Source organism: Macrosteles quadrilineatus, unplaced genomic scaffold (genome assembly GCF_028750875.1).
Source record: "Macrosteles quadrilineatus isolate MER2022 unplaced genomic scaffold, UCM_ALF_1.0 Scaffold_7__1_contigs__length_78375512, whole genome shotgun sequence".
Classification (NCBI taxonomy): Eukaryota; Metazoa; Arthropoda; class Insecta; order Hemiptera; family Cicadellidae; genus Macrosteles; species Macrosteles quadrilineatus.
Window position 1 is genome coordinate 54,489,468 of NW_026542600.1, and position 62,605 is coordinate 54,552,072.

At 34.9% G+C, this 62,605-nt stretch overlaps 3 protein-coding genes across 3 annotated transcripts in view; 1 reads left to right on the plus strand and 2 right to left on the minus strand.

The window, feature by feature from the left end:
- The window catches only part of LOC128998439 (nucleolar protein 56), a 17,597-nt gene extending 8,087 nt beyond the window's left edge, over nt 1–9,510 (plus strand). The window contains exons 4-10 of the mRNA XM_054424565.1: nt 1,623–1,821; nt 2,317–2,504; nt 4,042–4,294; nt 5,331–5,479; nt 6,850–6,983; nt 8,175–8,241; nt 8,569–9,510. Coding sequence (XP_054280540.1) covers nt 1,623–1,821; nt 2,317–2,504; nt 4,042–4,294; nt 5,331–5,479; nt 6,850–6,983; nt 8,175–8,241; nt 8,569–8,687 — 1,109 coding nt within the window. The 3' untranslated portion in view covers nt 8,688–9,510. The remainder of the gene's footprint in view (nt 1–1,622; nt 1,822–2,316; nt 2,505–4,041; nt 4,295–5,330; nt 5,480–6,849; nt 6,984–8,174; nt 8,242–8,568) is intronic.
- A 2,686-nt stretch (nt 9,511–12,196) lies between these two features.
- On the minus strand, nt 12,197–26,208 carry LOC128998502 (transient receptor potential channel pyrexia-like). The gene is made up of 11 exons (XM_054424662.1): nt 25,893–26,208; nt 25,025–25,213; nt 24,365–24,543; nt 20,582–20,858; nt 20,146–20,367; nt 18,723–18,953; nt 16,784–17,119; nt 15,469–15,636; nt 14,708–14,827; nt 14,001–14,242; nt 12,197–12,556 (listed from the first exon to the last, which is right to left on the minus strand). The coding sequence occupies exons 1-11, from the start codon at nt 26,148–26,150 to the stop codon at nt 12,307–12,309; spliced, it is 2,472 nt and encodes an 823-aa protein (XP_054280637.1). The 5' UTR covers nt 26,151–26,208; the 3' UTR covers nt 12,197–12,306.
- A 5,824-nt stretch (nt 26,209–32,032) lies between these two features.
- Nucleotides 32,033–60,314, minus strand: LOC128998997 (membrane-associated tyrosine- and threonine-specific cdc2-inhibitory kinase). Its single transcript, XM_054425354.1, has 14 exons — nt 60,210–60,314; nt 59,419–59,530; nt 58,765–58,942; nt 57,095–57,281; nt 55,706–55,828; nt 54,513–54,717; nt 50,369–50,484; nt 48,655–48,753; nt 46,794–46,953; nt 45,998–46,043; nt 39,530–39,727; nt 37,191–37,223; nt 34,692–34,774; nt 32,033–33,154 (listed from the first exon to the last, which is right to left on the minus strand). The coding sequence occupies exons 1-13, from the start codon at nt 60,312–60,314 to the stop codon at nt 34,711–34,713; spliced, it is 1,626 nt and encodes a 541-aa protein (XP_054281329.1). The 3' UTR covers nt 32,033–33,154; nt 34,692–34,710.
- Between the last annotated feature and the right edge of the window lie 2,291 nt (nt 60,315–62,605).

Sequence of the window (62,605 nt, forward strand, 5' to 3'; positions counted from 1 at the left end):
AAGAAAAGTGGCGTTTTACGTCATCCATTGTTATATGTATCTTATTTTACGACCGTTGTTATTATCTTTAAGACTAATTACTTTACAGTGATTTTATGTTTTTATCAACATTCTTCTGTTCTGAAACAACATGTAGTAGTATCCTATGCTGACTACGGTAGCAGTAGCTTACTAGACTTTCTACCATTCTGTTCTTTACATGATTTATTGCTGTACAGTCTAGTGTAATTTTTGTTTTGCTTGAGTAAGCGTGATTTTAAACGTTACAGTTTTTATTACTAAACCAAGGTTAATGACTTAACATATCACAAATGCACAACACTATTTGTATTTAGATGATGTAAAATGCAAATTAATTATCACATTAACGTCCATTTTATACAGTATTAGGCGTTTTTATGGGTATCGTATGTAATACAGTATAAAGTGTTTATATCATGTTGGATTAACCGTGGTTTCCCTTCCCCCATTACCCCGGATAATTGAGGTTCAACAACATCCGGTTAGTCCGGCCATTTCGTAGTCCGGCTAATAGTCTGGTCCCGAGGTGGCCGAACTAGAGGGAGTCTACTGTAGATAGAAAAAAAGTTACGTTAGATTGATTGCAAAGCTGCAATGTTGTCACTCTAATATAATAGGAAATCTTTAACAAGGGAATGAATTTTTTTCTACATTACATTTCATAAGACGGAGAAGTACAGCAGACTCCCTCTAGTTCGGCTTCGGTTGGATCGGCCGCCGGATGGTCCGGCCCGGTCTCAGGGGGACAAGTCACATCGTCACTGGTATTATTAGCAGATATATTATATTGTATATTCATAGTGACCCTTGGTTGGAATATATTATTGATAAAATAAAATGATTACCTTATCCAACCACAGTTGTTGGTATGGCGACTAGTTTCATTCCTTAGAACTTCATCAGGTCATTTTGTATGCAACCACATCATGAATGTATTACATTGTGGTATGTCAATAGATTATTTAAAAAACCACCACAATCACAATATTTGAAACTTGTCATGTTGTTAAATGGAATAGGTAACAATTTTTTAAACTGATAAAAACTGTACAGGCTAGCCAGCAGCACTGTCTTTCACAGCCACTGACTAAATAAAACTGACTGAATCATGGTGTTTCTTTTTCTCTTCAGTGCCACCTGTATTTCAGTTTGTTTATTTCTTCTTATTTTATACGTCTTTGATTTGTAACTTGTCAATGTATCAAATATAATATTTGATTGGGAAGAAGTCTCATAATTTAAAATGTTACATGGGTCGAGTTTTTTAGCTTTGCAGATGGTGAATTATTCTTTAACATCAAGCTTAAAAAACTATTTGGTAATACCTACTTAAACTATTTCCAAGTTCTTCTGAATAGATGTGTATTATTTGTGCGATTCCAATATTAGATTTATTAATACATTGATGATGTGGTTGTATACAAAATTACCCGATGAAATTCTAAGGAACGAAACTAGTTGTTATACCAACAACAGTGGTTGGAAAATGTAATCATTTTATTTTATAAATTTTTTTCCGCGTACATGTTTCTGACTTTGCTTGTCTTAAAACCGATGTTTGTTTTGCATTGTGGTTTAAATGTTCATTAACATTTCACCAGGTATCCGGGCTCATTTTCACAAGCTGGTACCAGGCTTTTCACTAAAGTCCTGTGGTACAGCTCAGCTGGGACTTGGCCACAGCTACTCGAGATCCAAAGTCAAGTTCAACGTACACAGAGTTGACAATATGATCATACAGAGTATCGCTCTACTAGACCAACTAGACAAAGATGTCAATACGTTTTCCATGCGTATAAGGTACGTCCTTGATGTATTAATTATATTGACTCAGATTTGCGATAGTTTTTTTTCTAGCCATACACTGGTTGAAGGATTTTAAGTGCATTTTCTAATATTTACAGATTCGGATAGGCAAGAATATAAATTAGATGTAACAAAGCGGCCAATAAATTGGATTTATTGGCATGATCGTTAAAAAACTTCCTATATTATATTTACATTCCAGATTATGATGTAGGCCTAGTTAAAATTTTGGTCTCAACTGGCTGCTTGTGGTTGAGAATATTAAAACAACATAAATTTGCCTTAATAGGCCATTTCAAAGTAAAAGAGATTCTTAGGTCGACAAACTTAAGTAAAAAGCCTGTTATTATTCGACCCCTAAAGTCTGGAAAATCATGATTTTGTCCTGGAATTGTCCTGGGTTTTGTATTTTTTAAACTCTGAATTCCCAATGATTATGGATCAAAACCTTCAACAGACAATGTTTATCATGTAAACTTGATTTTCCAGAGAGTGGTACTCCTACCACTTCCCAGAACTTGTAAAAATAGTGCCTGAAAACTACATGTATGCGAAGACAGTTCAGTTCATCAAGAACAGAAAGAACCTGTCAGAAGATCACTTGGAGGGACTAGAGGAAATTGTTATGGACAGTGCCAAAGCCCAGACAATTTTGGATGCTTCTAGGTCTTCGATGGGTAAGTATATTTGAATCCCCTTTGCTCAAGTTCTGAAAGTAGGCCTAATCTGTTCTCTTTTACCCTAGTTTTGGTAAGAAATTCTAGCTGTCCTGTTCCTCAGACAGCTAAATTTCACCCTACACCTGACGTATGCAATATTGAAATTTACATTTTGCTGAGCTGAACAATTGCTTCATTTTGGGCGGAGGTTTATAAATAGTATTTATTTTATACTTTTCTAGACTGCCAAGTTTATCTCTAGTTCATTTAAATACATGATAAAAAGACTATTTTGGTGCAAAAATATTCCCTTGAAAATAATATGAAGTATGCATGGTGTCTACTCTCCGGGAAATTCGGGAAAACCGGGAAAACTCCGGGAATTTTATCTTACCTTGAAATGACCTGGAAAACTCCAGGAATCCACCCAAACCTCCGGGAATCCACAGCCCGGTCATCGGAATCGTTGGCTAACCAAACACTACCGCTTTTGTTGCCGAAATCGCGGGAGACGATTATCGGTGTCACCGAAACGGCAAGATATCCTCACGGGTATTGCCGCGATCGCGGGAGACTATTATCGGTGTCGCCGAAACGGCAAGATATCCTCACGGGTATTGCCGCAATCGCGGGAGACGATTATCGGTGTCGCCGAAACCGCAGGATATGCTCACGGGTTTTGCCGCGATTGCGGGAGACGATTATCGGTGTTGCCGAAACCGCAGGATATGCTCACGGGTTTTGCCGCGATCGCGGGAGACGATTATCGGTGTTGCCGAAACCGCAGGACATGCTCACGGGTATTCCTGCGATCGCGGGAGACGATTATCGGTGTTGCCGAAACCGCAGGATATGCTCACGGGTATTGCCGCGATCGCGGGAGACGATTATCGGTGTCGCTGAAATCATAAAATATGCGAACCTGTTTTGCCGCGATCGCAGGAGATGATAGCTGGTGTTGCCCTACCTACTAGTTATACTGTTTTATTATTTTGTATAAAATATTTTTCTTTGGAAAAGTTTTGTATTAAATTAAAATAATCATTAATAGTAATAATAAATTATTATTAGCGGGTTGCGATTAGTTGAACAGGTTTCGATAGTATAAAATTCAGGAATTTGTCTTGAATTCTCCTGGAAAACTCCTTGAATTTTTCAAACCAGGTTTAGTAGACACCATGGTATGGTATTCAATGAAACTATTAACTTATTTTGTAGCGTAAATATTCAATATGAAATAGGTATTCCATTTCAAGGTAAATAATATTAACCCCTCGATACAAAATTGTGACAAAAAGTTTTGCCTGTCTGAAAATTAGTAAAGGAGAAAAGCTTGTTTACGTAAACCATATTTCATATCAACGTAGAATGTGAGGGTCTGTAAAGATTGTATTCATTTAACCATTCCACTTTGATTCTACCCTCTTGCTTATTTTTGGTAAGGATATAGTTGGCATTGATCTTAATAATAAGAAAGGAGTTTTAAGTCAACTATAGTCCATGTCAACGTAAAAATGTATGCAAACTTTGGTTCTATCGTCTATGCTCATTTCAGGCATGGACATAGTTGACATTGATCTATTGAACATTGAGATGTTCGCCAAGCAAGTGATCAGTTTGGCAGACTATCGCAAACAGCTGGCAGAATATCTGCACGCCAAGATGCAGGGGGTGGCTCCTAACTTGGCAACCCTTGTTGGAGACCAGGTGGGAGCCAGGCTTATCTCTCACGCCGGCAGTCTCACAAACCTTGCTAAATATCCCGCCTCTACAGTTCAAATACTTGGTGCTGAGAAGGCTCTTTTTAGGTATGATTGATCATATCACACTGTGTAGTTATAGTTATAAGTAAACCCTCAATCCGGGAAGTTCTGAGGTGCATTAAAATTAATAAATCATATGAAGAAATCCAGCCTCTCAGGATTGTTTAAGTCTTGTTTGTAATGAAACCCATTTTACGGATTAAGACTACTGTATATAGTCTATTCTAAATGTATATATATAACAAAAAAAAAAAAAAACAAAAAAAACTACAGTAAACACTGAAGCACTGCAATCTGGGGAAATAACTTATTGGTTTACATTGACACTTTTCTAAGCTAGGGGTGTAAAGATTCCTCAGCTGCTGTCCGGTTTAAGCCACATTCGGTTTTAATGGGGTCATACCAATAGTCGTAAATTTTATTTTATTTACAGTATCCTACTCAATTTGTTAAAGCAAAATTTTTAAACTGGACAGTTTAATGTAAGAATAGTTTAACGATTTAGGCCTACATTTTAAATATTTTATATATATATATATGTTTTTTCCAATTAAAATACAAATTTACTAAACTTGTACAATTTAGCTACAAAAGCCATTTATGGCTCCTCTGCAGCAATTATTATAATGTTTGTTATTTCACAGTGCTTTTTTATTCAATCAGTCTTTTGTTTCCCTTGTTTTTCTGTAAATAGACTATACCATGACACAGAATACAATAATATACCAAAATAAATAACAAACCAATCATAGAATTTAAAGTAGTCAGATTTTAACAATTATCGATAAACAGTGAAAAAAGTAACAGTCATAAACAGATTTTAACAATTAACTAGCCTAATTAACAAATATCATAGACAAAGTTTTAAGTATTAATCTAAATACATACTAAATACTAAATATTGTATAGTTGCATTTTACTAAATCAAATAATTTATCACCACATTTGAAGCTAAATCCTCAATTACAGAGACCATATACTACAATCTTCGTAGATTTAACAAAATTGTGATTTGTTTCTTCATTCATTTACTAATCCATTCCTTCCTCACCTATTTCTAAATCTGTTTTATATTTTACAGAGCCCTGAAAACTAGGAGTAACACGCCAAAGTATGGGCTTCTTTTCAACTCAACATTCATCGGCCGAGCTGGCCAAAAAAACAAGGGTCGGATATCTCGATATCTGGCCAACAAATGCTCGATTGCGTCTCGCATCGATTGCTTTTCTGGTAGGCCTAACTGTTATTCAATAGTAGTCAAAAATAACTAAGAAGGTTCATAATGTAAACTTTCAGGCCAAAACTTAATTATAAGTACTAGACCTTGAAATAAAGAAAACGTTTACTTTGTGGCTGCAAACGATTTTGTAGCAACTCCCTAAAGTGGTTTCCAAATTCATGCGACTAAATTTAGGCTACTGCTACTATAGAACTCCAGCTATCTGAATCAATTGGGACCGAACTACATTACATAATGAAACATTCGCAAAACTAGATCTTTACTGAAATTTGGGGTATTTTATAGAAAATAGGCGGAACCGAGCCCAGCTTTTACCATTCCGATTGTAGAACAAGCCTACGAAGATTTTGTGATAAAATAGTTCATGCTTTTGTTCACAAAGGACAATGATGACCATTTTTATTTACCACATCACAGGAATTGATGAAGGTATCAATACGCCCGCCGAAGATAATAACGTGATCAGGAAAGACAGTGATAATATTTCCATGACTGCTATATACTATGATGATGTCTACACAACTGCATATTCACGATTTTTCCACCATCACGGCTTCTGCCTTTAATAACGATTCTAATCACTCTAGTCTTAGGTTTTTAAAATTAGTACTGTAAAAAATTAGGATAATTGTCAATTTGTATAGTTGGGAGTTCTACTGTAGTTATACATTTTTATTTTAATGACTACTTCTGGCTCCATCGTGCCAAAGAGTGATATTTTTGTATCTTCATATAAACACTAGTTGAACATTAACCAATACCCTTTTTACTGAAATAACAATGAGCTTGAAAGAAAAACACAATTAGTCTATATCTAATAATATATATGTCTAATATTAGCTAAAAGAAGAGAAAGGGAAGGGACTGAACAAAGATGGGTGGTTCAGGGTTAAGGCTGTTAACTGTTACACAATTGAAAGAAGGTAGCCTACAATACTTGCCTGTCTCATCTATGATTTACTGGTACTTCATCTGTCTGCCAGAAGTGAACAGAAATAGACACCATTTTGTTGTTGCTGTTCAAAATGGTGGTGTGGTTGCGAAAACATTAAAAATAAAAACAAACTAACAATGACATATTTGTTAAAACAGAAGAATTGCAGTAGGCCTAAAAAAACACATTTTATATACATGTTTAAATTATGTCATAACATTCATTAGAATAGAAGTGTTATAGCCTCAACATGTACTTTAGTTACTTTATTGCATTATTCTCATCACCTAAAATGGTTTGATAACATTTCAGCTCCATCCAACCCCCATCTCCCTTATTTTGATTAAGACAGGTTGAGGTTCTGCTGCATTGTTTGAGTACAATTAAATATAAGTTATTGGTTGACATTTTATTTTGTTTGTCAAGACTCTCAGACTTCCGTGTTTGGCGAGCGGCTAAGACAGCAGGTTGAAGACCGGCTCAAGTTTTATGAAACTGGGGAAAAACCCAAACCGAATGTGGAAGTGATGACAGAGGCTGTTGAAGAAGCCACTATACAAGTAATTAATTCCATTTTCAATTTTAACCATCCTAAAATTATATTTTCCTTTAACATAATTCAATACTAAATTGTTTTGCTTGTTCATGGATTGTTTATGGTTGTAAGATGGCAGTTGTGGTATGTAAAAGTAACAAACTAAATCAAAAAGTTGTTGACAGTTTTATTTAGTTAATGAAACCAGTGATTCCTGGCATTTTCTGTATCACAGCTGATTATGAAATTTAAGTACATTTTCAACCAGTTTAGTCCTACTTATAAGAGTGCAGGGTCGAGTGCTGTTTGCCTAAACTCTTTGACGTGGGTCATTTTACAGCCTGAGGCTTGGCGGGGCAAGTGCCGGCCAGGTATCAGTGACTGGTTCCACAGTGCGGCGGGTATGGGGGTGGAAAGATCGACCATGGGGGATGAGCAAAATTTGTTTTAGGGATAAAATGAAACTCTAAAAAGTATAACCAAATGTGCTGATTATGAAAAAAATTGAATGAAGGTTTACTAATTGAATCCATATTAATTTTCTATCGATATTAGAGTAGCCCTGTTAAGAAACTATATACCCGGTCTCCGTTACATCCTGCCCACTACACACCCTTCCACTAATACTCCTCCCCTGAATCGCTCTGTGGAGTCAAACGGCTCTCGTACCTGTCTGACGGTTTTGACAGATGTTAATAATTCCCACGGCAAAGAATAAAACAGCACTCTTCGCTCCGTTTCCTTACTCATAATCTAAAAAAACGAGATGGTGAATGTCTCTGTTTTAGTGAGAGTTCAAGAATAAAGAATTTTAAGTCCACCTTCCCTTAAAAGTAATTTTGTTTCATTATATTAAGTGCTGCAGGAAAAGACAAAAGACATAAAGAATTATTTTGCAAGGCAGTTTTCGTAACCCTACCGGTAAACCTTTATAGTTTTCATTTGGTCTGCAGAAACCATATGATCCGAAAGTAAAGTTAATTCATTTATATATCTATATATATTTTCTGAGTTTGAGGTGTTCTCATTTATGTTTCATTGAATAACTCTAAACATAAAAGGTAATGTTGAATATTTTTCTGTGACTTAGTGGTTTTAATTATTATTAACTTGACCACCAGCACAACAAATAAATGCACAATAATCACTCTGGAATGAAATTCATTCAATTTTTAACTACAGACATAATTTTCATTAACAACAAACATTGTTTCAGGCCGCAGAGGAGGAGCGCCTCAAGAAGAAAAACAAGAAAAAGAAGAAGAGGAAAAGCTCCGAAAATGGTAATTTTTTTCAGTTATTCTAACCAAACATTTAGTATAGGTTTTGGTGGTCTATACCTGATCGGTTAATGGAGGTTTTCTTAGTGGCAGGGTCGTGAATGTAGTACAAGTCTTTTAGGCACTAAATTTTCCTTGCAGATTTGACGCTAGTGTTGAGTCTAGGTATGATAAACGGAGCCTTGATTGTCAGTTGAAATCAGCAGCTAGGAAAGCCTTTAGTGATCATCTTTTATTTTTTCAAAAAAATTAAAAAGTTTTTATGATTTAGAAATTTATTTTACTCTATTTCTTGTGGCGTGGTTTTTATCAATCATTTGGTTCATTTAGGTGAAGTGGACAATCAAAATGGGTTTGAGGAGATGATCACTGAAGAAACGAATGAAAATGGTGATGCCCCAAAGAAAAAGAAGAAAAAGAAGAAGAAGAAGGCTAGTGCTGACGAATAAGTTTTCTTGGGAACACTTTTGTACTGAGTACAATACTGTAGTAAGTTAGTTACTATTTTTTATCTATTGTTTATCTGTATCTATTGTTTTTGACTTCTACCTTTTTTATTTGAAATATTAAAAAACAAAACATCATCTTGTGTTAAGTTTATGATCATTCTATTTGCTGGAACACTTAATGTTTTATTTGTTACTATAACTTTGACATGCTGTTGAAAAATCCTTTGTTACAGTGTTATCATAAAAAAATGTATTAAGTGCTATTGTCTCTGTCTTACATCAGATAGTATTTTATCTGCCAAAACCATTTTACTTGTTTGTAAAGTGCCTTTGAATAATTTTTGTGGCAATTCACTAAGTAAAACTGAAATTAAATGTGCATCAGAGTAACTAAACGATTTAATTCGGTCTTAAATGTATTTGATCTTTTGAGTTTGGAACGGAGTGTCAAAGTTGTTTGATAACTTTAAGGTAAACAATTCCAACAAGTTGACTTATTTTATTCATATAAATATATTGTATCCGTCACCATTTAGCAAAATCAAAAAATCAGGGGATCGTACTATCGTGTTAATAAACGCTTTCCATATCGATAAAAAGTGAGTCGGTCGGGGTGAGTCGGTGGCTCAGTTGGTAGCGTCACGGACTTCGCGGCAGCGATGTCGTGGGTTTGTATCCTGGTCACTGCCACTAAAGTTTATCAGTACAGTTCACCTTCGTACTGTACCAGCTCACCCCTTGCTTTGCTGGATACGTTCCACGCACAGATCTGTAGTCTATGTGGACGGGCAAATGCAAGGTTAAAAGAGGTCACCAACCTCTTTTTATAAAAAAAATCTCATAGAATTCTGTAAATTCAAATACCTTACAGCTTCAGCCGAATGTTCCCAGTGTAAGTTTAGCATCACAAAACAACAAAAATTGTCGGAGTACCCACTCAACCCAAGAGTTTAAACTAACCATAATTGGTTTAATTAAATCGTTTGGCTTTTTTATTTATTTCATTCAGCCCTTAACTTTGAATTGTTTAACTTTAATTTGCTTTAAATTTTACTTTGACACTTGTTCCAAACTTGTTTGTTAACCATCAGTGTAGTAACTGCAAAAGTAATAATTAATTGTATTACTTATTATTATTATTATTATTATTATTATTATTGTATTAATTGAGTGTTTGTTTGAGTTATATATGAAAAAAGTTGTTTAAAATTAGTCTAAGTTTGATAATATTTTTCTATGATGTGATTTAATAAATTCAGTGACTCAAGTCCTTTTATTTTGCGACAATGTTTCTACTTCATTTGTACAAATAAAGAAACATATTAAGTATATGTGTATCATTTTATCCATGTGGTATTTGAACTAAACTATTGTAATGAATGTCTAATTAGTAAAAAAAAAAAACAGATTTTACTTAAAATTGTTTGAATAATCCTTAAAAATTTTTGTTCTTAAAACTATAAATAGAGTGCTGATAAGGCCAGATTGTTTGAAAAAAGGATGTTAACAGTTTCTAGTTACAGTAGAACCTTTATCGCTTATGGGGATTATCAAATAAGACTTGCTGTTGCCATCAAGGTTGACTTCTCTTTAAGTTTAAAATACCACGTTATTAGTGGTACAGTAGACTCCCTCTAGTTCGGCCACCTCGGGACCGGACTACAAAACTAGTCGGGACTAACCAGATTTAGTGCATTTTACATAATCAAAATACAAATAATAGTATTGTGCAATCGTGATATGTTAAGCCATTAACCTTGGTTCAGTAATACAAACTGTAACGTTGAAAATCACGCTTACTCAAGCAAAACAAAAATTACACAACACTGTGCGTACAGCAATAAATCACGTAAAGAACAGAACAATAGAAAGTCTAGTCCTGCAAGCTACTGTTACTGTAGTCAGCGTAGGCTACTACTATGTTGTTTCAGAACATAAGAATGTCAAGTCAATAAAAACATTAAATAACTCATAAAACAGCATACAATCATAGTACTTAGTCTTAAAGATAATAACGGCAGTCGTAAAATAGCATAAAGATAACAATGGATGACGAAAAACACCACTTATTCTTTCTTCTTTGTTCTTTGTTCTTCTATTCTTTCTTTGGTTTCTCTTCATCCACTCATTCAACAAGTTGCCATGGACTAATCACCCAATCACAAACTGTTGTGAGATAACAAGCGCTCAGCAGACATCAGTTGTGTAAAGAGCAGATGATTGTCAGTGCAAGGGATAGCTTGACCTTGAAGCTAACGATGGCTTTTTCATTGTTTTACTTTAATTTCTTTTTGTCAAATAAACCATGGTGTTAAAAAAAAAAAAATAATGGGGGAACCTACCGTATAAAAAAATGGTCTGAAATATTTAATTATACACTGCATTTCAACATATTAGACTGAAGAAAAACTATTTATTAAATATTTTTTTACATAGTTAATATGCAACAATTCACCCATAGAAGCACCCGTCAACTAAACTGACATGAATAGTTTCAATAGACATGGTTTAGCCCCTGAGCTGAATTGATGACTAATATAATATAAATGCCTCGTCACAGCTCTGTAGTTTCTGTAGATTACAGCTGTTTCGCCATTAAAATGCCATCATCAGATACACATACATCCACCTGAATTGGCGTCATTTAACGACGCCAATTCAGGTGGATGTATGTGTATCTGATGATGGCATTTTAATGGCGAAACAGCTGTAATCTACAGAAACTACAGAGCTGTGACGAGGTATTTATATTATATTAGTCATGAATAGTTTACTTCTATGGCTGGAAACTAAACATTCAAGTTGAACCCTGTCGAAGGTCATTCGCCCACGACATGACTTGTCTCCCTGAGACCAGGCCGATCCAACCGAAACCGAACTAGAGGGAGTCTACTGTAGTAAAAAATCAAGGATATTTGAAAATCACACTTGTTTTCGAGGGTATTTTAATCTAGGTTCCACTGCAATACGTATCCTCAAGTAATCAAGAACCCTCAATTACAATCTCTTCCTCATAAACCTACAAATTATCCACTAATATCTGAATTGGTCACCGGTGTAGACGTTGCATCTATATGGATGAGGTTATAGCCAGTTGTTTATTCTAAAGAGAACATAGTTGAATTTTCTAATTGTATAGTCGGCCCACTATAGAAGTTTCATTAGTTGTCTTGATTGCTGACCAGGTCACCCAGCCATAACAGACGGTCATTGTGACCATTGTTGTAACAGTGCTGAGCAATATTATGTTTATTTTGTTAATAAAGACATTTTTCATTTATTTAATTTCATATTTAAATGAGCTAAGTGATCAACTGTAAAAGTTCCATTTTATTCCTCAACTTTCAATACTAGAAATAAAAAATGTATAATTATGCTATGGTTAGCAATACTTATCTGTTCAGTTTGCTTGGTTAATACGTTTTTGGTACATTACACTTTTGGTAGCTCAGTTCAACGATTTTTATATTATGACTTTTAAAAACATGGTAAAAGAAGCTACACTAGAGTTTAAACATGAATGGTGCTTGAATATTCAAAATTGGGTTTGAATTTTGTAACATTTATGTATTTGATTACCTACTTAAATATAATTTAGGCTACATGTCATGAACATAATTTAGTGCTGAAAATTCTTGTGGATGAAGGGGTGTTTGGGGGTGCTGACACGTCGTAACATTGCGTTCACACTGACTGAGTTGTCCTCCGCAGGCCTACCACTGTCCATCTCATCACAGCTGGTCACACTCTGGAGTCGTCCACTGTTCAGAATCGACATTGTTTCCAACAACAACTGCTTTAGATGAGCCACGTCAACTGGTTTTATTTCTTTGTCCGTTTCTTCAAGTATTTTGAACTTTTGAGGCTTGCTAGAACAACAGTTTTTTTTGTTTTTTTTTTGGAATTTGATAGAAATATCAATAAATAAGCAAGGCACACCGGGTAATCATAATTACATTTATTAGCATTTATAACTCAACAATTTTTGTGTGAAAATGCTGATTACCCATCCGACTTCTAGAAGAACTGTGAAGAGTAATTAAGTTGTGTACTCCATGTAAAAATATACATCAAAATCCTCTTTTAAAGTTTTTTTTTTTTTTAAATTGTGCCAGGAAAACTAAACACTACTGTAACAAGAAACTTAAATCTACTTTTTGGTTGGTGTGACAATTTTGCCCAGGAGCCTAAAATGAGGTATTTCGGAGGCAGCTCAAAAGTTTTAAATATAATGTCCAATCAAGTGACACCTCATTTTAAAGGCCATTAGTTAAAAAGAATATCCCCAAAAACCAGAGGTCCCTACCTCAACCCAGTACAAAATGGCAGCAGTATTTAGTTTTCAGGGATTATATTTCACATTTTTGAGCTGGCCCATTATGTTTCATTTTAGGTTCCCAGGGGGAATTGTGATAGCAACTAAAAAGTACCCTGTTTTTCTTATGGAGTGATAAGCTTTCCTGGTAGAATTCTATAGAATGTTAATAGGGGGTATTAATGTAAATTTTTAAATGAGATTCTGAGATTGATGAAAACTAAAAACTACCGCCATTTTGTTTTGGCTTGAGATAGGGACCTCTAATTTTTCCCGATATTCTTTTAAACTAATGACCTCCAAAATGACGTGACACTTGATAAGGCGTTAAGTATATTTAAAATTTTTGAGCTGCCCCCAAACCATTTTGGGCTCCTGGGCAAAATTTTCATACTGACCAAAAAAGTAGTTTGGTCCAGCCGGTACATAGCCGGCCGGCACATGTACCTGTATAAATGTTGAATTATGTGTTCATGTTATGTGTTTTTAATGTTTAAAAAAATGTTGACGAATCTGCAAGATGAATTAATAAGTATCCATGGACCTGAAGATAGGGCTTTAAAGCTCTGAAATGCGCATCGTCCTTTAGTGACTGGATTCATAACTGTTTGACTGTATAAGGTACGTAACCTAGATAATACTTTGAATAACAGTTCAGGAGGCAAAATAATGAATAAAGTAACCCCAGACGCATGTTCCTATAGTCCAATCATAGTACAGGAACTCGTTTTAATAAATGTAGGTTTACACATTTATACAGTAAACAATTTTCATTAAAATCGGATAATTTTTCCTCTAGTTACCGTGCTACAGGACACACATATTTTATTTACAAATATGAATTTGGAAAACGGATGGAGTTTTTGGCATCTGTCAACTTCAAAACGAAAAAGTAAATAGCTCCAGGTTTTAGTAATAGCTTATTCCCTGCTATTGGGAAACTCGCTAAAAAAGGTAATCTAATAAAGGCCAATTAGGTGATAAAAAAGCAAAAGTACCTTCTGTTCTGGAGGGCAATGTTGATGAGCCTCTCTAGCAGGTAGGTTGGCAGAGTCTCAAAGTCAGTGAAGGTACTGGGTCGGACAGTGACGAAGGTAGGTATTTGGTGCCTTGTAACAAATTTAGGCACCAGCCATTCCACATACCTTGTGAATACCTTATGGCTTAGGACATATTCCAGATGAGAAACAAAATCACATTGCTTCTGCAGCCTCCTTATGTTGCCCTCAGTTTGGAGTCCCTGAAAAATCAACAGATTAGATCTCTTTTTTACCTAAAGTGTTTTATTAAGTTACATAAAAACATTTTCCTTGTTTAAATATGTAACTGTTGGTACTAAAATGCACCTATACAAGATTGAAAACATTATTTTTAACAAAACAGAGAAAATACCCCAAGAATATAACTAAAATATTGGTACTGTATATGTGAGTCAGAAACACAACAGACTACGAATTCATGCCAGTAATGAAAAATGTTAGTTCTCGTCCTGGTGCCCACCACCACATTTGATTGGTACCACTTTTATATTGCACCTGCTCAACCCATACACAGGTTGGATGCCTATGTGGATGGGTAAATGTAAAAGAGAATAAAGGAACACAACGTTAATCTCAAATTTAGACTAGCATGTTTGGCTGCGATGGAAGCTCAATGGAGACCTTAATTTACAGACAACCCAGGTTTTTTGTAGAAACTTTCCTACCTGGATGTCACTGACAGCCAATCCAATCATCAAGTTCATGAGAGCGACGGAGGCCAGGAGGACGAACAATAAGAAGATAACACGACTTGTAGGTACAAGTGGCCATTCCTCACCTGCTGTCTGCAAGAGAAATCAAATCATAGATCATGTTGACTCAGTGACTATACATAATTTATAGATATTATAAATTACAATAATTAACATGGAATGGAAAAAAATTCACCCTTTTTGTTCAAAAACCTAGAATAGGTTGTCTTGATCGGTCTGGTGAGCATAGTAGTTGGCACAGCTAAGTTTATCATCGGATGCCGCTTGGATAGTCATTGGAACCCAAGATTAACATAAAAGACTCGTTAATAAGGCCAAAAAACAATGGATTGAGGAGTTATAGGGTTTGCGTTTGCATGTGTTATTTGAACTTGAACTGATTGTCTAGATATGATAGAGTAAAAAGACCGAGCTCTTTAGCAATGGGTTTGGGTTGGATTTGCATATTTGCATATTACTTTTTGAAATCCGTTCAGTCAGTCCCATGCTATCAGTGTGATAAATCCTATTTGTCAGAACAGGTCTGTTATTTAATTAATGTTAATTTTTCCAATGTTTGTTTTGTGTAATGTGTTTATCCATCAACAATTCCAACTGAGCGACTTCACATGTATCTGAAGCTAAGGATAGTGTTCTAACACCTAGACAAGTCCTGAATAAACATATTGTTTTTTTATTGTCTGACATGAATTGTGTAAGTAATTAAGTCTTACCTCTGTTTTGTTGCCACCAAAAAGACTGTTGTAGTCATACTCTCCAGTCATCATTACCGTTGTTCGTACCAGGGACAGCCAGGGGTTGCTGAACTCAAGGTCTTGAGGGAACTGAACGGAGAAACTCAGCGCAAACCCGATCACCAGACAGATGAATGTAAGGAAAACCTGTCAGTGTTGTTTTATTAATAACATTGTAAACCACACAATTTTTTATCTCATATTTAAATAGCTAGTTTCACTAAAACTAGGCAATATTCCTCGATTTATGAATAAACGGAAAAAACCTCAGGCAACTTGTAAAACTATTATGTTTTGGCCAAAATAAGTACAAAAAATTCTCTGGGAACTTACTTTGACCTATGAGTTGAATGCGGTAGATTTTTTAAATCTTTGACAAAGAAATTCCTTTTAAGATCAATTTACCGTATGATTTTATTTGACCAAGACCATGTTAAATATAGATTACTATCAAAATGAGTCAGATATCTAAAAAGTCACTTGATTAATCTGGACTAATACAAATAATATTAATTAATAAAATAATATCTCTTTTCTAATAGGATGGATATGGATGAACTCTGCAAAGATAAAATTGTTTGGGTCAAGTTTTGAGGTTTCAGATAATCCAGATGTAAGGGTAGAAAGATGTCTTGTCTTGGCTAATGCCATCATAGATGATTAGCTGAGTGGCCGGAAACCAGAGTCTAATGTAACAATATTAAAGATTGCTAAATTTGATCCTGAGGAAAGTCAATGCCTTTGATGGTTAGAAACTGGTCAGTTGTTGTTTATTGTTAGGCTTTTAATAAACAACCCTGGTTAAAGAAACAGCTGATCTTGGTCTGTAAAAAAATCATAAGGATCTTAATTTTTGCCACAGTCGCCCCTGATTCATATTTAGGTTGAAATGTGCCCCAGTTGCATCCCAATCTTATAATTATTTTAATGATTAAGCTATCTGCTGAGGCTACTAGTGAGATTTTTCACTTTTTGTTCTCTCCCTTGTTAAATTTTATAATAAGTACGTAGATCACTATAAGGTTAATTAGGTTCTAAAGCTATGTTAGGATTACTGATGAGAACTCATTTCTCCACACACCTTAGATGTGCCTATGTGGTGATCTGTTCATTATTTTAGGTTTTGTAGGCTATGTTTCTATAAAAATTTTTCTTTTATGGAATAAAATGTTTGTTTTTTTATTTGATTCTTAGAATATTAGCAGTACCCACATCCGAGCATAAAAAATTATACAAGGTAATCTATTGCAAAATCTCAAACAACACACTTCTCTATAGTTTTCTACAAACATACCTTCATGACATTTTGCAAGACAACGCTAAACATGAGAGCGTAGTAGCCCCATGACGGAAAGCGACCAATGAGAGACATCAAGGCACCCCAACTCAGCAGGGTAACAATGGATGCAATGTGTCGAACCCAGTAAGGCATTGGTTCTTTCACAGAAGCTGAGAAATCAAACCCTCCAGGGGTGCAGAGGGTGATCAAAAGGGAGAGGAAACAGTTAGCGAGAGTCAGCCAGGACTCAAACTGTCTCAGTCGCTGCCTACCCATCATCACGAGTTCAGTAGCTGCGTACACCAGTAGTACACAGCTGGAAAACATCAGCACCAGCCTGGACCCAATCATCTGTAACAAAATAAAGGGATTTCTTATTTTGTATTCATTTTAAAAAGAAGTTGGTGGCTGGGCTGCTTTTATAAATGGGCTCGGTTGGGTCGGGCCCAGGGGTGCAAGAGGTTTTAGGTTTGTTGGGGGCTCAAGGAGGAAGAAAATTCCCCCACAAGGTAGGTGAAGAGGGGCACAATAATCTCTCAGACCCATAGCGCATCACATGCAAACTGCGGGCCTGGTCGGTGGCCTCTTTTTTCTGTTCAAGAACCATCCTCTCTCTTTGTACAAAGTTACATCTTTCGTTTGTGCAAGGTCCATCAAGAGGTTGAGGGATCTTGTGTTCATCCGTCTACATGGGCCTCAAAGGATTGTGTGTGGAATGTTTCAAACACAACAAAATGGATGAGCCAGTACAGTAAAAGAATGAACTTTACTGATAAATAAGTGGCGATACTGGGTCATAAGCATATATCACTGCCTTGTTTTCCAAGTTTGTCGCGCTACCGACTAATCACAATATTAAATATGTTTACATTGAAAAACAAATATTTACAAAATGAATACTGTATGATGCTTACAAGATCTAGTAACTAACTATGTTGTGTGAATTCCAAATTTGAAATTCCACCTGCCACTGCAAGCCTGCAGACTAAACAAATTCCTATTTGCTTGATGGGAGTTTCACTATAATATTTCCTTAAACATATCAGATATATTCCCTATAAGTTAGTTTAATAAGAACTCAGATTTTCTGCTAGGAGAATAAACATAGGTTTATATGATTGTGTACTAAATTTAATCAAAATCTGACTGCTAGATTCTACTCAAGTTATCGCGCTAACGGGCACACAGACACATCTGTATGTATATATATATGTATATATAATTGAACGGACAATATTTTGGGCATCTGAGGACATCAAAACAAAAAGGAAATCGGTCCCAGAGGTTACCATGAGACCAAAGGAAAGGCTTATTCCCTATATGGGAAATTTACTAAAAAAGGGTGCAGATTGACATAAAGCCTCATCATGAACAACATATTAACCATTTTAGTCAGGAGAGCCTCATCGACATTTTAATATTTTTTTTATATACTCAAATAATACGTTTTGGTTTAGTTGAGCAAAAAGATTTGCAGTCTGTGAGAAAGTTCAAAAGTATTTTCATCTAGATTATAGTAGGCTATTAAGCTCAATTTGTATTCTATATAAATATAAATAGAATATAAATAGATGCTATTAAGCAGCTATTTCAATTCTGTGTGTTATGTAATAGTGCTTGCTTATAGCTTGAGGTACTTCGATACAAACTATGGGATTTAAATTAACTTTGTACAAATTTGGAAGTTAGGAGTGAGGATAATCCTTGAACTTATCAAACTGGGCTTTCCATAGGCAACCATTTGGCCACTTAAATATACAGTAACATTTTGCTAACAGTTGTGGTTTGATTTAGAACCCAAGTATGGGTCTTTAGCATATTTGCTAAATATAGAGGCATACTTGGGTAAACGATAGCTAAAAACAATAACAAAGGAATTCAGAAATTCATTTGTTTTCTCATGAAACTAAAATAAGACACATATTTTAATTCAAGTTATGTTTAAAAAATTTACCTGCTCCTTTTTGTGGACCCAAATTAATATGTAAGTGGAAAGAGAAATAACAAAAGTAAGGTGGACAAACACGATGAATAGGAAAAAGAAGCGAAGTTTTCTCCACTTAGCCAAGACGAAAGACTCAACCAGGGGATGCTGAAGTATCTCTGAAGTATTTGTAAAAGTTGAAACTACCGACATCTGACGTTTGCAGTCTTGAGGGGAAAGGAAAGTGAAGTCCAAATAAATCTGAAAAAACTATAGGTTAGATCAAATGTTAAAAGAGACCATGTATCTCTATCATCTGACATATGTTCTACCTATATCTGTTCTATTATTCAAACCTGTCCTTTTTGTAATGTGTGTATCTTGTTTTACAGTGTATTACTGACATTTTCATATCAACCTCATTGCCAATCTTATGTTGACCACCAAAACAGACCCTAAAAGAAAAAAAAAAACAACAACAACAACAGACAAGAAACATATTCAAACTATGAACTACTGGGTGTCCCGGAAAGGAATGCACTTTTAAAACGAACAAAACAGGAAAATGGCTTTATTTACAGCAATTTTCCCAAGAATACCTGTTTGTACACTTCAGGGAAATTACTTGTGAAAGATTACATCTTCCAGATGTAGACCTCTACGGTGCCGGCACTTCGCCAAACGAAAACTCACATCTGCGAAGACTCAACGGCAGAGTTCTGGTGAGATGGCTTCAGTTTCCTCACGAATATTTTGCTTTAGATGATTGGAAGTAGCAGGAGCGTTGTTGTACACCCGACTTTTTAGATACCCCACAAAAAAAGTCTAGTGGAGTTAGGTGTGGGCTTCTTGAAGGAAAGTTATTGTTACCAAATCTGGAAATGACTTTCCCTCAAAAAAGCTGACTTATTGTAGTCATGGAGTCTCCTGCTGTATACCCATGCTGTATTTTTTTTTGCCTGTACTAATTGAGTTTTGTACGGGTGAAACTGCAAATCTTGTTTCAAAATGCGGTAAATATTGGTTCGGGTATATTCAAAGCAGCAGCGTGTTTTCTTACTGATCGATGTGGATTATCCTCTACAGCATCTCGAATGCGCTCGATATTTTGTTCAGAACGCGCTTCTCTATAGCGACCGATGCGACGAGGTTTCATAGTTGATCCTGTAGCTTCAAATTTGCCCACCCAGCATTTAATAATATTCACTGATGGCATTTGGTTTTGAGATCATGAAGTCTGTATTGAGCACGGAAGTGTCGTAATGAAAGCGTTTGATAATAGTCGCGTACACAGAAAGCACACTGCTTGCCGGTAAAGCCATCCATGGCAAATGACTTTCCACGGCATGGCTACAAAGCCCTGATAAGCTCCTTATCTTATCATTCTTGGACATTCGGCTTTCCCCAAAATAAAAGTGCAATCCTTTCTTGGACACAAAGTATAATTATTTACCTCAAAATCTCTGTCATTTATTGATGAGTTGTTGGCGTTAATTCTAGAATCAAGGCAGTCAGTTAGAAAGTTGATTGGGCGAGGAATGTATGACATGATAACATCCATTACAGTCATATCGCCATCAGATATCATGGAAATATCTCCTCCTTTATCCATGAGAAGTATTAGACATTCTCTGAAACCTCCGTAAGCTGCCTTGTGAAGCGGAGTGCAGCCAACCTATGACAACAAGGAGAACAATTTTTGAAAATCTTAAACTAATAAGGGATTGTTGCGTTTATCCTTAAGTGTTTAATAGAACTCTTAAATGCTGTGAAAGGTAGTGTTGAAACTGTGAGGGTATTTTTCTTGTGTACAAATGTTGAAAATGTATAAGAGTGATTACCAATTAGCTACCCATCTACATACGATCAAATAATACAAATTGGCTTACAGTATTTGGCCAGTTTACATATTTAGAGGCACCAAAATTGAGAAGAAGATCAACAAGGGTGGAGGAACCTCCGGTTGCGGCTACATGAAGCACAGTTTCAGCACGTTTAAACGTGTGAGAGCAGGAGAGGTCTAGTGCTCCGGCCTCAAGCAAAGTCTGTGAAGCTCTGACTGACCCCAGCGCCACTGCGTGGTACAATGCTGACGTATTTAAATCCGCGTTGATCTTGTTGATTTGAGCCCCATGGCTTACCAATAGATCAACTATGGCTTCATACCTGTCAACATAAATTTCAAAACTGATATTAATATTTGAAAAATGTAACTAATTATGAATTTACAAAAGGACAACTTGTCAGAAGTTCCAATCCTAACAAACAAGCTGTTACCTAACCTGAGGACGGGATCAGATTCCAGATCCAGAAACCTAGTAAAAATTACAACCTTGTTTTTTACTAATCAAGATAAAAAATGTCTACAAAAAACTCTTAAACTTAAATAACACATGCTATTAGAACAAGATTTAGCAGGATGCTGTTGTCAAAGACCTCTAAGTCCATGAAATAAACTAAATACGCTTATTGGACCGAGTTTTACGAGAGCATCCCAACAAAACATGAAACACTTTTGACTGTTCCCTGGAACTGCTGCTAACAGGTTGACTAAAACCATATTAGTCAATATTGCAATTCTGATGCTATAGCATTTAAGAAAAAATACAGGTTTTATCACCATTGATTAAAACCTTTCAAATCGCATTTAAAAGTAGATAGAAAAAGATTTCAAAGTTACAGGAATTAGTTAACTTTATCTCATGATCAAAAACAATAAATTAAGATTGATGAGTTGTTAAAATGCTTACCTATTGATACGAAGGTTACTGACTCAATCCAAATAAATAGTTAAACATTCTGAAAATTTAAAGCTACATTGACCTGTCCTTGATAGTTTTGATTTTCAATAAATGCTCATGGAAATGAACCAGTGGCTCTTAGTTTTCAAAACTGTTGCTCAATACCGCATTTCCCATTAGGCCCACTAGGCCCTAATATAGCATAATCATAATATAGCATAATTAGGCATAAGTTATAATCGTAGAGGTATATAGGGCGCCAAATTTTAGGGGGCGTAAAATATTCAACTTCTTAAATGAATCCCACGAACGCACCCACGCGTCAGACCGGTAGCCCTACCAGCCCACTGACGAGCGGGCCCGTCCGCGAGACCGAGTGTAGTTTGAATTTGCCGCGTTTAGTAAGCAAATAGATGAAGAAGAAATAAAGGGTTGCCTTGTTTGGTACTGCCGTGTTGGGAATAACCTGCTTTTACTCATGTGATATTTCGTTTTGCTGTTGTCCCAACAACATCCCTGCAGCGACTGCCAAAAGTCAGCTATGTTATTCTCTCCTGCTTACTTAACCTGTTGTGTTGTTCTGTTTATGTTTAGTTAGTAAAAAATGTCGAATTATGCCGGTATTTCACTTAGAGATAATGAAATAGGTGTAATTTTTTCAATTATATTTGCTCACCGGTATTATGTATTGTGATGGAATTATTTCTGATTTTGAATGTTGTTCATCATAAACGTATTTTGTGTTGTTTATGTTAAATAAAAAAGACTAAAAGCTCATACTTTTCAAGTTATTTCACACCATCCAAATACAATTTTGACCATAAAAATTATTATTTACTTAAAACTGGTGGATACCGGTACATATAGGCCTATATTTTTTACAATACAATATGGTATGGTATTGTAAATGTTCCACTCCTACATTTTACAAGATTGGGATCTTCTGAGGGAAGGTATTTATCATTGTTCAGTTAATCTCATTAGAGGTATAGTATTATAGGGGCATATACTGTATACATTTTAAAGGAGTTGATTTATTGAAAGTATCAACGGATTATCCTTGTATATATGCTACTCAATGACAATGATCGTGACATTATTTACGTTTCCTGACCAATATTACGGCCGGGAGGGCGCAACTGTTTTGTGGGCCTAGGGGCGCCATTTGGCTAAATGCGGCCCTGCTGTTGCCTCAATCCTTTGAAACAATGTGTGAGCATTAAATAATGTAACAATTCATAGGATTATCCTTGTGCTTGTACTACTGTGTATGTAATAGCAGAGATTACACATGATACGCAAAATAGATATTGCAGCTTACAGCAATTTCGTGCCAAGTCGTTTTTGGATGGGGCCACCTTCACGTAGTTGGGTGGTCCCTCAACAGAGGTGCTGTGTCAAGTCTCGATCTTCATCACCTATTCAAGTTCGGGTGAGTACGGTTATGTTCGCGCGCACTCGGAATCAGATCACCTGTACGCAACTACCACAACACGCTGGCCGGCCCGTCGTCGTCGTCGTCATGTCTATCTAGTTTAAAAGCGCAGGGCTGTCATTAATGTACCATAACTTTATCTTTTGACAAAAATAATTAAAAATAACAGTGTCTAAGTTAAGTGAAAGGAGAACAATAAAGCAAAGGTTTTATTGATGTAAACATGCGTGAATAAAAATCTTAAAAAATTACAAGGATACAGTGATATTATACGCTTACAATATGTTATACCGTACAATTTTTTCTGCATTGAATTTTAACGTATATTTAGAAAATCCTTAACAATTTATCAATCTTACAACTCTTACAAGTTTTGAACATTCGTGACCTTTTGTGATGTTGTTGACATTTCTGATTTCGGAATTCTCATCTCTTTACACAAAGTTTGTTTCTGGATTTTTAGTTTCATGCAATATCTTACGAACTCACGATGAGCAATGCATTATATTGCTCAACAACTAACCATTCACTGGCTACTTGAGCTATTTTAGACCTAGCAATATCCACAGTTTGTAGGAGGAACATTTCTCTATAACAGATCAGTATTTGTTTTCAGACTACGTATTATCTTGTCACATAATTGGTATTTTGTGAGTGAAGTTTGTAATAAAGCCATGAAGCAAATGTGTCCAATATCATACAAAACATTTGGATTGTTTTGTATAAAAAATCTTTCAACTGACCACTTAATAAAATACTGTAAATATAAGAACACATAGTTTTATCAACAGCGGAACCTTAGTTATACATAAATTTAAGTTAAAGAGGTTCTCTTTGCCACTTAAAAACAATATTCAGGTCAGAAATTGGAGGTCAGTCATACTCTTTCAATCACACCAAAGTGAACAGACTACTTGCTGCTAACATGGCTCTGGCAAGGGGGTACTGTAGTGCCTGACTACTTACCTGTATATTAGTGCCTGACTATACTTACATGTAAATTAATTTTTATTTAACAGATGATATTTATTAATTTACTAATTCATCCAATTATTATTGTTCACTTTATCTTTTTACTGAATACACATATTTTTACTCTTGTCTAGCATTTGTGAGTTCACAACTTCAACAATAAACAACAACAACAAATTCGTAAATAACAGCTGGTCATGTCGGCAATTAAGTCTTAGGTTGTGAAAACATTCGCCAGGCCTCGCATAGTAATTGATATCACAAAAATGGCTTGGCTGCAATATCTATTTTGCGTAGCATGTGAAATCTTTGGTATAAGTTAATTTTTCTCAGTATTCTTATATTATTAACACAAACTCAAACTGCTAAATATAAGAGACGATGTATAAAGTTGAGGTTTTGAACTTTATGATAATCTACTTAGTGTGTGTTTTTGAGGCAAACATTTTCATATACTTTTTGTTAGTTTTCACCCAGGTTTGCTGCAACATATCTATACAGGTGTTTACATGATTGTCTCTTACCTAGCTAAGCCACCAGCCCCAGCTAGAAGCAGAGGAGTCAGTCCCTTGTCATCTTCTAAGTTGACATCTGCTCCGTTGTCCAGAAGTGTTTTTACACACTCTACGTGTCCTCCCTTAACCGCTTGGTGAAGTGGACTTCTTCCCCAGGATGTTGGCAACGGTACAAGAATCTGGAGACGCTGAAACAGGTTTGCCAACAGTATTTAGAAGCGTTCTGGTAGAGGACAGAGTGTCCTGTAAGTACAACAAATTTAGGAATAGGTTTTTCGTTGGGTATAAAACAAAAATCAGGAATAAATATTTGTTACGAAAATGCCGTGTAACGAATATACACACGATTTAAAAACAAACATATAGCTTTACAAATATTAAAGATATACTTATGAAATATGGTATATGATTTGATTTGAAATAATTAACTATTTGCAAAAATGTTCATTAAAAAATATTACAAAAAAAACACCTTTCGTGTACGGTACCTTGCTGGATAATTTCCAACTACCAACTGACAACATTTTCACTTATCTAGAAATTGGGGGTTGCCATGATTTGTACATAGTTCTCCAGAGCTGGAGTTCTACACTCTATCAGGTGGACCAATCATGATTCACTTCACTTTGGTGAAATAGAGTTCATGTGTTGTGTAGTTAACAGTCTTACCTCATATTCACAGTCCAAATCTTTAGGTAGTTTCTCAACACATACTGAAGTTGGTTGAAGTGAATGTTGTATTTTTAATCGGCAGTTGACCTCAGCTTTGGCATTGACCAAGAATCGAACCATTTCATTGTCACCCCTGGCTGCAGCGTAGTGTAAAGCACTCCGCCCTATCTTGTCAGTCGCTGAAACCTTTATGCAGGAAAGAAATGTTTGAGTTAAATATTTACTTTTATTAACACGTTCACTACCGCAACCGTACAACATTTTTCTTTCATATGGACCAGCAAAGCATATATGCTACAGCTGGTTTGTACCCTGGTCACATTAAAATAGACTGACGTCGCATATTTGCGTCAGTGTTCCAATGTTATTAAACAAGCCTATATCTTCGTAACGGTCTATTTGAAGGCCCTGAATTCTCTACAGTGGTCTACAGGGATATCTGTTGCCCATGTACGTCACTTGGTCTGTGGATATGATAATTAGTAACGTCATAGTTAAGTTTGACATCATTAGTTAGTGATAGTGACGTTGGTTACTCCGTTTGATGTTCTTTTTCCGGAGTAGTAAATAGGCTAAGTAAAATCCATTAAATCCATTTAAAAGAAACTATTATCAAAGAAAAATACAACGTGAATTTTCACCATAATTTTAAGTTAAAATAATCGTATCGAAACGTGGTTTAAGCAATTAGTTTTCTTTTCTCAAAAATTTGGAAAATTAAATATTAAAATCCATCTAGTTTGGTTTTGAAAATTATTATTTAATTTTAAATATTATTTTGTTAGCAAATGTATAATTTTAAAATCTGTTAGCATTTTGTAATTTAAAAAATAATAATCGCAAAACAAAATAAACAAATATTTACCTGAGCTCCTTTCCGTACGAGAAGGCTGACCAACCCCAAGGATTGGCCCCTGGATGATGCAAGATGTAAAGGAGTCATTCTTTGAGGTCCTAGACTACAATTTACCAACTCAAGAAAAAAATTATCTGATGCAATAATTCTGTCAACTTTAGCTAAATCATTCAACATTATTGCCCTGGATAAATCAATAATTCTGGAACGTAAAACTGTGCTTGAGAATTCTATTTCATTTCTATCAGTATTTGAGTAATTTACCATTTTTGTAGAGTTTTTAGTACAAAAGTTATTGGTCGATTAGAGAAATCACAAAGCAACATTCCTACAAACTCTCCATAGCTCGCTCTAGCACTGATTACTGATAAAACTGATTGTGGTAAAGGATGTGGTTGTTTTGTGACACCACAAAATTTATATCAAGACATTTGATATCCATGAGTTATGCACTGTAAACATGTTAATGAAAATATTTATTAATAAAATGTAGTATATTAAGGACTTCAGAAGTTGTATTTGTACAAATGGAAATTCCATAGATATCTGAGTTGACAATTTTATGATAAAGGTTGAAATTTCATAACTTGGAAAGAGGTTTTAAAAATTTCAAATTAAGTTTTCTAAACAAGTTATTAATTTACTTAAGCTCTTAGCAATATCTGGTACTTATTATGGTATACATAGAATCATTTAGTGAGCATTAGAATCATTCCTTCACCATCATCTTTTAGCGACTTTCCCTATGGGGAAGTAGCTATCACCGTAGGTGGCACGGTAAGACCTAGGCTCGGGACTGATTTACATTTTCATTTTGATGTCCCCAGAGGCCAAAAACATTATTCGTTCAAATTTTTATATATATATATACAGAGAGAGAGAGTTATATATGTGTCCGTGAACGTGATAACTCGAGCAATCTTTGTCCGATATTGAAGAGATTTGGTAACCTTGAATGAGTTCGCAAACCAGCATGATTGGACCATGGGAACCAGGTTTTATGGGGTAAAAATGAGGTTTTCTCATTTTTGACCCTCAAAACACAAAATTTCTTTTTAGACCTTTTTAAAGAGCTAAAAAAATAATTTAGTATATCAAAGTGTACTAAGAAACTTTGATAAAACATATGTATAAAACATTTTAAATATTTGTATGTTTATTGGTGTAAAATTAAAAAAACTGTTAATTTAAAATTCCCATGTTATTTTTATGGAGAATATTGTAAAATGTTGTAGTTTGCTTGTTTATGGACATATTTTGATCACACTTGACAAATTTATTTATTTTATACTAAGCTATTTATATTTTACTAAAAACCACAATTTATTAGTTACCTTGTAGCAGCAAACTTGGGTACTCGTTAAACCTAATGCTATTTAAATAGATCTAATTGAAAATCAATTCAGACAAATGGAAATTCGCTTAGTTGGCAGGTTTGCTGCGGTGGGAATATTTGTTATTTTGTACAGTAATCTAAAAAGTATCAGTTAGATTTTGTTTAATAAACGTATTCAGAGTAAAGAAAGAGTGGTTGACAGTTTTCTGTCCCTCACTACCCTCTCTTCACGCCATCCATAGCGAACACTATCCAAATAATTAATTTGATTTGATTAATTTCTTAAAGAAATTCCTTAAAAAAACTAGTTTTTATAATCTGTCAAATAACACTTTTTGATTACTGTAAACATATTTATATCATGTTATAACATCATTCATTACGATTTAGTCACAGTTTCAAGCTGGGAAGAGAAAGTTTCACATTCAGTCGAGTATAAAAAGTATTATCTTGTAAGGAGCCTAGTTAACTAACTGAGAACTAACAGTTAGTTAGGTAATCAGACTCTCCCTAGTTTAGCAAAAGAAAGTTAATGATAAAGTAATTAGTTACTGTTCTTCAACAGATATGTTTGCTGGTATAAATACTTTTTCTCTTGCTCTAGAATTGTAGAACGAATAGTATTACAGGGTAGTCTCAATGGCTTCTTTACCATTGTTATACCTGGTGACCATGGTAAGTGCATTTTTGACTACATTGAATATTTTATGCGGGTTTTTATCTCATAGATTTAATTTGTATAATCCTTTGCCAGGCAGTTTGAAGAAAAATTTATTCTAGTTCTTCAAACAATTTCCATATTTTTTAAAGAAATAACCGTGTAGATATTCTTGTAGATATATATATTGTAGATATTGTAGAAATATTATTGTAGATATTTCTTGTATATTGTGGTCTATACTAATACAAAATTTTTTTTCTTTAAATCCCTGTGTATATTTTTCTCTCAATTGTTTTTAAGCACTAACTACAGAGTTTAGTTAGATATAAAAGATAGACAAATTAACAATTAATAATTATAGTCTCCTCTCGAAAATCACTAATATTTTGTGTCTAATTTATGCGTTTTTCTTTTTTGCAACTTGATTCAAACACTGACACTCAAGGCAGGATGAGTGTAGAATATATACAAAGTTTTGTGTAGGTCAGTTTAAAAAAAAACAACAACCTTGAATCATTCTTGAACTTCATATGGTAGAAATCTAAAATCCATCATATCCAGACGTACTGATAAAAATAATAGGACTTTTTATCAATAACATGGTTTGTTTTTATAAAATATTATTGTAAATATACAGAGTGAAAAAAGTCACAGGTGGTTAAATATTTAAAAAAGTAATAAAGATAGAGCTTTAAAACTTAGTACACAGTTACTGGGCAGTGGGCATTAACATAATTTTAACACATGATTCAGTGATACACTCACTACCTCTTCAGGGAAGGCCAACTAGGAGTCGGAAGAAAATTTGTAATGTAAGTAAATACGCACATCAAATTAAAGATCTTTACTAGTAGAATACAATGCCGCAAACTTGAACTCAAACTGACAACCGAGTCAAAAATGGCAGCAGTTCAAAGATTTCTTGAATCTGCCATTTTGAATCTTTGAATAGCTGCCATTTTATACTCAGTTGTTCTTTTAAGCTCAAATTTGTGGCATTATATTCTACTAATAACATTTAATTTGATGTGCATATCAACCTATGCATACGTTTATGCGTTTCTTCCAACTGCTACCCCTGAGGAGGTAACATTAATAGCAATTCAAATTTAATGCATCTTTGAATAGCTGCCATTTTTGACTTGAATGTCCGTTTGAGTTCGGCTTTGCAGCCTTGTATTTTACTAACAATGACCTTTAATTTGATGTGCATATCAACCTATGCTTACTTTTAAGATTTTCTTCTGACTCCTAGCGAGCCGTCCCCCTGAAGAGGTAGTGCATCTTTGAATAATGTGTTAAAATTAACTTAATGTCCAGTAACTGTGTACCAAGTTTTGAAGCTCTATCTACTTTAGGTACTTTTTTAAATATTTAACCATCCCGGGACTTTTTTCCCACCCTGTATAATTGATACTGATGTTTCATAAAGATGTACTGTATACCATTTGTCTCAAAGAGGAAAAGATTCATTTTAAAATCTTATTTTTTCAGCTCGCTGTTTACTCTGAGCATTTTGTGTCTTCGCAAAAAGAACAGACAAATTTACGAATGTTGCTGCCTCGACCTGAAACTGATGAAGTTAGAAGACCTCTATCTCGAGAACCATTCAGACTCAGACCAGGAATTCTGGGGGAAGTCTTGGACAGAATCATGAACAGGTCACCTTTGAACATGGGATAAAGGAGATGTAAAAAATTAGTCGTTAATTAAATCCTAAAAAAACAAGGTGCAAAATCATTTTACTCTGGTTTGATCCTAAGAACCAATTTTTCTTACACAAAATGTAATAAGACAAACTTACTGTGTTCTAGAATATTGTTTTCTCTTGTGTGTTAACTATTCAATATGTCATTAAAACAATCACATTGAACACCGCTTTGCACAAATATTGGTTTTAAGCTGATTGCAATGACATTAACTAAAAACAAAAAACCAATTTACCATGGACAGGAACAAATAAAACCATATTATTTAATTAAAAACTTTAATGAGTTTTAAATTATGTAAAAAATCTTTCATTTCAACAATACAAAATTAAAAGATACCTAATAGTAATTGTAAGTAAAAAAATGATTAATTAATTAACAAAGTAAAAATCATCTTTTTCAACAATAGGCTTACATAAGTAAAAGATATAACAGTAATAGTACAATATTGATTACTTAACACTATTTTTGACTACAACAGTCTTGTTCTGACTTAATACATTTTGGCAGGACATTCTGATGTAGTAGAATCCCTATCGCAACACTATCAGAAGAAACATGTTTTGACCAGCGACCAAGAAATAAAATAGACTGACAGTGTAGCCCGCAAATTGAAGCCTCCAGCTTTGGCAGGGTGAACAACCAAGCGAGCTGAGAATGGTCACTTTTTAAGCCAAGACCCTGATCAAAATTGTTTTAATTTACTTTTAATGGCAATATGTGGGGAACATTTTTCCCTTCTACGCTGTATGAGATCATCCAAAATAGGGACAAATGTAGGTAATCTACTGCAGAAAATAAAATATTCGTCAATATTTCTGACAAATACACAGTTGATATCTGATTTGATATATTTACATAAATCAACATTACAAGTACCCATAGAAAGCTATTTCATCTAAATAGAACATTTCAATAGCAAACTTTTCGCTTGCTACAACTTTTCAAGGCACAAATACTAGTGTTAAAACTGGAGTAACAGAATTAAATATGAACTTGTATTAAACCCTTTGAGCTTTTAAGGGTCACAAAACATCATTTATTAGATTTTTTAAGGAAAGCCAAATCGCTGGTTAGGAATTATTTTGAATGAGGTTAGAGTACAGCTAACTCATTTAGAGCCTGTTCCCGCCCGAAGCCGAGGTATGTCCGCTTCTGCGATTTATAGTCCTATCACTAATTCAATGCTACCTATTCGTAATTGTGTGTCTTATTTTTGTTTGTTTATGTGTCGTTGATGAAGCTACAGCAAACAGTTAACAGTTATCTTGGGGACTAGAGGTACTTGATAATGGCATACCAGCCGAAAGATATGTCACATAAGATTGACAGCCTGAAACTTCAGACGACTTAGGTACCACAATAGTTTCTTAAAGTGTCACAACAGTTTCGGTTCTGGCTTCTCTTTTATTTGCCCGTTCACATAGGCCTCTGCGTGGAAGTGAGCTGGTACACGAAGCCTGTCGCAGATCTGATTGACCCACCGACTCACCTACATCTGTAGTTAGTGTGGCTTCTACCGCACTTTAAAAAAAACAAAAAACTTTGGACCTTGAAGTGTCCATAATGGGGAAATATCATAAACGGTATAATCAAATCATTTAAAAAAACCCTAGAGCTCAAAGGGTGAAGTAAATATGTAGTTATGAATAATAAAAAACTACTGATATTGAAAAAAAATTAATATACAGTATAACATTTTTAGGGAACTATTTACCATTTGACACTTTGTCTAACACCTAAAAAGTAAAATAAAACTATCAGCTTCACAAAACATACATTATACTGTAGTTGCAAAGAGACTATGAAGAACCAAAGGGTTGGGCTTGTGTCCAAAGGGGTATTGTTCACCGGGTAGTAGCCGGTCCTTAATTACTGCTGCTTAACTTGAGTTCACATTTACTGCAAATATGTAAACATTGATCAATTTGTAAGAAATTTAGTATCATAACAAGAATTTTTTGTTCACAATATCCCATTTTCTGATTTGTATTTATAATATTGATGAAAATTACTTGTATTTACTCGGCTTCTTAGTCCCCTTTAGAGTTAACTCAGTTGAGTGACAGTGGGAAAGGACCGATCGCAGCACCAGTGAAGAAGGCTTAGGATACGGACCAAACTCCTGTTTTAGCATAGCCTGTCCGCAACGATGGAAAATGATGTAATTACCAAGCACATTAATTTGTAATTAATGACATGTTTCTCAATACATTATCACAAACAGGTTGAAGTTATTTAAACACTTAAGCCTGGTTTACACGGGTAGAGTTTCTAGTCGAGTAACTCTACTCATGTTAACATTCAATAGCTCCTGCTAGTAGGTGGTAGAGTATCAGTATAGTTACTAGCATGTGGGAAAGTAGCTCTACTCCCCCCCCCCCCCCCCCCACTGACAAAATTGTCACTCTCCTGTACACTTGTGTAAACGTGATCCAGAAGAGTTTCTAGTAGAGTGACACTGTCTTGTGACTGGTTTTTCACACTCATTTTGGAAATGAAGACACAATCATAAACAATCATCAGTAGAGCTTGCTTGACATCGGTAGAATGGACAAGAAATTAGCTCTACGAGTAACTGTACACGTGTAAACCAGGCTTTAACAGTCATCTCTGTACAATAATTAGGAATAGAGAGACTCCCTAGCAACACTTAACATTAAAACTATATTTAGGAAAATGACAATACATGGACCCGTATATATTAGGATTGCTTTCTGAGCAGTGAGAGCCAGTTGCGATAAGGTGATCACATTTAATGATTTGTTTATGATATTTAATCAAATTCTATAGATCAAATAAAACTATTTTATTGATTGAAATTATGAGTTTATCGACGATGACAAGTTTACTTGCACTGTATAAAGTCTATGGAAACCATGTATTTCTAATAGCCTATTTAGATAAACATTGATTTGCCAACATGCTAATAAGTTAAAACCAGGTAATTTGATTTTAATTATTTGTTTTTAACAATAGTATTTGATTTTGTAACCATCGTGGCAAACTATATGTCATGATTCAATTGATGAATAATTGAAAATTTTTAGTGTGATTAAATTGAATGGACATTATACAATTGATATTTGTTTCTTCACAAACCTTCCCACTATTCATCAAAATAACATTGGTATGTTTGGCTTAAATATTTTCAGTAGATATTGTGTGATGATATGACAAAGTTTTCATTGGAGCCAATCCCACAGAGATTATGCTTTGATCCACTCAATAATAAATATATTGACAGTAAGTTAGTAAAAAATATCTTACTAGTGTGGAAAATAATACTATACATTTACATAGTAAAACAAATGAAAATGACTATAAACTAAGATAATAGAAAAAAATATTGTAAATCGTATAAGAAAACAAATAAAAATACTATCAAGTAAAATTATAGAAATACTTAACAATAATCCATAAGAAAACTTATGACTAAAGGACTATAATATAAGGTAACACAAGAAAAACACTATAAAATAATATAGGAAAAGTAGCTGGTTTCTGAGCTCTATGTAGATTTTCACAGAATGGGACCGGTAAAGTCAGCTGGAGTCCACAGAAGCTGCACAATAAAATGTTTTATAATAGTGAACAATATTTTAAACACTGTTGTGATTTTGTTCGTATGGGTTGTGTTTTACTTGCCCTTTACATTTGTTGCCGATAGTGTGGCAAAAAGAATCGTACGCAACTTATCCCAGAATTTGTTTACTGTTTATGGTAGCTTTCGCTTACTTGCATGTTGCCTCGCACGGGAACTATCATGCTTGTACTGTAAACATCTACTTCTCGGCCTTGTGGCGCAATATACTATTATTTACTGTGATAAATATTGATGTTTACATGTTTTAAATGATTTATTACTTTACCAGCTGAAGAATAATTTTGTATAGGCTACCTCAAATTTATAATAAAAGGTAATTTTTTAATGAGACTCTACTTTTGAAAAATTATACGGGCCATTTTATTTCATTGTTTTAGCAATGTGCTCTAAAAAATTTTCACATTCATAAATCTTGTGAAATTCTTTCCTCTAATTTCCAGATAAAATAAAGTAAATGGTAGTAAATATTTGGTATAGAAGAATATACAAATGATTTGAATCTAAAGGTAAAAATCTTTTTCATCTTAATCAATACTGTAAAATACTTTACCCATAACCGTATTTTAAACTAGCCTTTTCAATTCAATTTTTTGAACCAAAAAGATTCACTTTTCCAGATGTTTTACTTACTTTACAGCACTGGTGTGGTAAAGTAATAAACCGATGGGGTTCAAGAATTGAGAGAAAAAAAATAAAATTTTCAACTGTTAACACCAACCTATCAGCTAGATTGTTTAGCAACCAATTCAATTGTTGTTTTTGTCTTAGTCATAACATCCTAATTTAACTGCAGAGCAGTGACGGCAAAAGATTTCATTAATTTTAAATAATATGTGTGCAAAACTATATATATATTGATTATCCTTCACTGATAATAATAATAATTTAAGATATAACGGTACTTACACTTTGTTTGTTTTGATGTTGTAAATAAACGGTAATAACCATTGGCATTATTTTAGAGTTAATTATGTTAACTGTTATATTTTAAAGAGTGATTGCTACTCACTTGGTGCATTCTTGCTGTTAGGCCTACTTTAACAGGAAATTAACTGTATGAAACTTATTATAAAAAAAAAGTTGACGATGTCTATTGTAATACTTGTATTGCTTAATGACAAATAAAGATCTTGAATCTTGAATCTTGAAACTGTTTCAATACATTCTGAATTGCTAAAAAAATATATAATATTTGCCTACTTTTACTTGAAACTGTACTTAGTTCTTACTAAGTATCTGAAAATATGTATAATGTTTGTATTTATACTGCTAGCAGTATCCATTCCCTGAAAATTAGCATAAAGAGTATTGGTAATGAATATTTACACGCACATTTAAAAGCCTTGGCAAAGTAATGTTAGCAACTCACAAAAATTTTTAATGGCTTGTGCCATAAATTTATAGTAGTGACTTAAAGACTATTTTTAGACGATCGTTGAACAAACTACTATTCCTCTAATTTCCAGAAAAAATATGTAATAGAAAAAGAACATACCATTTATGTGGAGAAGTATTTACTCGTCCGAACTACTCTCAAAACTTAGGAGGAGGTTCCGTGGTTTCATCCTCTTTTGGCTCCTAAAACAAGCAAAACATGTTTTAATTAGTTGATCAATCAAATAACTTAAGTCAAGTTACAAAGTATCGCGTAGATTAAGAGCATCATTTAGATAATGAAACAAAGTTTGCCACTTTTATAAAAACGAGCCTAGGTACAATATTTATTTAACGATTGACCCTGGAATATTTTTTTATTTTTCTCTCATTTCATTAGGTTAAGTCTTTTAAAGTCTTTAATCATATATGTATTTCATCCATCACGATATTTGATATTTAAAAAAACTAAAAGCAAAAACAGCAAAATCTGTGTCCCCCCGCCTCTATAGTAATGTCAAAAGAAAAGATGCAAAACAGGTGGTGTATGCAATTTATAAACTCAATAATGTCAAGAATGAATAATATCAATGATGTCGTTAACTTCCACCCAAGCCGGACATCGTTTATTTAAGTTGGGCTCTCCACACCAGCTAAGCCACACATTAATAAGCTTAATATAATATGGATTGAACATATGCAGGAGTCAAACCCACGCATATAGAAAGACCTCAATGCTTCACTTGTCAATGCAACATCTTAGCCAACTTCCATGACTACCATGCCACTGTCGGCCGAACGTGACAAGTGCAGCCATAAACACACTAGCCCTTGCAGGTTAGATTCAACAAACTAATGCCCCGAGCTGTGGTTAGGATTATGTTTCAAAGTATAAACTATAAACTTTTAATTGTTAACTTTACTTACGTTAACTTCTTAAAGACCGAGTAATGATATTTCCATATACATGCCTGGGCTGTGTTTTTTAAAAGATTTTGGGATTATTAGATGTTTAGTAGAAAAACATATTATTATTTTATATACAATTTGAGTTATGGTATTTTGTAATTATTATTTTTTTAAAAATTATATAATCATATAATTTTTGGTCTTTTTTTTTGACCGGACCATGGTCGCATATACGCGACTGTGGCCCGGCGGCGGAACTAGGCCTACGTCGCGTATTCGCAACCGTGGACTTTAAGAGGTTAACAATTTATTGCAATGAACTTTACTTTTTCATAATTATTAATTTAACACAATTGAGGTATAATAATTAAATTACTTTTTATTAATTTTGATTTAAAAAGATTGTAGATCACTTTTAACCTTGAATTTGCCTGTCCAAATAGGCCTCGGTCCCATGGGTGAAACGTATTCAGCAAAGAGCTGAGCTACCGCACAAGAGTGATCTGTACTGATGAGATTTAGTAATGGGCACCAGGATCCGAACCCACGACATCACTGTTATAATTTTGAAATCTGTCCTGTTACCGACTGAGCCACTGACTCACTAACTAGGTTCTTTATACTAATTAGTGGTGAATTCAACCCAATACCCTTAATTCTTACAACATGAACATAGCCAATACCGACAATTATAAAGGACTAATGTAAAACGAACAGATTAACTAAAATAAAGTTGATCGAGGTTTATCTATTGAACATAGTTCTGAAGTAGGCCAACTGAGAAAGATTTCAAACAAGCCTAGTATGGGTTAATTTTAGGGATGGACGAGATTGGATTTTTAGTTCGAGACGAGACGAGACGAGATTTTTTATTTCTCATAAAATTTCGAGACGAGATCGAGACGAGATTTCTCTTCTCATACACAACGGGAAATGCACGTTCGAAATTTTTACCTGATTTTGTAACATTGTTAGATGACTGTTTAAATACTAAAATAATGATAATAGGCAAGAATATTTACAATCTTTCATTAAATAACATCAGCATAACATTTTTTTATTAATCACGCCTAACTTATTAAAAATGCCTACGATTAGGAAACATGGTGATATCAGTTAGGATAGAGTTCAACTTGTCCTAAAATAAAATAAATCATAAAATAAAAGCAATATTAATTTTTATAAAATAGTTACTTGTTTTGACTTTTTTTATAGTAATAAAACATTCCTCACACTGCTTACACTTAACAAAACTTCTCAAATGTTATTAAAGTAATATTATTAAAATAATGAAAGTAATATTTACATTAAAAGAATTAAAGTAATATTTACATTAAAAGAATTAATTAAATAAGAACGCCTTCGAAAAGGAAACGCAACTACAACACGCTCCTGTATTGCGGGTATTGCATTGACTTTCTGGAGGCGTTTTTAATTTTTTTTTTTTTTTTTTTTTTTTAATTCTCGTCTCGATAAAAATCTCGGAAAAAAAGTTATCTCGTCTCGGGTAACGAGATAGAAAATTTCCCGAAAATTTCCCGAAATTTCGAGACTTGACCATCCCTAGTTAATTTTGTGAACTCTACATGTAATTTTTTTTCATCTAGTACTAATCAGTTATACAAATAACATTATTGGCCTACAGCTTTTCCTTTAAACAAAACAAAGTTGGTTGTAGGTCAATTTTAAACTAAAAAGAGAATATACTTACTTGGTCTTCAGATACGATCTCTTTGCTTCCTCACTGAAAAATAGTTATAAAAAATGATTAGGATTGAGTGGAAAGGGCTTATTGCCTGAGAATTAAGGATACAAAGGATAGGATACGCAGGCTTACCTTTATAAATGTAGGCATCCCACTTCACTACAGTAAGACAGAAGAAAACACAAAATAAATACTGAATATTTTGAGGCCACTGGCCCCTTTCTCAACATTGAGAAACATTAGATACTTGAAGTCTTTCACTGGTAAAGGAAGCAATGTTGCCAACACACTATGAATTTACAAATGAATATTTACAAGTTAATTGAGTCATTGATTATTATTTACACTTAGCCTAAGCATGGTGTCTACTAAACCTGGTTTGAAAAATTCAAGGAGTTTTCCAGGAGAATTCAAGACAAATTCCTGAATTTTAAGAGCTACTATCGGAACCCGTTCAACTAATCGCAACCCGCTAATAATAATTTATTATTACTATTAATGATTATTTTAATTTAAAACAAAACTTTTACAAAGAAAAATATTTTATACAACATAATATAACAGTATAACTAGTAGGTAAGGCGACACCAGCTATCATCTCCCGCGATTGCGGCAATAACCGTGAGCATATCCTGCGGTTTCGGCAACACCGATAATCGTCTCCCGCGATCGCGGCAATACCCGTGAGCATATCCTGCGGTTTCGGCAACACCGATAATCGTCTCCCGCGATCGCGGTTATACCCGTGAGCATATCCTGCGGTTTCGGCGACAACGGTAATCGTCTCCCGCGACCGCGGCAATACCCGTGAGCATATCCTGCGGTTTCGGCAACACCGATAATCTTCTCCCGCGATCGCGGTTATACCCGTGAGCATATCCTGCGGTTTCGGCGACAACGGTAATCGTCTCCCGCGATCGCGGCAATACCCGTGAGCATATCCTGCGGTTTCGGCAACACCGATAATCGTCTCCCGCGATCGCGGTTATACCCGTGAGCATATCCTGCGGTTTCGGCAACACCGATAACCGTCTCCCGCGATCGCGGCAATACCCGTGAGCATATCCTGCGGTTTCGGCAACACCGATAATCTTCTCCCGCGATCGCGGCAATACCCGTGAGTATATCCTGCGGTTTCGGCAACACCGATAATCGTCTCCCGCGATCGCGGCAACACCCGTGAGCATATCCTGCGGTTTCGGCAACACCGATAATCGTCTCCCGAGATCGCGGCAATACTCGTGAGCATATACTGCGGTTTCGGCGACACCGATAATCGTCTCCCGCGATCGCGGCAATACCCGTGAGTATATCCTGCGGTTTCGGCAACACCGATAATCGTCTCCCGAGATCGCGGCAATACCCGTGAGCATATCCTGCGGTTTCGGCAACACCGATAATCGTCCCCCACGATCGCGGCAACACCCGTGAGCATATCCTGCGGTTTCGGCAACACCGATAATCGTCTCCCGCGATCGCGGCAACACCCGTGAGCATATCCTGCGGTTTCGGCAACACCGATAATCGTCTCCCGAGATCGCCGCAATACCCGTGAGCATATCCTGCGGTTTCGGCGACACCGATAATCGTCTCCCGCGATCGCGGCAATACCCGTGAGCATATCCTGCGGTTTCGGCAACACCGATAATCGTCTCCCGAGATCGCCGCAATACCCGTGAGCATATCCTGCGGTTTCGGCGACACCGATAATCGTCTCCCGCGATCGCGGCAATACCCGTGAGTATATCCTGCGGTTTCGGCAACACCGATAATCGTCTCCCGCGATCGCGGCAAAACCCGTGAGCATATCTTGCGGTTTCGGTGACACCGCAATCGTCTCCCGCGATTTCGGCAACAAAAGCGGTAGTGTTTGGTTAGCCGACGATTCCGATGACCGGGCTGTGGATTCCCGGAGGTTTGGGTGGATTCCTGGAGTTTTCCAGGACATTTCAAGGTAAGATAAAATTCCCGGAGTTCTCCCGGTTTTCCCGAATTTCCCGGAGAGTAGACACCATGCTAAGCCTGCTTTTTGATGTGGAAAGGGAAAAGAAAAATGTTATGCCTATCTGAGATTGTGGTTTGGGGGCTCCCTGGATTTTGTAAACCATTGATAAGAAAGTTCCCATCTCCTTAGTTGTGATGGGTTACCGGTGGGAGGGAAAGATCTTATTATTTTGGAATTAAAACAGCTGTTTTAAATCTGCAACTTCTCTCGAATAATTAAAAAAAAAAACGGTTATTCAAGTTTTTATGTTACAAATGTAGTATAGTATTTGATGATAAGGCCCTAATAAAAAAGATACATTATAAGTGTTAAACAACGAACCAAATAAATAGATAATAACCTTAAGCGCACAGGGCTTATTCCAAAAGCCAATAGTGATTTGGAGGGGCAGTAGGTGTCGCAGGATCGAACCAGTTGTCTAGATGATAGTCCAGGTTGGTCCAGCTCAGAGTGGGAGGTTGGTGAAAGGGTCAAGTTTGATGAAGATGGTGCATCAATGTTCGGTGTGGAATTGTTACCATCACCTTCGCTGGTAGACCTAGGTACAAAGTAGGAAATTACATTTAAAAACACATTTTTGACTACTTGCCAATGAAATTATATTATAGCAACTAAGGAACTGTGAGGATCTTTTATTTAAATTCCAATGATCAAGGACAGCTGGGCCCGGTTTCGAACCACCAAAAAGCTACTGACTTTCCTCAGGATCAAACCTTTTGACCATCAAAGCTCTATAATCATTCAGATACCGGTACCCAGTTCTATTATTGCATTAGACTTATTTTTTTACTACTTACAAATACAACAAGAAATCTCATTATAATTTTCAAATGAAACAATCAGCAGGTTGTAAGGGTTTTCACTTTAGGGCTGATTTTTTTCTCCTTAGTGGTGAGCAGTGTATGCTGAACCAAAGGGTTGGGTCCGTGTCCTAAGCTGGGGATTAATCACCGACCGGTCCTTGATCATTACCGCTTGGCTGAGTTCACATTAAAAGAGACTGGGTGAGCCCAATAACGACCAATTTTCTGTAATATTAAAATACAAAAAAAGGCAAAGCAATACTGAGGTGAATATAAAAATCCCTGTGATTTTGATAACAAATTTCATGCAAATTGGTTAACAGTGTTCAAAACGGTCAAATCCGTAAATGTGAATAAAATGTGTAAATGTAAATGTTTTTCATGAAATTGGTTATGAAATCAGGAGACACCAAAATAGGACTATCACAGGGTAATTTGTTTTATATGTAATAAAAAAAAAGTACTTGTTGCTATTTGGCATCTTAGCCTTCTGAAGTGTGAACTTAGTCAAGCATAAATAAAGGACTAGCCGCTGTATCAGTGCACAATACCTGGCTTAGGCCGCAGACCCAACCCTCTGGTTCAGCATAGGCTGTACATCACTATAGAAAAAATATCAGTCCTAAAGTGAAATCTTTTAGGACCTGCTGATTGTTATTTGAAAAATAAATCAGTTATTTTTCTTGTTCAATTTGTAAGCAGTCAAAAAATGCCTGATGCAATAATAGAACTACTGTCGGTGCAAAAATTATGTAGACTCGAGTTTACGATATCACACCTCCGGACGGCTTGTTCAATTTTGACGAGACCTATCAAATTAAAGGAAATATTGTCAAATTTTATATTCCAGCGATTTTTGACATTTAACATCACTTTATCTAATTTTTATAGCGAAAAAGTGGAAAAAATCGGGGTTTTTTCACCATTGTCGATGCAATCTCAACTTCAGACAATTATTACCAAAAAACTATTTACCGTATGAGCTTCAAATTTTAATGGTATATATAAGGGTTATTTATAAACATTTTTGTAAAGTTTCATAATTTTTACATAATTATTATTCATGTTCTTGTAAATTTTGTAAACCCTTGTTAACTTTGTCAACTTAGGTCGAAAATTCCCGTTCAAAGCACCGTTGTAACTATTAATTGTTCGTATGAACAAAAAATATAGTTTGTAAATAATAAAAATTAATAGTGTTCTATAATGGGTTTACATTTGTTAACCGTTTTTAGTCCAGCGCGCGGGGATTGATTTGTCTGAACTTGTCTGCGGAAGGCTCGCTTTCTCCCTGGCGAGGAATGCGGTGTTGCCAGTTTGGTCATAACTCATGCCACCCTTCTTGTAAATATGAGTAAGCATACGACACCACAACAAACTATTGTTATTTAGTTATTTAGTCATTCCAGTTTCGAACTGCGAGTTGTACACGTCCTTGAAAATGCCTCCACGTCGAAAGTTTTCTGAGTGCGAAATTCAAATGATCGTTAGTGCGATATGTTTTTTTTCGGTCAGAAAAGGAACGGAGTGGGGACAAGCGTTACCCGGTGTATGCTAATGTGGCAAATTGCTTAGGAATTGGTTTAAGTACTGTTAAACAAAACGCTTCGGAATATGAAGAAAATGTGTCAGAAAATACTCCACCATCAAAGAAGAAACGTGTTTCAGCAGGCGAGGCAGGACGCCCGAAAATTGAAATCGACCAGTTTACGCAGGGTCTCATCCGCAGGTACTTAATTATTTATAATTAATACTGTTTCTATGAAAAATTATGAAGCTGCTTGGTCTAATCAATAACACAATTTACCCAAACAAAGCTATGCGTGTGTATTAATTATTTATTTATTTTTCTTGCGGGACTTCTTCAATGATAGCCTTTACCAAATTATTTTTTTACAAAATTGTATGCTAAATGCAAGTAGGCAGGTTATTAGGAACATTATTACATGGAAAAATAGATTTCATTATAACTTATACAACACTCCGCTTTGAAAGCTTTTCAACATTGCCTACAAATAGAAAATGTTTGCAATAATTTAACTACAAAATGGGATTCGTCACTATAGTTAAAATATAAAGTAACTCTGTAATTATTATATTACAACCACCATTTCTAAACAATACTTATTTATTTCGCAGGTATATGCACGAGTTTTATATTAACAAGCTTTATCCAACAATTGCAAAACTCCACCAAAAGATTGAAGAAAGTTTGCCTGATTTTCCCACTATGTCAAAATCAACATTACGTAATATTGTTAAGAACATTGGATTTAGATTTAAAAAATTAAACAAGAAACCTGTATTGATGGAATCCACAACTGTAGCTGCAACACGACATGCATATTTGAGAAAAGTTCGTAAACTTCAAAGTGAAGGGTATTCGATTTTTTATACTGACGAAGCGGTCAGAACCACACAGTTCGATATGCCTGGCAAGAAAATGTTATGAATGCGCTGAATCAAAATTACACCAATTATGATGAATACCGTAGGACTCTTCAAGAAGTAGGTGGGTGGAGAGGAGGATTCAAAACTCCTTCTGGTGCGGGGAAGAGAGTGATTATTCTTCATATAGGAAATGAAGATGGATTTTTAAATGGGGGCGAGCTTTGTTTTGTTGGGAAGAAGGGGACTTCAGACTACCACAATGAAATGAATTCAGAGCACTATCAGGAATGGTTTAAGCGAATTTTGGAAATAATCCCTGAAAAGTCGGCAATAGTTATTGATCAGGCTCCATATCATGCCATGGTCGACCCAAAAACAAAAAATCCTACTATGAAGTGGTTAAAGAAGGACATTATAGAGTGGATGAAGCGAAATAATACAGGATTACCAACTGATGCTTCAAGTTTTGAGGAATTAACGAAACAAGTACTACTACATCATGCGAGACCTTTCTTCCAGGTACCACAGAAAATATTGGAGCAACTAGTCACAAGTAAACGTCCTGATGTGAAACTAATCTGGTTACCAGTAGCTCATTGCGAGTTAAACGCCATTGAACTCATATGGGCGTATGTGAAAAACAACATTGCCAAAATCAATAGGAGAAATGCTGATGAAAAAGGAAATAGCATCGAGGTCACAAGGGATTTATGTAAAGAAGTTTTAAGTACAGTATCCTGGGGTTTGTGGAAGAAATGCATAGATCATGCGAAAAAAATTGAAGATGGTTTTTGGGAAAAAGATCACCTCTTTGACGAGTTACCAATTGTAGAACCAGTGATTGCTAATCTGCAGGATGACTCATCTGACAGTGATTCAGAATTGAATATTGATGACGGAATATCTGATGTGGAGGATTAACAACTAAGGGAAAAACATAAATCTGTATATATTTATATAAAATAGTAAAACACCAAAAAAATTAAAAAGCTAAAAAGTAAAAAAAAAAACATTTTTAAAGCTGCCATTGGAGGTCCAAAGCCCTCATGAGAAAAGCTGATGGGAAATGTTTGAATATTTTTGAGCGAGGATCTGTGTTTAAATGCACAAACTGGCAACACCGCATTCCTCGCCACGGAGAAAGCGAGCCTTCCGCAGACAAGTTCAGACAAATCAATCCCCGCGCGCGGGACTAAAAACGGTTAACAAATGTAAACCCATTATAGAACACTATTAATTTTTATTATTTACAAACTATATTTTTTGTTCATACGAACAATTAATAGTTACAACGGTGCTTTGAACGGGAATTTTCGACCTAAGTTGACAAAGTTAACAAGGGTTTACAAAATTTACAAGAACATGAATAATAATTATGTAAAAATTATGAAACTTTACAAAAATGTTTATAAATAACCCTTATATATACCATTAAAATTTGAAGCTCATACGGTAAATAGTTTTTTGGTAATAATTGTCTGAAGTTGAGATTGCATCGACAATGGTGAAAAAACCCCGATTTTTTCCACTTTTTCTCTATAAAAATTAGATAAAGTGATGTTAAATGTCAAAAATCGCTGGAATATAAAATTTGACAATATTTGCTTTAATTTGATAGGTCTCTTGTCAAAATTGAACAAGCCGTTCCGGAGGTGTGATATCGTAAACTCGAGTCTACATAATTTTTGCACCGACAGTAGGTATCAATTCAAATCTGACAGTCAAATGATCACCGATTTGATCCAGAGGAAAGTCAATATCTTTTTGGTGGTTCGAAACAGGGCCCAGCTGTCATTGATTATTGGGGGTTTAAAAAAGATCCTGATCTGAGAAACAGCTGATCTTAATGTCTAACATAGCTACATAGTCATCTCAATCCATTCTGTACTCACCCTTAATATCACAAGTAGCAATGGAAATAATTAATGAGCTATTAAACTATTGTTAACTAATTTATTTATCAAAATACCCCCGCCGCAGCAAACCTGACGCCTAAGCGAATTTCCATTTGGCTGAATTGATTTTCAATTGATCTATTTAAATAACATTAGGTTTAACGAGTACCTAGGTTTGCTGCTACAAGGAAACTAATAAAGTGTGTGTTTTAAGTAAAACAATTATTGCTTAGTATAAAATGAATATATTTGCCAAGTTTGATCAAAAGATATCCATAAACAAGCAAACTACAACATTTTACAATATTCTCCATAAGAATAACATGGGAATTTTAAATTTACCATTTTTTTAGTTTTCTCCGTAACCAATAACCGTACAAAAACACTTTGATATACTGAATTGTTTGTTTTTTTAATCTCTTTAAGAAGGTTTAGAGAAAAATTGGGAAATTTTGTGTTTTGAGGGTCAAAAGTGAGAAAAACCAATTTTTACCCCATAAAACCCCCCATAAAACCCTGTTCCCATGGTCCGATCATGCTGGATCGCGAACTCATTCAAGTTTATCCCGCCTTACACCTTCAAACCAAATTTCATCAAAATTGGATAAAAATTACTCAAGTTATCGTGTTCACGGACACATATATATATATATATATATATATATATATATATATATATATACATATATAAAAATTTGAACGAGTGGTGTTTTTGGCCTCTGGGGACATCAAAATGAAAAAGTAAATCGGTCCCGGGCCTAAGTCTTACCATGAGACCTACGGTAATAGCTACTTCCCTATAGGGAAATTCGCTAAAACCACACCACTAGCATTACAAACTATTGTTACTTTTTCAGCACTAGCAAACAGCTGTGACTGTTTAACTTACAATTTAAGTTTTGCTTGGTAATAAAGAAAATTAATGTATAGGGAATGTACAGTCGAACCTCTATGGAACGAAGTTCAAGGTGTAGGGGAAACACTTTTAATAAGGAGGTTTGTTTTATCAAGGTACTGCCGTTATTCGTCTTACAGAAATTTCTCCTCGCTGCCAAACAATAAATGAGGAATGAAGGGGATGGGCGTGGGTTTCATGTTGAGAAAAGCTTCTGTTTGTTTTGTTTGTATGTACTATGGAGGTTAAGATCATGAGAAATTCATTTTATAGAGGTCGCATTCGTCTTGTAGAGGTTTTGGGCTAAGAATATTCGTTGTTAATCAGTCCTAACCCATGTCACAAACAATTCATTTTCTGGAGGTTTTTAAGTTAATTACTATGTTGTATAGAGGTGTTTGTAGCATTGACCTTTATGAAAGTTTCAAGGGGATTTAAAAAGATCGTCTTATCAACGAATTTGTTTTACCAAGGTTTGTATGTGGAATTTTGATAAACTTGAATAAATTGGCTAAGGTAAATATTGGAATTGTACACGCAAAACAAAATGTGTTCTAATAATGACTAAGATTAGCTAAGACTAAAAATGGTTTTACTGGTGAAAAAGGAATAGGAAACCTGATATGGATTGTCTGAAAATAATGTGTTCTATACTACATTTCACATTTTGGTGAATTAGTCAAATTTGGCGATATATTTTCAAAGGAGTGGCAAGACATTTTTGCTGTTATTCTATCTTTGACATGATATTGTTGTTTATAAAAAAATATTTATGATTAATAAATAAAGATAGCCTAGTTATAAACATAAGATAAAACACTCACATAGACACGTTTGTGCTAGAAATCCTCTCTTGGTCTGGAGTGGATTCTGAAAAAATACAAGTGCTTTTGAGCTATTTTAAAATTCACAATTATCACTAGGATTTTAACCGTCCCAACATTATCATTTGGTGCACTAGTCACCATTATACAGGGTGACAATTAAGTCTAAGGACGACTTTATAACTGTAAAACAAAAAGAGATATAAAAAAAAAAATTGGCATATTATCATTACTGGTAATAGTAAGATCGGTTGTCACTATTTGTGTAACATGGTGTTCCTGAACAACTATTTGTGTGATTAATTTTCCTGAACAACTATATGTGTAATGTAGTGTTCCTGATCAACTATTTGTGTAACGTAGTTATCCTGAACAACTATTTGTGTAATTGATTTTATTGAACCAACTATATGTGTAACATAGTGTTCCTGGACAACTATTTGTGTAATTAATTTTCCTGAACAACAATATGTGTAATGTAGTGTTCCTGAACAACTATTTGTGAGGAGTCCGTGGTAGAGCTAGATGGGAGAAGCCCTGAACTAAACAGTGAACGACCCCGGCTGAAAGTTGAAGGAATGGGTGATTTTTTGTGAGTGGCACCCCAAAACTGTCAAAGCTTTTTAGACCTTTTTTCAATATCAGACTACTTGTTTTTCAAAATGGTTTTTTATAATTTAATTCAAATGTCTAGTTTGATAATGTTGACTATTTCCCTTTAGACCTGAAGAGAGATAAATTTGAGGTGTTGTAACTTTTACTAAGGCAAGTCAGGACATTCCTCAAATGTTCTTACCTGACAAATCTTGGTAGCCATAACTTGTGCGGCCCCGTTTCCGCTTGACTCTAAGTGGTCGTCTGCATGCCCATCGATCAGCAATGGTGACAGTTGAATCAGGACTGTCAGAGCTGGAATTGATTTCTACCACATCGACTTTATTTGACTCGGTCTGCACCTTTAAATGAGTACAAATATTATATTAACTGATGTAGCGACCTCACAAAAGTGATGTTTCTTTATCAATTAGTCATGAGAGTAATGAAAGCTTTTGATATCCCAACATAATTTTTTGTCCAAAGGTTTTATCTGAGAATATGAGTTGGCAGAAGTGTGTACAAACATGTATAAATCCAACATTAAAAAGACAGCAAGCGTTTGAATTATTTTCAAACTATAGAAAACACTGATTGTTACCAATTTTGCAACAAGTATATTTTAAAGAAGGTTTAGAGGACAATTAACTTGAGCTCTGATATGAATACTGTAGTACAGACTAATAGATATGATATTTAACAAAAACTAAGAATAATTTACTAAGTTACTGTTTTTTAAGACCTCAAGGATTATTCATTTTATTGAGTAAAGAAACTTGCTAAATGTAAAAAAATTACATAGCTAAGGGTACACTAAAGTCTTACTTAATTTTAACCACAGTTCGGGTTATGAAATTGTTCATTAGGATTAACTAAGAATGTATTGTTTGTAGTTGGAAATGGCCATTCTCCTACAAGCATTCCTAGGAGCCCTAGGTAGGTTTTATATGACAATAACAATATTATAGAGCCCGGATCACGAGAATTGGGTCTACTGTACTGTGTTGAGGGTGTACAATGCTGTTGGCAAGTGGTTTTGGTCTGGATTGTACCTCTATTCTTCTCATTATACCAAAAGCTGATTACTGAATTCTTATGTTCTCAAAATATATTACTACGGTGTGTAATCGACAGTGTTCAGTATGAAACATGCAGCTTTCCAATTGCTTTTACAGGGTAAAACCAAAACCAAAGTTTTGCACTGATGAATGTAGCTAATTGAGTTCTTAAAACATAAGCGGGTATGATTCCTGTGCAAGTGCAAACCATATTGAGCTTACTAATGGGTGGCTTAGCTAGTGGGAGGGCCCACCTTAACACTTTTACTGAAACCCCAGTCTGACAGTTCCACGGGAATTTTTACAAACGCATGTTGGCAACACTGTTTTCCCCCCAAATACCTTCCACCCTTTTCCTCCCCTACCTGTTGATATATTGTTTTTCATTTTGCGTGGGTGTCGTGACCTTGACAGGTTGTCTGTTCATAACATGCCCATCTCACGAGCGTTAGTGTATTTTAACGGGGTCTTACAGGCCCAAGGTTTCGGTTTGTGTGTTAAATAAATGGTGTCAGGTTTCAGTGGGAGTTGAAGGCATTGAGTTAATACTGGGAAAAGTCTTGAAAACCAAATTAAAACCCTTCCTTCTTAAAAGTGTTTGTACTACTCTTTGGAAGAGTTTTAAATGATTAAAATAACAATAAATTGACAACCACAGCACATCAGTGCTTCCAGTGGGAGACGTTCAAGTAACATGTAACAAGTTCCACACAATATCAGTTTTGCTTCTTTTTACACTAGTATAAGAGGGGATGCTGAAATTGTTTTTTTATTCTTATTTTGGTTAAATATGGACATATGGAGTTGAAATACATATGTCATAAGATACATTAACATACCAACCATAACCTAAAAAAGGACATTAACAAATAAATCATAAAAATTCCCACATCAAAGGGAAAAAAGGTATTTCAAAACCCGTAGAAGCATTGTTTTGAACTAAAATACAGTATATTTCCCCACAACATGTGTTTTGGATAAGGGAGAAATAAATGGTAGACTTACTCTGTGAATGAGATCAACTGTTTGAGTCCCAGGCCAGCAGATTACGCTTGCGTTTGATTCAGCGTCAGACAAGACCGGACCGGACAATGTCTCTGCTCTCTATAAGAACAATAAAACATTTATCATAACAAAATCAATGTATAATAACATTAGTGTCCAATTATATCTGTACCGTACTATCTGCACTGTATCCAACATGGTGAAATATTTACTGTCAGAACCCTACAATTAAGTGAATTGTTTATATAGTCATCAGAGTTATGCTATGTTTTTATAAACCAAAACCATTTTCAAACCATATGTATGTACAATTATAATTCTATTATTAGAAATACTGTTAGTATCTGAACATTTCTTTCTCACCTAGATAGTAACGCTGACTTTTTATCAATCCTACCACATCATCGAGAAAGTCAAAATAAAATTTAAAGCTGTAATAGTTAACACGTGATATTTAATTGATATATCATTGGAATAGTTTGGTTACTTATAGCCTAACTTAAGGTACGTTTTGCTTGGAGCGACAGTCGCGGGACACTGATCTTAGGGGTTTTGCATAGTCCTGTTTTGCTTGGAGCTACTGTCGCTTGGTACTGCTCCAAGACCAGTCAGGAGCGACAGTCGCTTAGCGACAGTTACATTTCTGATTGTTTTTATAGTGTATAACATTTTGACAAGTTCAACGACCTTTTATTTGCGCCATATGGCGTCGTCGGCTACCCGGACAACGCCTGGGATTAAGTTAAATTTTAGTGGTGAGGAAAACGACAGTTTATTAAAAGTAGTGGCAAAACACCCTGCGCTTTATGATTTAAAACATATCTCCTACAAAGAATAAAGGACAACGTCTGGTTGGCAATAGCTGGTTAAGTCGGAAGATCAGGTTAGTTTAATATTATGTTATATTACAAGTTATTTTAATATAGGTATTTTTTTCATCTACAATACAATCAACAAAATATAATTTTCACTCTGTGAGGAGGTTGTTTATAACACTGATTTCCAATTCAAGTTATGCTTGTGTAATACAATTTATGGAGAAATTGAGTAATTTTATTACATTTTGGCTTGTGACATGGCAGTTTTGGAATGTTTCTCATAACAAATAACTAGGCCTATAAAGAATACTTTATTGTTAAATTTTACCTGTTTTACTAAGTGAATTTATCAAATTTATTTAGTGACTTTATACTTAGTGTGCACTTTTGAGGTTAGGTGCACTGACGGTACCACGTCTCGTGACGCCAGGAAGATGTTGTCGCTACAAGCAAAACAGTCTACCACCCCGCGACTGCCAGCGACTGTCGCTCCAAGCAAAACGTACCTTTATGGAGTAGATTTGGGATTTTTTAACAGTTTTGGTATAAATATTTCGGCCGAATGTGACCCAAATATCTATACCATAAATGTGGAAAAATATGTAATTTTGTTGAGAGGGGTTATGATCCCCTCAACTATGCTGATGTTGATGGATTTTTTTGTCTATATTAGCCAACAAGGCTGTTGGTTAAGTAAAGAATCAATTACAATTTTTTTTTTTTTTTTTAAAGAAAAGCAGAGATTCAGTTGTTTGACATGTTAAGGCATATATTTAAAATATACCGGTATCATCTTTACTTGTATGTATTTTTTCTTGATGAAAACTTTGGATAAATTTATTTTGTTAAAATAAATGTAAAAAAAACATACCTTATAAAAACAAAATGTACTGTACCTTTTCAGCCATTTGTTTTATTTCAGGGAGATCCAACAAAACTGCCGCAGATGGTCTTTGGCGATGGTCTTTGGTTATCATCTTAATCATGATGTTGATGAAAACAACAGAAAGCTCTGAAACAAATCAACATTTACTTAATTCCATGAAACAATCAAAATCCAAGCCAAAATATTATAATTTATTGAAATGTTTAGTCTGCAAGTTTATCAGTAAAGCTCTGTACTAGATATGTTTGTAGATCATTGGTAGATGTAGTGTTCCTAAAATTGTTGGAAAACTGTAAGTATCAACATTTTCTGTTTCTGCTGGGTAACCTAACTTAATAAAAAAACTTAATGTTTAAACATTCAATCAAATACACATTTAATGATGGAAAAAAATCAATTCCTTAAATAAAAACTATTTAATAAATCATTTTTTTCTACAGGAATGGCAATTATTTATCATGTTTCAATATGGGGATGGTTTGAACCTGGGTTTTGTTACAATCTAACATTGACCCTTTGTTGGAAAGCATAATTAATTGGAAGCCCAAAGAGAAAAGGCATTTGAATCTAAAAATCAATACAGCTTGGGATTGAACCAACAACCCTCAAAGATTTGATGGCAGGCATTATATCCACTCGGCAATAGACAATTATCACCTGTGACAACAATTCCAACTGTTCTCTGTGCGACAGTTTACTGTGTGTTTTCCTAGCTGACGAATGCAGCTGCCAGATTGTGAATGTCGTGTACATGTTCTAGAACCTTCATTTTTGGCAAGGGCATTTTTCTAGAACTGCAATATTCGAATGCAGAGTTGGTTAAAGCGTCAGTTTTTAATTGTATAGTTTCCACAGTTTGCCTCTTTTTAAAACGTACTTCTTGTTTCTTGAAATCTGCATTGACTCGAGGTCCCAGCACGTCAACCAAAGCTAGGCGTACTGCACAATTTTATGACCCACAACTAGTTATAGTTTGACTGTTCATATTTAGAAAAAAAATTAGTTTGATACATTGACAAGAAACCATGAGGAACGGGATGGGGTGTTAATCCAAATTGTTATGCATTTTTCCATTCTCACCTACAAATGGTGTTCTCTTAGGGGTAACTCTGTAGGATCTAAACCCGTTTTTAAATAGCAAAGGTGCATTAGATTAACAAAGCCCAGGGACGATTGCAGAGCAGATTTTAAGGCCTTGAATATCCTAAACCCTTCCATCTTTATACATTTTAAATTGCTTATTACAGTAAAGTCCCGCAAACTCGGCACTCGATAACCTGGCAGTCTGGATAACTCGGCCATCACCTGGCTCAGAAAATTAGTAATTTTTCTAGTCCGAATTAATCATGGACTCAAGCCAGCTTAAGTAAAATTATTCGCAACTGGTACTAAGGATTTGTTGTACCATATCTGATGACTTAATACTGACTTGTAATATAAATATAAATGAAAAATCCGGTTAAAAAGCTTAAAAACTGTATTTTTCTTATTTTTAACCCTTGTTCCTGATAACCCGGCATTTCACAAACTCGGCACCCTTCCAGTCCACATTACGCCGAGTTTGTAGGACTCTACTGTATATGGAAAATAGAATATAGATCAGTATAGTATCCGATCCGACATACATACTCATTACACAAGAAATAGCTATCATCTCATCTTACCACTTACAAGACTTACATTTACGCACAATAGCTACAAATATCTTAGTATACAATTTTTTAATAAACTACCCCCTTCCGCAGTAACAATTCCTATAACAAAAATTCAAAACTATCCTTGATTCATGGTTAAAATTAAAATGTTTTTACTCTGTAGATAAAAGATCCTTGGAGGTTTTAGATACCAGTATGTTTTTAAATAATTTAAGATAAAGATTCCTGTAATGTATACCATGCCTATGTTAAATATTTGTTTGTTTTGATTTAACAATAAGATGCCATTTTATATGATACCTACTGTTATATTACCTACTATATTATTTTTGACAATGTCAATTGCCTTTGCAGCTGAAAGACAATAAAGATTTTGATTTTTTGGTAAATGACAAGAAAAAATGTTTGATCAAAATTAATTGACTTAGTTTCAAATTAAACTTATTTCAGTTTTTCCTTCAGCACTTAACGTAACTGAAATAAAATCATTAAATCAAATATAATTGTTAACACAAAGTCACTGTCACAAATTAGAACCGTTAGAATTCACTACTGCATGATAAACTATAAAAAATTATCCAGAAGCACGTCTATGTTGCTGCGAGATACAGTCTCTGCCGAATTAGAAAAAGCCTGTGCCTGACTCTTCTGTATTGAGTTGGTACTGAAAAAGGGGTAGCGGAATTCTATCGACGGAAATTTACCCCATGAAAAAACGCCTACATCATTTTGACGGGCAATACACACGGTCGAGGAACAGCCTGCGACTGGAAATTTACCCCCAATAACTTATATTATTAAATAATCAACATGTAATTATTTGCTTATAAAGTGATCTGCCATACCACGGAATTTTACCCCTGGAATCCTATCCCACGAAATCTACCCCCCGTGGTCGGATACGCTACGTCTGGATCAAGATTCATTGTTGTAGTTGATTTTATTAATTGGTTTATGGAAATAAACGGCTCTTCGGTCAATCATTACCTTCTAATATCCAGTATTGGGTTAGGTTAGGTTACCAATTAATAAAATAAACTACAATAATAAATCTTGGCCGATACGTAGCGTAGCCGACCACGGGGGTAGATTTCTGGGGGTAGAAACCCAGGGTCAGATATTTCTGATTTGACCACTGGGGGTAGATTTCCGTGGGTAGATATCCGGGGGTAAAATTCTGCTGTCAGTTTTATTGGAATTTTGATTAATTACAACTGTTAAGCAAACCGTGAAATGTGACTTGATCGAAATAAATGATAATTTAATTTATCCGTCCTAAAAGTTTGCGGGCAGAAATCTAACCCCAGACCTGTGACGTCAAAATTATAGGCATTTTTTCATGGGAGTAAATTTCCGGGGGTAGAATTCCGGCGACCCCTGAAAAACACAGCTGTATTCGGCAACTTAGAAAACCTGCATTTAGTCGAACAATACTGTCAGTACTCAATAATGAGTAGTTGCAATTACTACAGCTGTTTCCTACTCATAAGTATATCATCAGGTCGCAAAAGGTCAAGTTGCGTATTACAATCTCAACTTCAGTAGATTTACACACCAACAATAGTAAATCTATGGTTGGTTTATTTAAACAATACAGAGGGTTTTTCAGAGTGTCTAGAAAAGTAAAAGAGTAGACTAGACCAGTGTTTCCCAACCTGTGGTACGAGGTTATGTTTTAAGTACAAGTATAATACATCAGAGTTTATTGGGCTGGTGCATAAGCATTAGTTCACGATCCATTGGAATCTGTATCGTCAAAATGACAATGGATGTAATTAGTACATTATTTTAACATATAGTCAAAAAATTAGTTACTGACAATATAGCTAATTACACCCAAGAGAAGGACTTCTGGAATCTAGTAATCTCAACGTGGAAAAGCAAAATATTGACTTTTTCCTTTGTGTTTTCTTTGGTGTTGCTTTTGTGAAGTGGGGTGCCTGCAATTTTTTAAGGTAAGCCTGCTTATCCTATGTCTCCTTAATTCTCAGGTAATTACCCCTTTCTAATCAAACCTGCACCCAAGTAATATAAGTGAAATTAAAAGTTAAAACTCATATGCCAGTTGCTCAGTACTTCAGTTAGGTGCAGCCTTCACCAATTGTGAAAATATCAAACTTTCAGGAAATCTCGGCCCAGATTCAAATACAGTATGATTAATACCCCTTGAATTAATCTTGGACTACATATTTTCAAATTGGATTCTAATCTTCAAGCTCAGTCTTTTCCTTTAAGTTTTTTTATTTCCACAACATATGGTTTGGATTTCTTATTCATATCAGTTAATAACATATTATAACACTGCACAGTTTCATTTTTCACTTCCTAAGTTACTTATGGTTAGAAAATCGTTTCTTAGATTTGCAGTATTCAATAAATAATAAACTTATTCCAAGTGGTACACTGAATATTTTTGTCTCGTGAAGTGGTACACTAAGACAAAAGGTTGGGGAGCCTTAGAGAAGACTGTTCCATCATGACTATAGAGCACATGCTTACCTGCAGTTTCTGCGTACGGGATTAATTCTCCACGAAGTCCTTCCCACACTGGTCCATACTTAGGGAGAGCTGTATTACTGGCCATCTCTAGAATAGAGATGCCCAGACTAAAGATGTCAGCCTTGCTAGTGAAATTTCCAATCCCACCTTGCACTAGCTCTGGAGCAACGTACTTGGCATCTCCTTCTTTGTGGATTTCATCTTCCTGTAAAATATAAATTGCTGGTTAGTCAACCTTTTAAAAATGTTCACCTGTTGGAAGAAGGCATTACATAAAATCTTAAAAGAGGCTTTTTGATTTACACTAATTTGTTAAGAAACTGAAGCTTTTGTTTAAAAACATCACTTGTGATTCTTTGCAACAAACATTTTTAACTTTTTGTGAGATGAAAGATTACTGAAAAATCCTGTATGTAATACTGTAGAGTAAACCTAATACTGAAGAGTTGACTGTTCACTATTAGAGGTTGAGGTACTCCAGTGACTTTGAATCAACTGGTAACCACTGTTTCTTTAAAATGACACAAGCTATGTTAGGAATATGATAAATTAAATATTCAACAGTTCTGAAGAAACTTATAGTCTAAGGGAGAAGGCTTTAATTATTATTTCTGAGGTAAAATGAACAGTTTTCTCAATCCAAATTTTATTTGATTTAGGCCTATCTCTTTTTTAGAGCAGTGTAAAGAGACAAATACCTAAAAAAAACTGACTGTTGACAGTAGAGTCTCGTTTATTCAACTGAAACTGGCTGCGGCAAGGTCAGATAAGCAGAAAGGTTGTACATGGAAAATAATGAAAACTATTGTAGAAATGTAAAAACTCATTAAATTAATAAAAAAAATTTCATATCAAAACTAGTGTTGCCACGATCACAGTATCGCCAAGACCAAAAGATATGCTCACGAATATTGCCGGAATCACGAGAGACGATCATCGGTCTACACTATAAAATAATATTCCTAGTTTCTTTAGCCGGGCCGGATGTGGCCGTAGATTGGAGACCTCTACTCTACTGTATTCATACTTTTGCTCCATAAGTTAGGCTATTAGTGACAAAACTACAGTATTCCAATGATGAACAAGCTTAACATAGAGTGTTAAACTTAAATAGGCCTACATAGATATTAACAGGCCTTCAAGCAGGATTCAGGATTAAACTATAAACTGTGCATATAAATTATGGTACTCACATTTTCTAATTTAATCATATTTCCAAAATCCGTCAGTTTGTATAGCCCGTCACATCCCAGAACAATATTGGCAGGCTTTACATCAAAGTGTCCTAACTGGTGTGCGTTAATGTACTTGAGTGCCTAGAAACAAAAAAGACAATATGATAAAAAGCTTTATTTAGAGTTATAAAGTAGATTCTTTCTAAACTAGCCTTGGTTTGTTCAGCCCTAAATGGTTTGATCAGCTTTGGAAGGATGCAATCAAATCAAATTGTCTTTATCTTATATTTGTTCAGGTACATGGAATGCTGTTAACAATCTGAAAGTTACGGTAACCTAAAAAAACAGTCTCTAATAACAATAAAACATTAATTTGACAAATATTCTTCTATCTAGAGTAAATACAGGGAGTGACAACAAAGTAACACAACAAATTATTTTTCTTTCTTAATGTGATCACTAATTAGTTAATTGTAACATTTCCCTTCATAGTATGTTAGTAATTTGATTTGACAATACAAGAATTAATTTTTTCCTTTAGTTTCTGGGCTTAATGTAAACTAAATAAATACCTACTTCAGTTCAGTCAAATGTAGGTTGTCTAAGCTAGGTGGACATACCACACAGTCTCATATCAAATATCCTCAATTCATAAAGTACAGTTTTGTACACTGAATAGCGTCAGTCATTAGTGTACGAGTACCATTTTATGGATTAAACGAATTAATGAAAATACTTTTTTATTGGGGCGAACATTGAACCACGCGGTTGTTTCTTACCATTAACCTCATGAATACTTAATATTAACCAAACAATACATTTTTATAACAAACATGTTTACACTAAAACAAATTAATAACTACAGTAGACTCCCTCTTATCCGGACACCTTTTAACCGGACTACACTCAGCAGAAATTACATCTCTTTAACCGGACAATTTTTATCAACACATTGGTTTAACCGGACTAGATCGGCAGGAAGTGGGCAGTACTGAAACGACTGTTCTCGTGGGAGAGATTTGAGACCAGTGATCACGTGTCTAAATACAATGCTCTCCTAAATTTAAGTCAAATATCATAGTAAACAGTTCGTTTTAACGAGTTTTTGGGGACGTCGGTTTAACCGGAAAACCCGTTATCCGGACCGGCCTCGGTCCCGAGGAGTCCGGATAAGAGAGAGTCTGCTGTATAAACTTATTTGACAAATCATTGTCCCTAACATAAGGATTCCCCTCGTAACATCAGTGACTTTTTTGTGACTGGTAGACACCCTGTTTCTGATCCACCAATCAACTTTATCAATTTGGAACTGAAATTTTGTGTTTGAAAGTGTTAAACTGAATCACACATTCATGCGCTAAAATGTTTTTTCAACCTAAATAATATGGTAAAAAGACTGATAATCACCTGCAAAATATCCACTAATACGAGCCAGCAAGTCGCTTCAGCAAGGGAGGAGTCTAGGTTTAGAGGTTTGCAGAGTTCTTGTAAGGAGAACAAGAACCTATCCTCCTCCCAGGCTTTGAACAGAGTCACTATATTTGGATGGTGCTGGATTTTCCAGTGGTGGTTGATTTCAATAAGTTTGACAGTCCTGTAAAGCAGTACTTTGTTATTCCCAGGTTAAAATATTCTAGCCTAAAGAATATTTGGCTATATGAATATTCATATACGAGTGCCACAGCAGTTATGTTACGCAAGTGGAATAACCCCGTGAAAATGGTGTAACTGTAAATAATAAATAAATAAGTCTGGCCAATATGTCTGTCAGAGGCGGCCCTAGGCTACATAAAGGCAATCAAGGCGGTGCCTGGGAGCTGTATTTCAGGTATTAAGAGAGGCCCGCTATTGAACATCGCCTTGGGCCTTGCAATCTCTAGGGCCGCCATTGAGGTCTGTTGTAAACCTATTTTTAAATCAACAGCTATACTGACAATTATAGATCTGTACGTACATGTAATAGTATGCAACTTGTTTACATTATTTAAAAAGTAATCACAGCGTTCCTCAATCTTGGATTTGATTATATTCCAAGTGAGAAGGTTTATAGAACACAACTTAACAAAATTAGTAGCTTTAACTTTATAGTAGGCAAAACAAGAAACAAAATATCTTGAAAGAAAGCAACAATCAGTACAAATAAAAGGGAGGCGAACAAATTGGAAACTTCAACACAAAATGGTGGGCTCAAACAAGAATCAGATTCTAGATCCTGAAACGTTTTAAAACTGTTTTTTTTTTTTTTTTTACTGACGGTGATGGATCATTAGCAATCACCTAAAACGACTTCAATTAAAAATTCTTGCGTGTAAAACATACTATGAATAAATGTTAAAAATGTTAGTCACACCAATTGCACGAGGAAAAGAACTGTTATGAATGGGCCATACCATTGACTATACACAGAACAGACTTCCCATGTAATGTAAAAATTTGAAGACAAGAAAATAGATGAAGTTCAGGACCATCTCACTAGAGGGTACTAATGTATGGGGTTAAATGTTTATTAAAATTACAGCAAACAGCTGATTGATTCATCAATTGACACAGAATATTGTCATTAGTTGGTAGACCATCTCAACATATTGCATCACGTTTTTTTTTTTTTTGCTTCAAATTTTAACATTACATGGGAAGTATGTTCTATGTACATCAAGTTCAGTGGAGTTTTGCTGGGTTGCAGGAATTCTACCTCTAGGAAGACTATCCCCCCCAGACAGACGCTAGAGTCGATGGTAGTTTTCCAGTCACAAACTCTAAAGTTACATTACATTATTGTATTTTACTATTTTTGTATAGGCCTAGTTTGGTAAAGATTGTAAATATTGTGTTATGCAGCACGTAAAAACAAAGGAAAAGTAGGGTTAAGTAGAGGTTTATGAAGTCTGGCGAAGAGGTTGACTGTAAGCACCCAAATTGCATAGTTATGCACACGCATATGACATACGATATCACAGTGCTGTACTGAACTTCGTTCTCCAAAGAGAGGGTCTGATAAATGAAAATCAAAAAGTCAAATCTCTACTATACAAACTAATATGGATAATTAGAAGGATAATTTAAATGATTATATTTACCTGTCAAACTTATTGCGAAAGGGTTCTTTGGTTATTTTCAGTGCATATGCTAATCCACTTGTGCGATCTGTAACTCTGATTACTTTGGCATACGAGCCTTCTCCCAGCATCTCGCAAGCAGAGTAGCACTGCTCAAAGTAGTTGTCTCGGCTCTTTCCATTGTAAATTAAACTGTACTCTGATTAAGAGCTAAGGAAAGTATATTATTGAACATGGTGGCTAGATATTAAACAGGATAGCCTATTAACCAGAAAACAAAATATAAATAAACAGAGGAATTGCCAGTTTAAAAATAAATTTAATTTAAATCACCTAAACATGAATATTTTCATGTAAGAATTAAATGTAGTTGGGGAATCTTTGTTACACTACCTCACAAAATTAATATTTCTCTATACTTAGTGAAAGTTGGTTGTTTTGCTAGCCTAGTGGTTAGCATCTCGGACTTCGGTGTGCGAGGGACGGGTTCAATCCCCGGCACATCCACAAAACTTTAATGGGTTTGGACCGCTTTCCCTTAAAAGTGTTTGAAATGACTTCATAACAAAAATGCCACTGGCTTAGATACGAGAAAAAAAGGGAAAAGTAATACAATTTATTGATTATCTTATCGGTAGTATTAAAGGTAAAGGCGTAGGTAGTCTTAAAGGATACGAAAACAAGGTGTAAGTGGATTGAACTGCCCATCCAACAATTGATCTGGGTTGCTGAAGTGTTTCCCCTTCACCTTTGGGGGAAATACTATGGCATCTTTTTGTCCGGGTATCTGAAACAGACATTACAATTATGGTCAACATCATCACTTTGAAAATCGCAACCACATTTTGAAGTGGCAAAACTTTGATATCCATCTACATCATATTTACAAAAAATATCAAACTATAAACTAGCTACTGTACTTTTGCTGGATCCATACTACTATGTCAAATTCTCATTTAGTCAAGAGAAGTACCTGTATCATTAGGTCAAAATAATATATCAGCTGTTGCATTGTGTTAAAAGAATCATTCAATCGAAAAGGAAAAGTCAGCCCTAAAAATGTGGCTATGTAAAATGTATTTGATCTAATGCAAATTTGAGATAAAAAACTCACGAAGAATAGGACTGGACATTTTATCGAACAACATATTTCACTGTAGCATAAAGTCAAAATCTTATTGTAGTCCAGCATGTATAGGGGTTGAGTAGGCTATGCAGTATTATTCGCGATTAGAAAAATCATGGCCTCCAGTACATTGGAAACAGCAAGAGTCGCTTACCACACCCTCTTCGAGAGTAACATGAAGTATGGCATAGCCCTGTGGGGAGAATTATTCTACGCTAATCTGGAAAGAGTCCTACTACTCCAGAAGAGAGCCATACGAACAATGGCAAGGTTGGGTTGGCGAGATAGCTGCAGAATGACCTTCAGAGATTGGGGAATACTCAATGTTGTAGCCGTATACATCTTTGAAGCTGTGGACTTGGCATGCTCTAGAAGCCTCAAAATAAATGGCCATCTTCACTCCTACAACACCAGACATGCTGGAGACTTCAACCTGCCCCTTCATCATCTGAAAATCAACGTTTTCGAGCCGCGTTTTGAAATCGTTAATATTGTATAACTCAAAAGCTATTCCACTTAGAGAGTTCAAACTTGTGGCATTCTTTTTCATTTTAAATGCCCTTTATTTTGATATGTCACATGCCTATGTTGAACAAATGTCAAAAATTTTGAAAAAAAATTAAAAAAACGTTTTTTGATTTTTCCAAAATACGTCCCCTTGAATTTTTTCATAAAAAAGTATGTGATTTTTACCTTAACTGACTACATGTACTGAAAATTTCAGAATGGGATACAAATGGGTTCTTATTAAAAAAAAATATTTTGTCATAATATACATCTACACATGACAATGGGGCCATTTTATGTTACAGCGTGGTATGGGGATTATGCACGGTTGTGTTAATATCCTAAACAGATAAGATAAGTGTTGTAATGCATCTGTTGTTATTGTAAACCCAGTTTTAATAAGAATAGTAGTAAAATAATAAGTTGGTATGTTTTATTAGTGTATTTCTTAATCCATTGAACCAGTAGAAGTAAAGGTAGCCTAAATCTTCAATTCAAACTGCTTATATATTTCTCCATAGCGAGAGGCTTCATCTCATCGGTACTTAAGGCATATGTTCTTCCCGTTGCTGTTGATGGATCCACTTTTTGAAGTAGGGCTTCTCCAGGCATCCCCAATACATCTCTTGGTTGTGGATAGAAGAAACTACGGGCTGGTCCCTTAGGGTGTATTGTTTATTTTTTCTTCTAAACAAGCAAGCCACTAAGAGTTATCGTATGCCAGTTCATTCTCACTTTTATCACACACAGTTTATGACACTATATTCTTCAAAGCAGTCAGTGTTAGTTGGTACGAATCAAAGAAATATTCAGGCACATCCCTACTATTGCTTTAGAAAGTGGGTTACTGTTGATAGATGCTTGATGGAAACTGTAGTAAAAAACACAGATGATTTTATTGATGATTTTTTAGAAACATTATTAAAACTTAAAACTTAAAACCCATTCATTTTTAGCAATTCTGCAAAAATAATACTGTACTTCTTCAATAAAATTAAGGAGACCCACTTTAACATGTTTTTACCGTCTTGTAAGTCAACAGTATAAGTGTAAATATATTATTGCAAGTGTTATTAGACGTATATATTTCTGTATTTTTCAGATGAAAAATGTTCATAGTAACTCTTAAGATAACTTGGTAGGTGTATTTGTCTATCAACTAAATAAAGTATTTACAGATCATGAATAACATGGAGGAATCTTCAAGCAAAGCAATTAATTTTTCTTGCTCTTGTAGTAACTTAGGCCCTAAGTTTGGCCTCGCTTTTGTAGTAAGATTACTATGTTAAAACAGTCTGATTTAATAATTTTAATATTGTTAACCGAGTTTAAAATTACTACGTTCAAGTTCGGCTAAGATATTAATAGCCTATTATAAATAAATAAAAATGTCTTTATTAAGCGTTTCTCTGGTACACCAGCTTTTCAGAACCTCTTTCGTCACTATGCCAAATATCTTATTCTACTATTTGGCCTTTATACACTTATACAATAATTACACATTTTTTTAAAAACATAGGCTATCCATAAGTTTTTCTTTAAATGTTTTGTTAGATGCAACAACCTTCAGGCCGTCGGGTAGACTATTGTAAAAAGAGGGACCAAAATATGAGAAGCTCTTCCTCCCAAGCTCTAGAGAAACTCTTGGGAGGTGAAGCCTCCCAGTGGCGGCTCAGGGGGGTCCGGGGTAATGTTTTAATTTTACATTTTTAAAGCCGTTTGGCGACTTTCTAAAGCAATTTTAACGCCTAAAACTGTGTCCAATAATAGTCCAAAAACTCCCATTTCACCTGTTGTTTGTCATGCATGAGCAAATAGACATAAGTAGAGTAAAGTAAAGTATATTTTTTAAATAGTTTTTACCAATTTATTTAATAGATCAGATTTATTCTAATAGAACTAGGCCTATATTAAATATGAATAGATATTGCAAAACATAACAATTAATCCTCTATTGTGGTTTCTATTTCATAATTTAACTTTTTAAACCTAGTTTTAATTTGTACTGCTCAATTTCGGAATTTTGGGGGAGGGGTTTGACCCTCTAACCCCCCTCCCTGCCTACGGCCTTGTAAAACGGGGCTACACAGTTATTGAAAATATAACTAACAATTGATAATTTAATAGTAAAAAATCCACGGCAATAATGAGTAGATAACCAAACGGTAAGGCCTGACAATGATTGAATTGTATAATTTAAACACCCACGGCAATAACGAATAGAAAACC

Excerpts from the sequence above, each read along its gene's own strand:
- LOC128998502 (XM_054424662.1), bottom strand. The coding sequence starts at position 26,150 with ATGGTAAATTACTCAAATACTGATAGAAATGAAATAGAATTCTCAAGC. Across the intron at positions 20,368-20,581 it reads ATGTAAACTGGCCAAATACT|GTTGGCTGCACTCCGCTTCA; the intron begins GTAAGCCAATTT and ends TTGTTGTCATAG. Across the intron at positions 12,557-14,000 it reads ATTGCCCTCCAGAACAGAAG|CAAGCCTCAAAAGTTCAAAA; the intron begins GTACTTTTGCTT and ends CTGTTGTTCTAG.
- LOC128998997 (XM_054425354.1), bottom strand. The coding sequence starts at position 60,314 with ATGAAGGGGCAGGTTGAAGTCTCCAGCATGTCTGGTGTTGTAGGAGTG. Across the intron at positions 48,754-50,368 it reads TAAAACAAATGGCTGAAAAG|AGAGCAGAGACATTGTCCGG; the intron begins GTACAGTACATT and ends TTGTTCTTATAG. Across the intron at positions 37,224-39,529 it reads ATAAGCCCTGTGCGCTTAAG|TGAGGAAGCAAAGAGATCGT; the intron begins GTTATTATCTAT and ends ACTATTTTTCAG.